The 56874-nt window shown below is 35.7% G+C and overlaps 3 protein-coding genes across 3 annotated transcripts; 2 read left to right on the forward strand and 1 right to left on the reverse strand.

Moving 5' to 3' along the window:
- Nucleotides 1-8627: 8627 nt before the first annotated feature.
- Nucleotides 8628-20294, forward strand: LOC112039091 (protein transport protein SEC23 E). Its single transcript, XM_024071935.2, is given in 14 exon segments — nt 8628-8999; nt 9002-9651; nt 9727-9760; nt 9763-9899; nt 10987-11148; nt 12506-12648; nt 13844-13919; nt 14060-14232; nt 14361-14442; nt 15523-15600; nt 16279-16440; nt 16539-16802; nt 17111-17215; nt 19791-20294. Coding segments are annotated over 14 exon segments (2367 nt in total). The 5' UTR covers nt 8628-8845; the 3' UTR covers nt 19938-20294.
- A 12117-nt stretch (nt 20295-32411) lies between these two features.
- Nucleotides 32412-39567, forward strand: LOC112039083 (protein PUTATIVE RECOMBINATION INITIATION DEFECT 1). The gene is given in 10 exon segments (XM_024071927.2): nt 32412-32880; nt 33545-33654; nt 33747-33922; nt 34613-34924; nt 35331-36294; nt 36524-37238; nt 37318-37598; nt 37674-38340; nt 39163-39239; nt 39241-39567. Coding segments are annotated over 10 exon segments (3906 nt in total). The 5' UTR covers nt 32412-32433; the 3' UTR covers nt 39398-39567.
- Nucleotides 39568-49911: 10344 nt separating this feature from the next.
- Nucleotides 49912-52089, reverse strand: LOC112039098 (pentatricopeptide repeat-containing protein At4g14190, chloroplastic). Its single transcript, XM_024071945.2, has 2 exons — nt 51633-52089; nt 49912-51254 (listed from the first exon to the last, which is right to left on the reverse strand). The coding sequence occupies exons 1-2, from the start codon at nt 52014-52016 to the stop codon at nt 50103-50105; spliced, it is 1536 nt and encodes a 511-aa protein (XP_023927713.1). The 5' UTR covers nt 52017-52089; the 3' UTR covers nt 49912-50102.
- Between the last annotated feature and the right edge of the window lie 4785 nt (nt 52090-56874).

Raw genomic sequence — 56874 nt, forward strand, 5'->3', positions numbered from 1 at the left:
GCTCAAAGCTAACCAAGGAAGAAAAGATGAGCTTGGTTTAGCTGTTGATGGAGTTCAAAGATGTGTTCACAAGAAAATACGGTGAGATGCTTGGACTAGATTCGAATCTGGTTGTGCAGAAACTTAATGTAGAGCCTGGGACCATGCTAGTTGCCTAGCCAACTAGAGTATTCCACATTGTCATAGAAGCACATATAGTGCAAGAGGTGTAGAAGTTGCTCGTAGCCGGGTTCATTAAGTCGATCCAACATTCAAAATGGTTGTCCAATATTGTGCATGTCAAGAAAAAGAATGTGCAAATCAGATATTGTGTAGATTTTATAAATCTTAACCGAGCTTGCCCTAAAGACGAGTTTCTCCTGCCAAACATGGACTTGTTAATAGATTTTGTTGCAGGACATGCCATGCTTTATTTTCTGGATGGGTTCATCAGCTGAAACCAAATCCGGGTGGCACCCGGGGATGCAGAGAAGACTACTTTCAGAACACCCATTGGAAACTTCTATTACATGGTGATGCCCTTTGGGCTAAAAAAAGCAGGTGCAACTTATCAATGCACTATGATTGTGATCTTCCATGGCATGATGCATCGCGAGATGGAGGATTATGTGGATGACATTATGGTGAAGTTGAGAAAGCATAAGGATCATATCAAGGTCTTAAGAAAAGTATTCAAGTGGTGCAGACTCTTAAACTAAGAATGAATCAACTAAAATGCGCTTTTGGAGTTTCTACTGGGAAATTCTTAGGAGTCCTAGTCCACAACAAAGGGATAGACTTTGACTCGACAAAAGCCGCAGCAATGGCAACCGTTAGGCCACTGTCCACTATCAAGGAATTGAAGAGTTTTCTAGGCAAAGTCTCATGTATCAGAAGGTTCATACCATGCCTAGTATTAATCACTTCAGCCTTTGGGAAGTTGCTAAAGAAATGGCATAGATTTGAATGGGGGTGGCAAACAACAGAAAGCTTTCCAAAAGCTACAGCAGATCATGATAAACTTGACCACAGTGCAAGCACCAGTCCTAAAAAAGCCACTATTGCTTTATTTGGCATCAAGCCTATTAGCCATTAGGGCGTTAATAGCCCAAGAAGATGGAATGGGCATTGAACAGCTAGTGTATTATGTTAGTCATGCTTTGAAAGATGCTGAGACTCGCTACCCCCGAGCGGAAAGGGTGTGCTTAGCTATTATTTACACATCACAGAGGCTTCATCACTACTTTCTAGCCTACAAATTGCATCTCATATCAAGGCACTTGTACGACAACCAATTTTATCTACCAGAATATCACAATGGCTATTGCGGTTATTACAATATGATTTGAAAATGAGAACACCCAAAGTGGTGAAGAGCCAAACAATCACAGACCTACTAGCCCAATTCCAAGGGGAACAGGAATTCCTGTTGGATGATGAAGTACCTGGAGAGGTGGCTACAACAGAAGAGTGGATCATGAGATTTGATGGTTCTTCCACAACAAACTCAAGAGGCACGGGAGCGGTTCTCTATCATGGAGAAGGAGAAATTGTCACGCTGTCATTCAAGTTAGAATTTGTGTGCTCAAATAACACAGCAAAATACGAGGCATACCTAATGGGGATAGTGTTGGCTCTTGAGATAGGAATCTAACACTTGAGGGTCGTAGGTGATTCCAATTTGGTAGTTTGCCAGGAGAAAGGAAGCTTTTCCTTAAGGGAGTCATCCCTGGCCCTTTATAGGATGCTAGCCCTGAGGATGGAAGAGAAGTTTTGTACGTTTAGGATAGAGCACATCGAGTGAAGTGAAAATAAGTACACAGAAGTGTTAGGACATATGTGATTTCATGTTAGAAACATATGTCACATTAGAATTGGCTAATCCTTTGACAAAACGCACTTTACTTGTAATTGGATAGATCTAAGATGTGTTTAATGCTTCAAGGAATAAGGTTTTAAGATTAAGTGTAAAAGCCATGCAAGTCTGTCCAAGAAACAAGTGAAGAAGTTCTGAATTTTAAAGCTCGATAGCTAGCTCGACAGCTAGTATCTATCAAGGTTTAAAAAGCTGTTCTAGTCCAATGCTCGATGGCTTCTCGATAGATAAGCTATCTATTAAGGTTTATGAAAAACAAATTTTCAACTCCAATTTTCATCAAATCTGTATGTATATGTTTGGGCTTCCTTTTCTTATAACTCTAAACATATATAAGGATTATTTTAAGGGTCGTCAAAGGTTGCGCGAGTGTAAAGCAAAGTTGTGTTCATGCAAATTATGACCAGAGACAAAATTTGCCCTAGTTCATCTTTCTTTGAAGAAGCTGCTGTGTTTGTACACCGTAGGATTTTGTAACCAAGGAGCTTTATGATCTTCATTGTATTGATGAACTGAAAAACTTTGCAGCTAACATCTTTCTCAAGTTGGTGAGTAAGCTGTGTACTGGGATCCGCACATAGAATTGGTTAGTCACATACTGTGAGCCGTGCATTGAAAAGGAGAGATTGCCACTACAGAATAAGTCTAATTGAGTATTGGAGTAAGAGTTCAACTGTAAATTGGTATAAGGTGCTGAGATTCCTTTGCTTGTAACCGCTTGTTATGATAATAGTGAATTCTTAAGAGTGGTGACCTTAAAATCACTCGGTGGAGTTTTTGCCATGTAAGTTTTCCCCATTCGTAAACAAATCACTGTATCAATTTAATTTCCGCTGCATTTAGTTAATTGGTGATTTGTTTGTGCTACCCTGTGTATTGCATGCTAATTGAATTAATTAATTAACTTGACTAATTAATTTGTTAATTCATCACAAGGGGTCAATACATTCTTGGCCTATCAAGAAGCATTAGCAATGTTATGAATACCATTCCATGCTGGCCGGAATGGCCGGAAAATATGGTACCAGTGAGCAAACTAGAACAACAACCACCCTTGTTCCACCTCGGATCAAATTTCGGGCTATTCAAGGTCATTTTGGGCATTTCAGGTCATTTTGGTAAATTCCAGCCAAAATTCAAGATTCGGCTGGCACAAAGTTCGGGCTGTCTACTTTGAAAAAAGAAAAGAAAAGAAAAAGACATAAACTACTAAGTTTCTTTCACTAAACTACTCTCAAACTCTTTCATCATAATATCACATACCTGTACAGCTTGATGCTAGCAGTGACAGGTTGCTTAGGATGAAATTGAGAATGATAACTAGAGAAAAAAAATACAGAAAAGAGGAAACAAATAGAGTTGAAGTTAAAAGAGGAGAAACTAAAAAGTGAGAAGTGGGAGAGTCAGAAGACTTGTGGAGGAGAAAGACATGAGAAAAAGAAGAAAGAAAAATGAAAAGAATGTCAAGAAAGTGAAATGGATGGGTACCAGGTGGGAAAGAAAAAAAAGGAAAAAAGAAAAAAGAATAAGGAAAATGTTAGGATTTGAAAATGTGGATGGCTTGGGCAGTGTGGTAGCCAAACTCTGCCAGCCATTTCCTTTGAAATTGATAGACATGATATATAATATAACAATTTTAACCAATATATATATATATATATAATAACAAGGATTATGAATGCAATAAAATACAGTAGTAATTTTTATAGATTTTTTTCTTCTCATTTTTTTTTCTTTAAAGCAATAGTGTGTATATAATATTATATATATATAGATGATTTGCATTTGATTTTATTTTATGTTAATTTTTTTTTTGTTTGGGTTATTTTTATGATTTTTGTTTTTATTTTTAGTCAAAGTTTCAAAAAAAGAAAAAGAAAAGCGTGTTGCTTTAGCAAGAATTTTAAGTCGAAGCTCTTGATGCTACTTCTATCTAAAGAATTCCATTGTTTTTTATACTCGACTATTATGCACATGCACTTTAGCCATATGAACATATTTCTTGACTGAGGGATAGAGATGACTTTGAAAATCTTGAAAATAAAGTGTGGAGACTTAACCCAAGTGAGTTCTTGAGCCATTTAGTTTTTTAGAGGGTTATTTTTAATCTCATTTTTCATTTGGAAGCACATAAGTTTGTTGTTGCTTAGTCTCGTTATTCATTGATTTAGTCGAATGCTAAGAATTCATCAATTTTATGCCACACTTGAATATGTTAAAGTCATGAATTTTGAGTGGGCTTTTAGGCTCATGTTCCTTGTCTTTCATCCTTTCTTTGGATTGGGTGTTGCTTGGGCGAAGGTCTTCATCTTCTTATCAAGCCCATGTTTTTCTTTCTTGTGTTCGTGGGCCTCTTGGCAATTGATCCTGCCATATCACTTTATCATGTATGCTATAGCTTTACTTCTCTTTTTATTTCTTGCTACTTCATGGGCTTATGAGCTGATGCTCCTACTGTGCTAGCCCACTTCTTCATCAATTTTTTGCTCAAGGCTTCCTTGGCCCATTTTCCACATCTTTACCTCTTTTGGGTTTTGTTGGCCAACATTCCTATTATGCCAGCCTATTTCATTTTTCCCTGGCTTCCTCGGGCCATTTACTTCATCTTTACCTCTTTTACTCTCATGGACTTTTTGCTAGATCCTTTGGGCTTCCTCGGCCCAATTATCACATCTTTACCTCTTATTACTTTTTGGGCTTATTGGCTTTTTAGCCAACCCAATGAGTTTACTAATTCATTTCCCGGGTTTCCCCGATCCATTTACTTCCTTTTTACCATTTATTATTCCCATGGGCTTATTACTTCATTATTTGGGGTTCCTCGGCCCATTTACTCATTCTTTACCTCTTTTTATTCTTGTGGGCCTGCTGGCCAACAATCCTGCCATTTCAGTCTGCTGGGCTTGTTTCCCTATTCCCTTACTATCTTCCATTTCTCACATTTTCTATATCGTTGGGCTTCTTCTGCTGTTGGGCCCTTTATCAAAAGTAGGCATCAACACATATCTAGTAAGGTTGTGAGCAACTGAATTTCCTCATCTCTTAGTATGAGAAAAAACAACATCAACAAAGAAATTCGATAAAAATTTTGCTTCGTCTATGACATGACCAAAAGAAGCATTGTCCCAAATCAAAGCTTTAATGATTACTTCAGAATCGCCTTCAAGAATAATGGAAGAGGCACCAATATCCTTAGCAAAGAGTAAAGCTCTAATGGCATTGTGGGAGAGTGGATTTGTCTGACATTGAAGCAATAATCAGCCCCTTCTCATCTCGGATGGCAGCACCAAAACTAGCTAGCCCTTCTTTGGTGACTTTGAGATGAGAAAGAGAGATTTTTTATTTCCGATTTTAGTTTGGTATTTTTTTTTAATCAAATTTAACTTTAAAATATCACAAAAATCACATTATAATTTGGTTTAGCACATGAGAGATGATGTAGTTGTCCTAGCTAGAAGGGCAGCATTGATAACACATTAACAATATATAGAACAGGGACCAAATTTAGTAAATCAATCCAAGATGTAGGATTAATCCCAATGCTCCTATCTAAGCTATTGGTTATTGCTAGATTCTTAAAAAAAAATTATTATTATTGGCTACTAATAAATTAATAACACAATAATATAATCAATACATTTTTGGAAACATTTATTAGGTTTAAAATAATAAATATAGAGGAAAAAAATTTAAAATTTTTTGATGATCGGGTTTTTGGATATGACTTTCACTTTCCTAAAAAAAGAGTTTTGGATCTAGCATTATTATATGGACAAAAGAAAATGATGTCATGTTACTGTAAATATAAGATTAAAAAAAGGAGAAAATTGTAATGACTAGAAATCACCATAAACACTTGTTGTTTCAATAAAAAGTAGCCGAAAATTAATTACAACATGTGCTAATAAAAGAGATCCAATCATACGTGATCAAATTTAAAATAATGGTGTTTCTATAAAAAAAAAAAAAAATAGAGAAGAAATTAATGCCAAAATATGGGATTAAAAAGGTGTTTTGTTTGTTGCAAAATAACAAAACTATTAAAAGAATATTTTTACAACAATCTTAAATAATATATTATTGATGATTGGTAAAAAAGTGATATAAGATAAATATTTAGTAATAATTTTTCAAATTGTTAATAATTAGTTAAAAAGTGTTGATACCCATTTTTTGACAAAAGGCCCAACGGTAGGAAAAGCCTTACAGCGAGGAAGGGTGAAAGAGTAAGAAAGCAGAAAAGGTAAAAGTAAAGTAAATGGACGGGAAAAGCCCAAGGAAAGAGGTAATAAGCCCAATGGGCCAATATGACAAGAATGACAACCAATGGGCCCATAGACAACACAAGAGGTAAAAGTAAAGTAAATGAGCTGCGAAAACCCAAGAAAAGAGATAATAAATCCAATTGGCCAATATGGTAAGAATGGCAGCTAGTAGGCTAATAGGCATAACAAGAGGTAAAAGTAAAATAAATGGGTCAAGGAAGCCCAAGGAAAGAGGTAATAAGCGATATGCGCCAATATGACAGGAATGACAACAAGCAGTCCCATAGGCATAACAAGAGGTAAGAGTAAAGTAAATAGGCCAAGGAAGTCCAAGAAAAGAGGTAATAAGCCCAATGGGTCAATATGACAAGAATGACAGCCAACAGGCCCATAAGCACAACAAAGAGGTAAAAGTAAAGTAAATGGGACGAAGAAACCCAAGAAAAAAGGTAATAAGCCCAATGGGCTAACATGACATGAATGATAGCCAGCAGGCTTATAAGCATGGTAGGAAGAGAAGTAACAAGAGCAAAAGGCCAATAGATTGGATGGCTAGGGACTTCTGCCAAGCCAAGGTCCAAGCTCACGAGAAAATAAGAGGAAACAGTACAAGCTCAAAAGCCCATGCCCTTCATGCCGTGGAGGATAGGCATGAACATAAGAGACACATAGCAGAATGAGACACGGCAAGAACGGTAGAAATGGCGTGGGAGTATAAGAAGACAAATGCAAAAGGTAGTGGAATGAACACACAAGGGCCGAAGCACCACCCACTTGTACCCAACCAATACAGGAGAGGTGGGTCCACGGTCAAGGGGTTCAAAAGGTGTGGTTTGGTGGTAGGGGGAAAAGTAGGTCTATTTTAGGGTTCCTGCCAAGACTTCTTTTGGGGAAAATGCCTTTTTGGGATGACATTTCATCCAAAAGAGGTAGATAAAGGGCTAAGATCGCTTGATGCATGCTATAGAGGTAGGTAGAGAGAGGAGCTCATGCCCTTATCCATTCGAGGTAAAGCAGGAAAGGTGAGTGGAGAAACAAAACAAAGTAGAGTTTTATCCTAGAATGGAGAGTGGTGCAGCAAGTACACTATGAGCAGAGGTAGTGGCTGGGTAACCAACAGGTTAATAGGCAATCTTAAAGGAATGCTTACAAGAAACAAAAAGCGGCTGGTGAAGCCTTAGGGACAAAAGTGAGAAATCTCATTGAATGAATTCACTATAAAAAGAAGAGGTAGCCAAGATGGAAGGGAGGAGGCAGGAAAAACCGATGGTGAGATAATAGCAAGAAACTAGAAGTAAAAAGAAGTGAAAGAAAGAAAGAAAGTGGTAAAAAGGAAGAGAGAAAACACAGCAGAAATAGGGGCATACATCAATAGGCTTTCTTTTCCCTCATCTTGATAAACCCACTCTCTAGAGCTCTACAAATCATAACCCATAACCATATAGGTCATTCCTCCAGAACGAACAACTTTGATGACAGAAGCCTATAACAAGGTTGTTCGTGTTGGAGTTCGGATCCCTTCTTGGACCTTTTGCTGCTGAAGGACTTGACCTAGGATTGAGAGAGTGAACTTACGTTATTTCACATGCCTAGAGTTGTTGTCATCATCCTACTGTGGCTTTTTTTAACTTGCTTAGCATTCTTATCATTGTTTGTTCCGCTGAAGTGTTTTACACTATTGGTTTTTCCATTGTAGCACTTCTTTTATTATATTTGTTATATTAGTTTTTCTGCTGTAGGACTCTTTTATTATATTTGTTGTATTAGTTTTTCTATTGTAACACTCTTTTATTATATTTGCTGTATCAGTCGTTTTGTTGTGACATCTTTTATTGTATTTGTTGTATCAATTGTTTTGCTGTGATTTTCTTTTATATTTTTGCCGTATCAGTTTTCAACTGTGATGTTATCTGCTGTGCCTGTCGAGGCACCCAATCTGCTGTAGCACTTTCCGTCTTGTCTGAACATCAAGAATGCTTGGCTTGTACATAAGCTGACCTGCAGGCTGCGGTATAATCCCATTGGGATAATAGGCCAATCCTAACTCCTTGACCCATCATTCCACAGGACCTGAGTGTAGCAGAACGGGCTTGGCCCATCAAACACAAAAAAAAAAAAAAAAAAAAAAAAAAAAAAAAAAAAAAAAAAAGCCCCCACGAAAAGTTATGTTAAGTAAATTCAGTCGTCGGTAAAAAGAAAAGAAAAGAAAAGTAAAAATCAGCTTGGGATCTGATAGTGTTTTTTTTATCATTTTTTTTTTTCGTTCGTTTGTTTGTTGGGATAAACAGTTAAAAACACGTACTTCAGGCACAAATTTTGAGAGGGTGAAATTGTCGTTAGCTTCTTCACGAGCGGTAAAAAAAAATAATAATAAAATAAATGGTAAAAACGGCCTGTAATAATAATAAAAAAACAAAAAACAAAAAACAGGTAGTAAGAAAGAAGAGGGTCCAGCTACGACATATTATAGCTTGTTGGCGTTACAGTACATAAAAAAGAAATTGTTAATTAAACCATACACATCCACGCACAAACAAACCACTACTCAAGAGGCAGGGCTGTAGGTCGCGGTGACCCCTTTGCTTGTATCTATCTATCTTATTCCTCCTGATCAGGCTCAAGGGGTCGCCTCTTTTCTCTTTTCTCTTTTATCTATCTCTAGAAAACAAACAAATTCTCTCTCTCTCTCTCTCTCTCTCTCTCTCTCTCTCTCACATTCTTAAACATGTCGGAAATGGCGAACACAGATCCCGAGGGAATCGACGGAGTTCGGATGAGTTGGAACGTGTGGCCACGAACGAAGGTTGAAGCGAGCAAGTGCGTGATCCCACTCGCTGCCTCCATTTCTCCGATCCGTCCTCACCCTGACATCCCCACGCTCCCTACGCTCCGCTTCGCTGCAAAACCTGTGCCTCAGTTCTCAACCCTTACGCTCGCGTCGACTTCGCCGCCAAGATCTGGATCTGCCCTTTCTGTTACCAGCGCAACCATTTCCCTCCTCACTATTCCATGATCTCCGACACCAATCTCCCCGGCGAACTCTACGCTCAATACACCACCGTGCAGTACACTCTCCCTCTTTCTCCCCATAACCCTAACCCTAACCCTAATTTCAACGATCCTTCTATGGCTCCTCCGCCACCGGTTTTCGTTTTCGTTCTCGATACTTGCATGATCGAGGAGGAGATGGGCTATGTCAAATCGGCTTTGAGGCGTGCGATCGGCTTGTTGCCGGAGAACGCCCTTGTTGGGTTCGTTTCATTTGGGACTCAGGTTCAGGTTCATGAATTGGGGTTCTCCGATATGTCTAAGGTTTATGTCTTCCGTGGGAGCAAGGATGTTACAAAGGATCAGATTTTGGAACAATTGGGACTCGGCAGCAGCGGCGCCGTTTCCGCAAGGCGATCTGTTGGTGGTATTGGAGGAGGAGCAGCAGGGTACCAGAAGGGAGGAGTTCCCATTGGATTTCCCGGTTCTGGCGTTACGCGGTTTTGTTTGCCCGCATCGGATTGCGAGTTCACTCTCAATGCTGTGAGTTTCGGGATCCTTTGTTTGTTTGAGATTGATAATTGGGATTTTATTTTGATGTGTTGATTTTCATTTCAGCTGCTGGATGAGCTACAAACGGATCAATGGCCTGTTCCCCGGGGACTAGGACTTCACGGTGCACGGGAGTGGCTTTAAGTGTTGCCGCAGGGTTGCTTGGAGCTTGTTCCACCGGCACTGGTGCTCGAATTATAGCTCTAGTTGGTGGTCCTTGCACGGAAGGACCTGGCACGGTAAAAACTATTATATCAATGTTGTTGCTACTAAGATGTTGTCTTATACAGTCATACTTGAATTGATTTTCCCAGTTGTAATTCGCCGTTTTATTGGTGTTGAGTTGTCAGTGTTCTTATGCTGTTAAGTTACCCTTGTTGTTGATATACTTTTGGGTTGTACTAGGAGTGTATGATACTGTGGAATTAGATCTTGGTAGCTAATGGTAGGGAACTTCGCTGTTATTTTGCAATGTGGCTGAATTTAGCTCATATTAGTAGGATTTTATTTCAATTGTAATTTTATTTTATTTGTAATTGTAATTAACTACTTGATGCCACTCTTATGGTGCAAGACATACTCTACTCTTAGGTCTTGTTCTTTTTTCATTTGTGGATTAAGTGTCACACATTGGGTCTGGTGTTATTATTAATTGAATTCTTACTTGCGTTTCTATTTTTAGTTGGGTTAGTGCCAATTTAACCATGGCCTTCTATATTTTTGTTTATATGCCTCTATTATCAAGCTTTTCAGACACCACTGTTTTAATGGTTTCAAACCTATATAATGCCAACCTGGGCCTGCCCATTTAGCACTTGTGCCAAGGCTAAGGCACCTAGAATTTTCCTATTCAATGCTTCTTAAGTCAAATATGTGAATTTTTATGCTCTAATCTTGTGGAAAAAACAAAATTCCCCCTTGAACTTGAATTTTCTTATTGCAAAATATTGTCTTTTTATGTCAAGTTCTAGAGTTCACGATGTGTATGTTGCTTTTGTTTTTGTCTTTGTACGTCACTGCTCCATATTCCAAGTTTCTTTTTTGAAGTATATATTTTTACATTTTGACCAAGCAGTTTATTTTTTTTATTTTACTCTATGTACATTATTTGCATGTGCAATCCTTTGTCCATACGTTTGCCCTCAATTTATTTTCCAATTGCACCACCTCTGTGGATACTGAATAGTCACATATGCTGGCATATGCAGCATGAATTAATATTAGGGAAAAATGGTGGGGTCTTGTGTATACTGATTTAAGCTCAAGGGTGTGATATTCTTGTAAGATCATGATGGTAAAGATATTGATTTTGATTAAGTTTTGTAGATTGTGTCGAAAGATCAATCTGAGCCGGTGCGATCACATAAAGATCTCGATAAGGATGCGGCACCGTATTTTAAGAAAGCGGTCAAATTCTATGAAAATCTTGCAAATCAACTGGTCAGCCAGGGTCATGTTTTGGACCTCTTTGCATCTGCACTTGACCAGGTTTGTGTTAGTTTGCTGTTTAATTCTGTTATGACTTCTAAGATTCTTTTTTTCTTTATTTATTTATTTATTTTTTCAATTTTCATGTAATTTCACAAACTGGATCATCGCTTCTGTGTTTTTATTTTGTAACCGTGATTATTTCTTCAGTCAGTTAGGTCATGTGAGATACATTCCTTTTTTAAGCATATTATAAATTGTGGGTCCTGCCACTTTCCTCATGGTAACCTTTTTTTATTTATTTATTTTTGATTGGTAAGTTAGACATGCATCTAGTTGGTTTTGAACGAGTAGCTCATCCTCCATCCCACTATTGTGGACGGACAAATTGCCAATTGAGATAGAGCTAATTTGCCCTCGTTGTAACTTAACGTGAATAGCTTACATGTGGAATAAATGGTACCATATATGAGGGTTTTTATTCCCCTAATGAAGGACCTCATTTGAGAAGGAAAGGTAGGGTTTTTGAGCTTTCTGTTCAAATACTGTAATGAGCCGCTACAGCTGTAAAGAAATCATGAATGCCTGTGTAATTTAAAGATTTAAAATATTCATTTAAAATGACTTTTACGTTTTATTTTAAAACTTAGCCAGTTGGCATAGATTTTTTTAATATATCAAAGAGTTTTTTTATCACTGGTTTCAGGTTTAAAGTGTGTTTACACGTCTTTTTATTTTATGTAGCAGAAATGTTTTTATCATTGGTTTTCAGGCTCAAAGTTTGTTTATGTGTCTTTTACATGTTTTATTTATATTTATATTTTTTTACTTATCAAAATTTTTTATTTTGAATTTTAATGTACTTGTTATTTTCCTGATGTTTGGTGGAAGGGAGATCGCCGGAAATGTATGGAGAGGGATATCTGAATCAAGGCAGCAAGACCAGTAAAGGGTCCCACTTGATTTATTTAATTAAATGACTATAGCAACAATATTCACCTTGAAACATAAACATATTTAATGTATATAAGAAATAATATCCTCTATACCTTTTGAAATCAGTCTTAGGTCATTTAATTAATACGCAAGAGATTTGTTCTCTGTACTGCTGCTTTTTCTATGGATTTTCTTGACAATTGATTGCAGTGGGATACTGTTTAAAGTAATACCTTATGTGTAATATGAGAATTTTAGGGGCTTCTTCAGCGTTTGATTCTTCTACTGGTTTTTTAAGGGTATTCTTGGCATATTTTTTCAGATTATCTCTAAAAGCAATATTGTTGGCCTCCATGACAAACTTTTAAATGCTTATAACCAATTAATAATTAGGTTTCATAGTATGTTCTTGATCAGGATTTTTATGCAGTGTAGATTGAACTGGATTATGTTTTGACTCTTGGGCATTTTAAAAATGTAGGTTGGGGTTGCGGAAATGAAAGTGGCAGTTGAAAAAACTGGTGGCCTTGTTGTTCTGGCTGAAAGTTTTGGTCATTCTGTATTTAAAGACTCTTTCAAGCGTGTATTTGAAGAGGGAGAGCAGTCTCTTGGCCTTTGTTTTAAGTGAGTTCATCATTATGAAACTTTTGAGGTTTACTTGTCTTCTTCAATAGCTTTTGCCCCTATTTCTTCTTGGTCTTTATTTTGTGGCTCTTGCATCTTGGCTGTTGAAACAACTGATCTTAGCAACGAAGTGAAATTGCTCTTCTTCTTGTTTAAGAATACATACATAAATAACTTATATGTAAAAAAAGATACATACGTATCAAGTTACACTAAGTGTAACTTTAAGCAATATTAAACCACTTAAAATAATTTTTATTGGATTAATGATTGGAAAATCCCACTGTTATATTACATTTTCTATATGTTTTTAATACGTACTTCAAATTTTGTGTCAATCGGATGTTATTTACTATCAAATTCATAGACTCATCTTTTATGCATAATTTAAAAAAAAAAAAAAAAAAAAAAAAACCTGAAATTTGCACATTTTTAAGATGTGGCTGACCTAACTAATCGGTTGAGATCCATAGCCAACACTAAAAATTTGGAATTAAGGCTTCTTCTTGTTGCATAGTTATCGGCCTTTGATTATCTTGAAATTTTGCTATTATCAGCTTATAAGAAGAAAATGTAATCCAAATGGTAGATTATTTTAATATTTGCATCCAATAAAAAAATATAGTGGTGCAACATTGTTTAAAGTTACACCAGGTGTAACTTGATCCCAACCCATATATATGTGTGTGTACTTTTCCTAAGAGCAGGACAATGTAAGATCTATTGAGATAAATGATAACTTGCTATAGCTCAATTGACAACCCCTCTCATCATAAGTTCTAGGTGGAGGGAGTATTTGTGGGTTCAAGAACTATTTTTTGTGTAACTTACCAAATAAAAAAAATGATAATTTTCTGTAAATGCAAATGTCTGTCCTTAGTGCAACCCTTTACACCAAAGGATTCAATTCAGGGAAGAGAGAAGTACTAAATGTTTGTGAATTTACTTATCGAAAAAAAAAAAAAAAAAGTTCTGGGAGCTCAGTTCTCTAGAAAGAAGGGAAATGATAAGAGGATAGTCTTGGAGCTCAAGTTCTAGCACCTATGCCTTGTACAATTCTTCACACACATGTACACTGACAATCTTTTATACATTTCTTCTGCTACTTATGCCTATGCGCTGTGATTTGCCCATTATGGCTCTTATTTAGGTTGTAATTAAATTTTTAAGCTCACTCACAACTTATTTGTTTCAGTGGCACACTCGAGATCAACTGTTCAAAAGACATCAAAATACAGGGTATAATTGGACCTTGCACATCTTTGGAAAAGGTCAGACTAGTTGATATTTTGAAACCTATTTTCTTTAGCTTGATAGCATTGTATTTTGAGTTTGTTTAAGGCAAACAGAAAGAAGATTTAATCAAAGCTGTAATGGTGGATTTTTATGCTGATTGTTGCAAACCTTGCAGAAAGGACCTGCTGTTGCTGATACTACCATTGGGGAAGGAGGTACAACAGCATGGAAATTATGCGGTCTTGATAAGAGTACTTGCTTGACGGTGTTTTTTGATCTCTCATCAAGTGATCGATCAAATACTCCAGGAACTGTAAATCCACAGTTGTACTTACAGTTCCTTACGAGGTATGTTGGAATCTTGTATCTATGACCATGTGTGTATTGTTGTGTGTGTGGCGTTCATATGTGTGCCTCTCTTTTCTTTCTCTTTTTGGAGTGCAATTAACTTTTGACTGTCTTATATGTAATTGCAGTTATCAAAACCCTGAGGGTCAATTAATGCTTCGAGTTACAACCATTAGTAGAACATGGATAGATAGTGCTGTTAGCTCAGAGGTTTGCAAATTTTGGTTTCATATCTTTTATATTTTTATATTTTTTATGCCACGTATGTCATTTGTCTAGTACTGTTCAAAACATAACCAAACTCTTTGTGTGTGTGTGTGACTGATACTGTTGAAGCTTAGATTTCTTTGATATATTCATTTCTTTAGCTCTGCTCTTTTTTTCTTCTTATATATATATATATATATATGTTAAGACTGTTTTCTAAGGTGTGAAACCTGGAAATTTATGTGAGACCCGCTGTTCACTGGTGTTGCATTTGTAAAAATTTTGGTTAAACAGTTGATAATTGTTTGATGGCTGCAGAGATGTGATCTCTTCTTGTGAAGAGGGTTGTTAAATTGCTTGCTTAGAAAGGGAAATTTTTGAAAGTATGCTAATTATCTTTTCTAATAAGAGTAAGATGTCTATCAGGATAATATATTTTTTATCCTTTCATCTTCTAATGCGTCCTTGCCATGTTGTTTCATGTTACTAAAAATTCTTCATGTTTGTATGTTCTTAGTGTGAGAATAATGGTTAAGTGATTAAATTCACCATCTTTATTATCTTAAGCTTTTGGGACTAGTAATAGTTTATTACTTAGTTTAGTGAATGTGTCCTATTGTGTCCATGCCACATTAATGCAAGTTTTATTCCTTAATGATTGCCTTCTCACAAATGATCACATTATAATATGCCTACTGAGCTGATTTAGGACTCTGTTCAATGGTTGGCCTTATTTAGGAGCCTGAATTTTTTGTTGCCTGATATTTAGATCTACTTCCCAGTTGAAACAATTGATCTTGTTCCAACATCTTGTTAGATGTTGTCTACGAGGTCTAGCTCAAATGGCACCTCTCCTTGTAAGAGCCCTCCTTCTAAGAGCAAGGTGGAGGGTAAGGTGATGGATTCGAAATGTACTGGGTAGAATGTAACTTACCAATAAAAAAAAGGTTCTTGATAGTTGCTACTAACTTCCTATTAAATCTTGTTTTATGTTGCTTCATAAGTACAGTTTATAATTTAAGAATGTGTAAGAAATCCACCAAGTGGATCTTGATGCTGACAGGGAATATGCTGCCTTTACAGGAATTGGTACAAGGATTTGACCAAGAGACGGCTGCTGTGGTAATGGCAAGATTGACTTCCCTGAAAATGGAAATAGAGGTATGTTTCTTGTTTTGTAAATAGCTGTTGATTTTTCATGTATTTAGCGATCATATGTATTTCACCATCTGTTGTATCCATGATCACTCAAATATGCACGTGTTTAATTTGCATCAAGCTCTATTCTTGTTGGAATAGATGATAGTGGGACTTCAAAGAAAAATGAAAGATTGAAAAAATAGAGTTTTTATGTGTAGGACCAATTACAAAGATATATCTGTTGTATCCATGATCACTCAAATGCGCATGTGTTTAACTTGCATCAAGCTCTATTCTTGTTGGAATAGATGATCGTGGGACTTTAAAGAAAAATGAAAGATTCAAAAAAATATAGAGTTTTTATGTGTAGGACCAATTACAAAGATATTTGAAACCTGAAATTTTATTTTAGATCTCTGCTGCATCTGGACTTCTGATTTTAATGATCAAAATCCTTTTAATAGGACAAGTTTCTTATTCATATTATATATTGGATATATTTATTATTATTATATTTAAAGAACAGTTTACTACTATTTTTAGCATCTTGCTTGTGAAAAACATGAGGATTTCGAATGATTTGCTTCTTTGTTAGTTCAACTATAGTTTTACCATATGTTCTGTAATGAGGCTCTGCAATGTTAAAACAAAGTAGCCCAGCTTATAATTTATAATTTTATTTTATTTTTTAATAATCAGGAAGGGTTTGATGCTACACGGTGGTTGGATCGGTCTCTTATTCGTCTCTGTTCTAAATTTGGTGACTACCGGAAGGATGATCCAGCATCTTTTCAATTAAACCCATCATTTTCACTGTTCCCTCAGTTTATGTTTAATCTGCGACGATCACAATTTGTACAGGTACTCATAACTTAGTGATTTTCTTTTTCTTCTCTTTTCCTTTTTCTCTTATATATTACCTGATATGTACACATGTATAACATCCTTGTTTCTGGCAGGTTTTTAACAACAGTCCAGATGAGACTGCCTATTTCCGCATGCTGTTAAACCGGGAAAATATTGCCAATGCTGCTGTTATGATTCAACCATCATTAATATCATATTCATTCAATTCGCTGCCTGCACCAGCATTGTTGGATGTGGCTTCCATCGCTGCTGACCGTATTCTATTGCTGGATTCTTATTTTAGTGTTGTCATTTTCCATGGAATGCAAATAGCTCAGTGGCGTAATGCAGGATACCATAATCAACCAGAACACATGGTATCTACACTTAATAGTCCTGGAAATTGTTCAAATTTTAGAAGTTGGTCTAAAATATATTATCACACGTAGTTTTAGTAGAGATTATTGTAACTAAGCCTTTATAAATGTCATGGCTTTTTCCTCTTCTTCTTGGGTGGGTTTTTTTTTGGGGGGGTGGGGGGGGGGGGGGTGGGGAGATAGTATTGATTAATCCACAACTGAAGTTGTTACTTAACCTTCATTTTGTGATTGGTTGTTTGTGTTGTGCATCTGTCTAATTAACTTTCACATCTAACTGATAACCCAAATACATGGTTTCCCGTCAGGCATTTGCGCAGCTATTGCAAGCTCCTGGTGATGATGCGCAAATGATCATTCGGGAACGTTTCCCTGTACCTAGATTGGTGGTTTGTGATCAGCATGGTTCCCAGGTTAGTACATTTATTGTAAATTTCATCTTTTTGAAAGCTGTATTTCCTTTATTGCTATCAATTCTTCTTCCAAAGTGCGGTTTCTTCTAATTGTTGATGTATAATTACTAATTCGCCTCTAGTCAATGATACTTAACCAGAAGCTCGCTATGCTGTTGCTTATGTATAATATTCATTCATAACAGTAATATAGGCTTCATTGGGAAATGAAATACTGGAATTCTTTTACTTGGTTGATCAAATGGCCATTTAGGCTGCAAAATGGTAGCTAACCCTTGCCCTCCCCAAATCTCTTCCCTCTCATGGCATGAATCCAAGACCCATGGTGGGAGAGTAACGAGAGTTGGAGATAGCCATTAATTTCATTGCAATCTTTAACTTCTATTAGTAGCTTTAGGAATTCATTTTTATGAAGCATGGGCTCTATTGTTGTTAAGTTAACCAACTACTTGTATATTCTACAATTTTAATAATTTTTGAAATGGCTTAAACTTTTTTCTGTGACATTACACTTTGGGATATTTGGGGGTGTTGAAATGGAATAACATTGTTGCAAATTATGCTCGTATCTTCAGTTCTGCCAATGCTGCTATATGTTCTGCAAAGTTACTCTATTTATATTCTTCTGGCAAATTGATGTTGCCTTCCAAGGATACTCTTATTTATTTATTTATTTATTTTGAAAGGTTATTTTCTTTCTTCACTTATTTTAGAATGAGTGATGTTAGAGATACTACAAATTTTACTACATTAGGCTTATAAACTAATGTGTCACCAATTGCAAAAAAACAACATTCATTTATTAGGTTATTGAAGTCTAGCAATAACATTCATCATTACATCAGTTTGTAAACCGTTTGTTGTAAAACTTGTACTCCCTCCATCCCAAATTCTAGTCTTCTATTCCATTCTGAGATGTCCCAAGATGTAGTCATCTTTGAAAAGAATATAAATAAATTTCCTAACTTACTAATAAAAAAATAAAAATAAAAATCCTAATTTAATTTTTACTTTAATAAAAAGATTAATACCATTCTTTTCCAGGAGTTTAAATTAATGAATGGTAGTTTTGGAAACTTGTACCTTTTAAACTAAAATTTAACTAAAAAACAAAGCATTAAATGATGTTCTCTTAAAAAGTTGGATTTTCTAAATAGGACCAACAATATGGGATGGAGGTACAAGTAACTCTGTAACTTTCGTTTTTCAAAAATAATTGATTTTTGAGGGATTATTTTATAAAGTATTTATGCTTTAGATTTTTCGTAAAATTCACGCCAAAGCTGCTCATCTTCCTTCTGTCTTGGCCAAAGTAAATTAGCTTCTCTCCTTGACTCCTTTTCTGTATTCAATAATTTATTTGTCTTCTACATATTATGCTTCAAGAAATTAAATCTTGATTTTGATATTGTAATTGAGGAATCAAATCATCTGTAATCTGAATCTCAAGACTGGGCTTAAAGGTTGTGCTCTGTAAATAAATTTCATTGAATTTAATGAAAAATGTTTGTTGTTTGCATTGTCCTTCAAAAGTTATCTGATCATTAACTTACCGATCACACTATTAAATAGAAGATTATTCCTAAATAGATTTAGTTAAAGTCACTATTCAAAATGTAGCAAAGAACACCTTTTTTAATTGATTGAATTGGTGGCTAGAGATTTTTCTGATATGGGTTTAGGCAGTACAAGAAGTCCCCTTCAGACTTCTGTAGTGTTCAAAAACATGTGCTTTCCATGACCTTTCCCCATTCATATGTATTGTAATTTATAGTTTCCCTTTCCTTCAAAATAAATTCCTTTGTTTGAACTTAAAACTTAAAAGGAAAGAAAAGCCACCTAACTTGGGGCCTGTTCTGTTTACTACCTAAATCTTTCTTGACTTGGAACTTTTTCATGAAATATCCATGGGATCACCATCATGGAAGTAGTTACCTTTAAGTTTTATTTCAAATCGCAGTCAAAAAGAAAGATGACCCAGCAATGTTATGGGTATATGATTCAGTTGTAATGATGAAAATATTTGGAGATGGACCTTTTGGATTAACCAATCTTTATTTTGAGAACTGGGCACCATGGCACACTCTATGTGTTCACTTTGGTTATTTAATGTATTTTGTTTTAACATTTGTAAATTTAAGCCAGCAATAAGCCAGTAATTTCAGCATTTCTTGAAATTCTGATCTTGGTTCAAGTGATAAAAAGATTGGGTGGGATAGGATTAGGTTTGATGTTCAGATCCTCCCAGAAAGTAATATCTCTGTCTCGTGTATAGATATGACCGAGAGGTCTTTAAATACCCACCATTTGCAATTCCATCAACTGTTGGCTAATTGATGACTGATATTGGTCCCAGAGTTAGTCTGGGGACCTAAACTCTCTTTTTTCTGTGTCTGTGTTTGTGTTTTTTATTTATTTTTAATTTAAAAGATTTACTTAAGATATACTGTTCAAATAGTCTATTCTATATTTTGACATGATGCATTTGCATTTCAAAGTGTGGTGGATATGATTTCTTTAACTTTCACCATATGGAAATTAATATAGTTTCATTACATCATCCCCTGCTGAACAGGCTAGATTTTTATTGGCAAAGTTGAACCCATCGGCTACATACAATAATGCTCATGAGATGGCAGCTGGATCGGATGTGATCTTCACAGATGATGTGAGTCTTCAAGTCTTCTTCGAGCATCTTCAGAGGCTGGCTGTGCAATCCTGAGAGCAGAAAAGGGTTGAGATTTATACAGTACTCCATGGGTTTTTGTTGCAAGGGGAACTCCCTGTCCTGTATCCTCCTGTTCCATTTGTTTTTTTTTTTTTTTTTTTTTAAACCTTTCTTTCCATAGATTTTAAAGATGAGAGATCAGACCCCACATTATTTGAAAAATAAGAAAGCCAATGGTATTCTTTGGGGTTCTGGGGAGGTGTTGCTTCCTTGAAAGAATAAGGGACGGATGTTAGTTGAGTTTTGAGTTATACGGAAAGAAAGGTATAATCAGAGTGTAACTTAAGAGGTTGTTCAGTAGTGTAGCCAGTCAGGAAGATACTTATATCAAATGATATTCTTTTCCTCTCCTCTCCCTCCCTTCTTTTTTTTATTTTTATTTTTTTATAAATTTTGTATTTGTATGCTTTGTGTATCTGAAGTTTCTAAGTTTTATGCTCAATGGGGTTGATGCTTCTGGGTTGGAAAGTTCAGGAGCGCTAGTCATTTGTTTATCTTCATCTCTCTCTTTGTTTAACAGTCAACACCCTCTTCTCAGAGAACACCTTTTCTTCTTCTTCTTCCTCTTCTTTTTTTATTAAATTCATTTTTATTTATTTACTTGTATTTGCTCGCATTCCTTTGTCTGACTGGGCAAAATGACGGACTGAGTCATTAATCTCTGACGCATACTTGACAAGGAAAAGGGGACGGAAAGGAATCCAGCTAAAAATGGAAGAAAATTGAAAGATTCAATGAGAGGGTGGATAAATGCTGAACTATTGAATACTAAAAGGATTAAGAAATCTATATCAAAATCAAAGAATGGTCTAAAATGACCGCACAAGAAAGGTCTCCTACTTAAATTTGTCCTTGATACGAGATGGTTTTACCTGTCATGATACACTTCGAATAGGATAATCGTTGAACTGGGGCCTGCTCTTGTAACTATCACCTTCCCTTCACTTTTTTCTTCTTTCTGAACCGAAGAACATCATTAGCAACTTAGCAAAGATTATGTAAAAAATTTATAGAATGTTGGGTTTTGTATAAATTGTGAAATTCGATAAACACTTGCTTATCTGCGCTCCCCACCCCCCCCCCAAAAAAAACAAAAACCAAAAAATTATCATTAGGAATTTAGCATGCTTAGAGCATTAGCATCAGTGCTAAATGTTACATTTGGCACACAAAACACCAAAAAAAAAAGTATCCCACATCAAATGTTCTAAATGTTTAACACTTTAGCATGGATGAATGATACTGTTCCAAATTTGGAACATGACAAAAATAGAATAATTTTTTTTATTCTTCTCTTTCTTTCGCTTTTCTTTATTACTCTCAGCCTCTCCTCTATTCCTTTGTCACTCAGCCTCTCTCTCTCTCCCTCTCTCTCTCTCTCTCTCTCTCTCTCGAATGTGCTGGGGCCGCTAGTGTCTTTCATCAGGCTATCGATTTTGCCATTATCTTCTGCAGCAGTTATTGTATGGATTTTTTATTTTTTTTTTGGTTACTGTGGGATGGATGGGGATAGGTTGCAATGGGTCTTCGACGGTGGTGGGTTTGCGAATACAGTGAGTTTAGATCTCGTGCTGGGTTTCAATCTTTCTCCTCTCTCACTTTTTCTCTAACTTGGTGGTGGGTGGTGGTTTTGGGCTGGGCTTGGCTAGCCATGGGTCGTGAGTTGCATTGCAGTTTGTGGGATTATGTTTGTAGCTTGGGGTTGGGTTGGTTTTGGTGGTGTTTTGTATTTGGGTTGTTTTTGATGGTTGTGGTGGTGTTTTGCTAGTGGTTATGGGTGGTGATCATGGTGGTTTTGGGTTGTGGTCACAAAGGAGGCTTTGGTGATTGGATTCTAGAGAGAGAGAGAGAGAGAGAGAGAGAGAGAGAGAGAGAGGTTTTGGGTTTAGAGAAATGTAGGGGCCTTTTTTTGTGTTGTGCATTGGGTTGGGTTGCCTCCTGCGGTAGTAGGCCTGAGTATTCTGAGTAAGGGAGTTGAGACCGGTCCAACTGGAACTCAACTTGGGCCGGCTTGTGCGTAAAGACGCTGCGAAGTGGGCTTATCCTTTGTTCCTGCCGCAGGATTAACTTTTCTGCCGTAGAAGGAACTATTCTCTAGTTCTGCCACAGGTCTAACTTTTCTGCTGTGCAGCTAGACTTTCTACCGTGCAGTAAAACCGTCTACCGTGCAATAAAAGTTTCTGCTATGCAGTGAAGCTGCCTGCTGTGCAATAAAGCTGTCTGCTGTGCTTTAAAGCTGTTTGCCGTGCTCTAAAGACTTCTACAATGTGAATGACCACTCTTCGTTTTTACTGTAGAAACACTTTTCTACTTCTTGCGCATAAATAAATCTAAAACCCAAAGAAAATACCCATCAAACAAAATGTTAGTTTAAATGGGTTAGCATATTCTCAAATATATACATATATATATGAGTATATATACTTATACGTATTCACATATACATATATAAAATATATTTTGCAGAACATGAAAAACAGGGTATATGTATATATACACTTACAGCAGGATAATGGTTAGTTTGTGTCAAAAGCAAAATACGTAATAACAAATAGAGAAGAAAGTTTTGGCAGAAGAGGTTTAGCTTGTAAAATAGTTAACACGGTAAATATAATGAAAAGGTGCTACGGCATAATAACTAATACAGCAAGTAAAGACACCACAACAGGACAACTGATGCGGCAGACGTAATAAAAACGTGCTACTGCAGGATGACTAAATACTACAGATATAAGTTATAATGAGAGAAATCAAATATATTTGCAATTAAAATTAAGTATTAAATCTGGTCATAGAATAAGTAAACCAAGAAGGAACCCAAACTCCAACTTCAACAACCTTATCATGGGCTCCTGCCATAAAAGTTGTTCATTTTGGAGAATAGACCTAAATGACTACTAGCTATTACTTTTAGAGATTTCAAAGAGTGGGTTTGTTAAGAGGGAGGGAAAAGATAGTCTATTGATGCATGCCTCTATTCCTGTCGCGTTTTTTCTCTTCTTTTTCTTTCTTTCTTTCTTTCTTTTTCTCCCTTCTGGGTGTTTTTCTTCTTCCCCTGTTTATCACTCTTTCCCCTGTTGTCTTTTTCTCTACCTCAGTCCTCTTTTTTCTGCCGTGGTTATCTTCCTTTTATAGTGAGCTAATTCAATGGGATTTCTCCCTTTTACCCTTAGGGCTTCACCAACTGTTTTTGGTTTGTTGTGGGCATCCTTTCAAGATTACCCACTCACCCATTGGTTGCCCCGACCACTGCCATCTGCTCAGAACATATTTGTTGCACGACAAAATTCCATTTTGTTTGTTTCTGCCGTATACCTCTACCTCACTACCTAGCTCTATGGCATGCATCAGTGGTCTCAACCATTTATTATTTCTTTTGGATAAGATACCATCCCAGCAGGATATATTCCCAAAAGAAGTTATGGCAGGAAACCAAATATAGACCCCCTTTTCCTCCCACCACCAAACCACGCCCTCTGAATCTCTTTGACCGTGGGCCCACCTCCCTTGTATTGGCTGGGTACAGGTTGGTGGTGCCTCGGCCCTTCTGTTCTTACTCTACTATCTTTTGTTTTTGTCTGCCACGCCATTCCTGCCGCAGCAGATTAGTTCTGTTTCGTCCACTACGTGTTTTTGTCTTATTTCTTCATGCGTTTCCTGCTGCATTTGTCATTTCCTTTAGTTTGACTCTTCCTTCACGCAATTCCTGCTGCTCCTTGTTTCCTTCCATCGTTCTTTTTCATATCAGTTCTCACGCCTCTCTTTTTTTATACAAAAGGATTTGGGCGTTTGTGGGCCAAATAATGTTGATTGGATCAAAAGGGCATTGAGCCCAATTTATCTTCATCTGCCGAAGCCATCTTGCCAGAGAACTGTATTCCGCGGTAAAGCTGTATTCTGCGGCAGACTTGTATTCTGCGGCAGATTTGCGTTTTACCATAGATTACTTTCACTTGCACTTCTTTCTTTGGACCCTTCTTATTCTTTGGTCTTCTTGGTGGGCCTTTGGGTCTTGCTCTTTATTGGGCTTTCTTCCTCATAAGCCTTCGGGTACATATTTGCAAAAATGGGCATCAACAAGAAATTAAATGATTTTTATTTTTCTTATAAGAGATTTGTGGTTTAATCCCCATCTACACCAAAAACCTATTAATGTCTTAAATTGATGATAGAGTTATCTTTAGGAGCGGATGTTATAGATTGAAACTCTCTAAAAATATATATATATATATATATATATATTATGATGATTGAAAATTCAATAACTTTTTATTTGATTAATGTGGGGGCCTTTTTTGCTATGTTGGGCCGGGCTGACCCTTTGTGAATGTAGGCCCAAGTGTTCTGGGTTGCAGGAGTCGAGACCGGGCCAACTGGAACTCAACTTGGCCGATTTGTGCGAGAACTATGCCTCGTCTGCCAGGAGGGTACTTACCGCAGACTGACCTGTCCCAGAGAAGAGCTTGCGGCAGGCAGATACAATTGATAAAACAAAATCATATGTTCTGGAATGACCAGATAGTTCTTTTAATAAGAAATGACCAAACTATAATAACATCTAGCAATCTTTGACAAATAAATAGTAAGGGCAAATGGTAATAAAGATTTAATCCACAGTTTATGTAAATAAATTCAGTTCGGTCCACAAGAGTAAGGCCAAAGAGAAAGAACGCCTCTTCTTAACGCAATTAACCTCCGAGGAAAGAAAACGGGGTTCCTGTCGCGGAAGTTAATAGGTTTGAGGGAGGCGGACCTGAATGGATACTTTCTCAAAATAATTATAGAAGAGAATAGGGATTCGAGAGGGAGAGAAAGGAAGGGGCCTATCGGTGCATGCCACTCTCACTTGCTCCTTTTTTTTTCTCTTTCTTTCTTTCTTTTCTAGTCCTTTCTTAGTAATTTCCACTTTGGTCATTTTTTAGTGTTATCTTCCTCTGTTTTTCTAAGCAAGTTGCAGAGTATTCTCTTTTTTTAAGTTGCGTTGTATTGCTCTTGTGCTTATTGTTGTTTTTGCACATGGCAGAGGCGTCCTTTTATAGTGCCTACCAAGACCGATTTTCGTTTGGTCTGGGCGCACTCGCAGACCCTTACTGCTGTCTGTGAGCCCATCTGTCACAGATATAGACAACGTTTTGTCTGTTAGTCCACCGCGGCACCTTGTCCTGCCGCGGTGGTGTTTCTCTCTCCTATCCCTCATGGCATGCACCTATTGGTCCCCACTCAGCCTTGCCTCTTTTGGGTGATATGCCATCCCAGCAGGACGTATTCCCCAAAAGAGTCTGAGCAGGGACCTCAAAACAGGCCTTCCCCTCTCCCTACCTCCAAACCATGCCCTCTTACCTCTGACCCATGACCCCACCATGTCCTGTATTGGCTGGGTACAGGTTGGCGGTGCCTGGGCCTTGCGCGTTGGTTCATGTCTGAAGTCTGCCTGCTGTCCATGTATCTGCCTTCCTCTGTTTTTCTAAGCAAGTTACAGAGTATTCTCTTTTTTAAGTTGCGTTGTATTGCTCTTGTGCTTGTTGTTGTTTTTGCACATGGCAGAGGCATCCTTTTATAGTGCTTGCCGAGACCCATTTTTTTACTATTCTACCCTCTAACCGTTTTTCGTCTGGTCTGGGCGCACTCGCAGACCCTTACTGCTGTCTACGAGCCCCTCTGTCACAGACACAGACAACGTTTTGTCTGTTAGTCCGCCGCGGCACCTTGTCCTGTCGTGGTGGTGTTTCTCTCTCTTATCCCTCATGGCATGCACCTATTGGTCCCTACTCAGCCTTGCCTCTTTTGGGTGATATGCCATCCCAGCAGGACATATTCCCCAAAATAGTCTGAGCAAGGACCTCAAAACAGGCCTTCCTCTCTCCCCACCTCCAAACCATGCCCTCTTACCTCTGACCCATGACCCCACCATGTCCCGTATTGGCTGGGTACAGGCTGGCGGTGCCTGGGCCTTGCGTGGTGGTTCATGTCTGAAGTCTGCCTGCTGTCCATGTATCTGCCGTGTTCTGGACATTTTGCTTGCATTGCCAGTCGTTCGTCCTTGGCTTTTCCCAAACTTTTACTTTGATTTCCCATCCCACAGGGTCTGGATTTTACCGAGTACTGGGCTTTGTGTTCTCTTCAGTCCAATTCTTTAATTGCCTTAGCTTCCCGCCGTGTTACTCGGCCTTTCCTGCCTTGGCGATTTTTGTTCCTGCTGGGCCTCTTTTCAGGCCTGCTGTTCCTTTCTTTCCCCTAGTGGCTTAAGAGAGCCTACTGGTGTTCTTACTCATGGGCTCCATTGTCCCTTTCCCTTTTTTCCCTTTGGGCCTGCGGCCCTTTTACTTTCCTTGGGCTTCCTCGGCCCATTTACTGACTTTGCTTTCCCATGGGCTTTTACTAACTTGATTGGGCTTTCCCGGCCCAATCTCCTCATACTCATCCTTGGGGTTCATGGGCTTGCCATCAACCCCTACTTTCTTTGTTTACATTGCCTTGGGCCTGCCGCGGCCTATTCTTGCTTTTTCATAACATACATTACCCATGGGTGTCATTTCTCTCTTTCCGGGCCCTTTGGGCCCATTTACTTCCTCAAGACCCATTTATTCATGTTATGGGCCTGTGTCCTACCTTTTCTGCCGCTTGGGCCTAACAGTCTTATTCCATGCCTGCCACTCTTATTGCCTGCTTCGCTGGGTTGGGCTGGCTTTACAAAAATGACCCTCAACAGTAACTCACAATTACTCTAAGGCAAGGTTTGGAAACAAGTTTCAGCCAGATTTATTGCATAAATTACCTTTTCTACTACTACTTTTTAAGTACTTATATCTCTCTAATGAGATAATACTTACATTTAATGTGTATCTTTACCACCTAGGATGAACACATATCTTGAAGTCCAACTTCATGAATTACAATCAAACTACAAGTCAATATTTGTACAACCAGTAATCATCAAATCCTCACTTTGGTGGACAAGCATATAATCCCTCATTCTCCTAAGATATTTGAGTATATGCTTTACTCCCACTTAATTAAGTAATCTTTGATTCAATTGATATTTGCTTACCATGCCCACTGCAAAATAAATATTTAGCTTAGTATATAGCATAGCATAAAAACTTCCTATAAATTTAATATAAGGAACCGTCTTAGTATGCTGTTCCTTTTATATGTCTTAGGACTATAGTCCTATATAAAGGAACTTCAAACTTACAAGGAAAGAATCATTTCTTAAAGTATTCATGCTATACTTAATTAGAAGCTAATCTATTTAAGCAGTTTGAGATAGACCCAACATCCTAATTTCTGAATTTTAACAAAGTTATAATTCTTAGGATGTAGCTAGTCTTTCCCAAGTACTTTATATCAAACTAAACTAGACAACCACAAATTCCATTGATGACAATAACTTTACATCATTCTAAATGATTAGAATGTCATCAACATACATTAAGAGATTTATTATACTATATAACTTTTACACACATAAGGCCTTTTAATACTTGATCAAAATCAAACAATTTGATTGCTTGATCAAAGATGACATTTTATGATTTAGATGCTTGCTTTAGTCCATAAATGGACTTTAAGCAACTTGCATGCTAAACACTACTAGTTCTTTGCTCTGAAGAAGTCTAGTTACATCATTTAGATGTCTTCCTCAAGATTGCTACTAAAAAAAGCTTTCTTGATATCCATAGCCATATTTCATCAAAATGAAATATAATGGATAATAGAATCTCGATAGAGTCAAACTTCACTATTAGTGAAAAAATATTTTCATAGTCGAACCAATTCTTTCTGAATAAATCTTTTGCCACTAGTCTTGACTTTGAAGGTTTGCACCTTCAAAACTATCAATCTCATTTTCTTGTAGATCTATTTGAAAACAATAGGTTTAATGCCATTAGGCACCTCTACAAGTTCTAGACTTTAAATAGAATATAATTCTATTCACATAACCTTGATCTAATAATCGATATTCATATCATCTATTGCCTTTACGTAGGACCGAGGATCAAATTCATATCCTTGTGGAATAACTACAAAAGTTTATTCCAAAACTATGAATTTATTTTGGTAATCCTCCCACTACGATGTTGTACTAGTGTAAGAGTTATCTATAAAATAATGTCTTATTGTGTATCTAATACAACCAACTCATTTCCAAATGTATTTTATAGTTGTCTTACAACAAATTTCGACATTTTTCTTCTAGAACAATTTATCTTTAAAAGAGCCCTATTCCTCCTTTATGTATGCACTAACTTAAAGAAGTCATTGGAACTTCATTCCTTTACAAAAAGGAACCCTAGATTTTATTATCCTCTAAATAGAATTCATAGATTGAGAATATAATAAAATAATGGTTCTAAAAGCCCATCTTTCATCAATCTTGAATATCATTTAGATTAATAAGATCTATAGACATAAGTGCCAAAACATACAATTACAAATGATGGAAATTTTCTCTTTATAAAGTAAAACATGTAAATTTCCATCTAAAAGACAATCATGGACAATGCTTAGTTTTACCAAAATAGAAACGCTTTCCTTTTTATCATACTTTTAAGTCTAATTTCCTTTTGGCAACTATTAGAGCAACTAGCTTGTCCAACTGTTTGGTATTATAATTCCTCTTCTTACTACCCTTACCTTTTGGTTTAGGCTAAGAATTCAAATTAAATCATATTGATCCTAGCCTTAGCTTTTAGGATGTCTTCCATTGCGTAGAACTCTTATTTGTATTGTTGGCAAACCATGATCAAAACAGGTTGTTTAGTCTTGTTTAGGCTTGCTCAAAGTTGGGTCTTTCATTTAAAGTTGGAATCGAGAGGCTGCAGATGTATTGGTGCATTTCGGCTTGATTTGATCGACCGAAAGAAAGACTCGATCGATTGAATCTCGGGCAGAATTTTTTTCTGCAGAATATTCCAGCTCAGCCTTAACTCATTAAATGTTTTGGGTTTTCTGTTTTTACTCTAGGTATATAAAGCAAAACCCTAGCCATGTTTTTAGAGTGGCTCCTGTTGTATTGTTGCTCATACTTTTCTGTTTTGTGTAAATCTCTTGTGAGATCTAGAGGAGTTTTCCTTTACACAAAGCTTAGGGTTTTCTAGGTAGAGATTACTTCAAAAGGTTGATGATCAACTCGGTTGCTGCCATTAGAGCTTAAAGAATAACAAGCGTGGGTGCTTGTAGCTGATTAGAGAATCCAAGAAAGGAGTCCGTGGATTCGGAGCTTGCATGTGGTCGTGTTAGTAAGTTCTACTGGTGGGTAGCATTAGGAAGTCAAGCGGGGAGCTTGTAAGTCCTTTTGTATGAACTTTAATTCTTTCATAGTGGATTCAGGTTTACGTTGAGGATAGCTAGGTCAAATCTTCCCTAGGTTTTTTACCGGTTTGGTTTTCCTGGGTGATCATATCTTGTGTTATTTATTATTCTGCTGCTTTATATTTTTGATATGATTGTATGTTTGTGATAACCTAGAATTGCATAATTTGACTAAGTAACAACTTGGCTAATTAACTAGGTTAATCTGGTTGGTTTAAGGGGTCTAAAACCGTTCAAGTGGTATCAGAGCGGGTAGCTCTCTTATTGGAGATTTTTTGATCTCTGAGCTGATCCTTAACCCCTGTTATCTTGGAGTATGGACACTCTCTCGTTGTTCCTCCTCACTTTGATGGGAATAACTATCCTTATTGGAAAGTAAGGATGACAACATTCTTGAAATCCATTGATGAGAGAGTTTGAAATTTCGTTGAGTACGGATGGGAGAAACCCACTACTCCTGTGAGTGAGTGGCAAACTTCTCAAAAAGAAGCAGTTGGTTTCAATAACAAGGCTATGAATGTCATCTTTAATGTTGTTTCCATGGAGGAATTTAAGAGAATCTCTAATGTTGAGGTTGCTCATACTGCTTTGAAAATCCTCCAGACTGTGCATGAAGGCACAAAGGCGGTTAAGATTAACAAGCTGCAGTAATTAACTTCTAAATTTGAAAGCATTAGAATGTCTGATGATGAATCTTTTGATGAATTCTGTGCTAAATTGAATGATATTGTTAATTTTGCTTTTAATTTGGGTGAAATCTATGATCAACCTAAAATTGTTCGGAAGATTCTTAGATCTTTAACTGAAGATTTTAGACCCAAAGTTACTGCCATTACTGAGAGCAAGGATGTGGACTCCATCGTTGTTGATGAACTTGTAGGATCTCTTCAGTCCTATGAGTCTGACCTACCCAAAACTTCCAAATCCAAATCAATGGCTCTTAAGTCTGTTCATGATGTTGAGGTTGGTGGATTTGATGATGAGCTCTCTGCTACAGAGATTGCGTTCCTTGCCAAGAACTTTAAAAACCTTTCTTAGGAATAACAACAGAAAAGCAAGAGGTACAAACACTGCTGAAACTAGAAACTTTAGGAAGAATGATCCCTCTAAGGTTAATAACTTTGAAAAACCTAGAGATAAAGTTGGTCAATCCTCTAACAATTCTTTGGGTGCTCTGTGTTTTGGCTATCAAGGGTATGGTCATATTAAAACTGAATGTCCTACATTCTTGAGGTTTAATGGTAAAGCTATGGCTGTAACTCTTAGTGATAATGAGGTTTCTGATGATGAGACTGGATGTGACGAGGATTAAGACTTCATTACTTTCACTGCTACTGTTGTAGTCAATGAAAGTATATCTGTTGAAGAGAGCCTTTCTGATGGAGAACTCTCTGAGGATGCAGATCTTTAAGAGGCCTATAATAAACTTTGCAAAGTTGCTGCAAAGGATGCTATGAATGTTAAACTTGGCCTGAAGAAAATTGATTCTCTTGAGCTTGAAAAGAAAAATTTGCTTGTTAAATTATTTAATGCTAATGATCTTTTGAATCATGTGAAATCTGAGAACATGCTTTTGCTTGATAAAGTTAAATCTTTGGAACATAATTTATTTGTTGCTAGATTTGCTAGTTTTAAACTTAATCAAATGCTGAATGTTCAAAAGTATCCTTCTGACAAATCTGGTTTAGGATATGTTGAAAGCATCTCTGTGTCTGCACCTACTTCCACGAACTTTGTTCCTTCATTTTCTTCTGAACCTTTCGTGAGTGAGGTTGTGAGTGAAACTGTTAAACCCTTTTTGAGTGAGGTTGTCCAACCTATAGAAGTTTCACCCACTAGGAAGATTAAGGTTGATCTAGGAGAGTCCAAACCTAAAGATTCTACCCTTTCTAAAGACAAGATGCATGGAAAACCTGCTTTGTTTTGTCATTTTTGTGGAAAGTTTGGACATATTCGTCCTAACTATTACAAGCTACAAGTTGCTAAGAGAGCAAACAAACAAAAGTGCCTGTGCCTCAAGCACAAGATCCTTTGGCACTCATTGGTGAATTGGTAAAGGCTTTGAACCTTTATTCCAATCATGGAGTTGGAAATTACTCGAATGTGAATAAGAACTCCAATGCTCGTGGTGCATCTAAAAGGTTTTGGATGGAAAAGACTCTATCTAATTGAGTCTTTCTGACATGATCCTTGTGCTTCATTGCTCATTCCTTTGTGACCATTGTTCTTTGGTTTTTGTGTTTTTGTGCTTTTGTTCTAGGACTTGCATTGCATTACATTCATGCATTTCATTCTAGGATTTATTTGTTTTTTTTTTTTTTTTTTATAAAAAAAAAAAGGGAAAAGCAAAATATGTTTGGCACTATTTTTCTTGGTCTTTGAAAACAAGGTTGGTCAATTTATTTACACATAACATGTCTTGTGTACCTTGTTTAGCTTTGATGAGTTTTTTTTATTGCACTTTACTAGTTGAAGCTTTGTAGTGCATGTTGTGTGGGAAAGATGTTTATGGTGTTTATCACTTTGTTTTAATCTTGAAGTCTCATTTTATTTGACTGTCGGATTTGATCCTTTTGAGAAAGGCATAAATAACCATCTCACCACTGTTCACTAGCCAATCATGAACACCTTAGTGCATATCATAAGATTTTGTGCTCGAGAAAGTATAGCACATGCACAAAAAGAACATAAGGTGTAGCCTCGATTAATTGCTTAATGTTTACAATTAGTGTGTACTATTAGGCTTGATGCCAATCCACAAAAAAAAAAAAAAAAATAATAATAATAATAATAATAATAATAATTAAAAAAAAAAAAAAAAAAGAAGTTCTCTCAAAAAATTTGATAAAGGAGAAGAAGAAGTTCATATATATATATATATATATTGAGAAAGAGGGATAAAGGATAAGTAGATAAAAATAATTAAATTATTGTTGCACCAATTTGGTGCAAACAATTGATATGATATCGATTATTATTATTATTATTTTTTGTAAGTGAAAAGCATTTTTAGGTCCTTCTCTTGAAAAAGTAAAGCATATTTTTTTTTTTGGTTATTTAAAATGAAAAAAAAAAATGGTGGTCATATATTATTGTATCCTCAACCTCGCGCCAAAAATTTCAAAAAAGCAAAATCAAAATTCTCTGAGAGAAGTGAGAAGTGAGAGGCACACAAATGTTGTTCTCCTACGATTCACAGAAACAACCAGACCTTGAAGAAGAAGAAGAAGAAGAAAACATGTACTCGAATAGAGAAGAATTGGCACAAGTATGCTGTGAAGGTCACCGATCCACACTGAATCTCCAAAGCCAAGAAGGATCTATTTGTCTCCTCTGCTTCTCCAACCTCATCTCCAACCCTCTCTCTCCTACTCTCCACGTTTCCTACGCTCTCTCTCAAATCTCTCAATTTCTCATCTCCTCCTCCCATTCTCAATTCCTCGTCTCTCCTCTCCTCAAAGCTCTATCTTCCTTCGACGATCAACCCATAGCCAATCAGCTCATAAATCTCATCCTCAATCTCTCATCCTCATCCGAATCCTTCTCTGCTCATTTCGTTGTTACACTTTCCCACCACCTCGCTTCCCGCGCGTTAGCCTGGACTCGACCCCACCTGTTTACGGTATTTTCAATATATATATATATATATATATATTTTACTTGATTATCTGCCTTCTTCTACTCATTGATTAATTATATAATAATAATAATAATAATATAACTAGATGCTTACACATAATAGAAAACAATTCAATAATAGTAGTGATTTATCAGTTGTTGATTTTTAGATCTCCACTGAGTATTATGAATAGGTCAATTCCCATCAAAATTTTAATAAAGTTAAATTGGATACAACAATAATAAACTAATTTGAATTTTGATTGTGCTTCTTTGACTTTAATTTTATATATATAATATGATATGTTGCTTATAAATAAAAAAATAAAAAAAATTATTTGATGTGTTTTAGATGATGCGCTAAAAAAGGAATGCAATAAGAAATATAACAAATAAAAATTATGCATTAGGATCTTAAAATAAATTTATCAATGGTTAGGGTTAGAGGAAATGGTAAATGTAATTATTTATCTAATAATTCTAACACTTTCTCTCGACTCCCCTTTAATTTAAATGAAAGGTAGGGTAAAGACAATGTTTAAATTAAGGATCTCGTGCTTTGATACTATGATAAATTACGGATTGTAAGTTTAAGTAGTATAGAAGAATTGAGGAAATTTAAATTTTTAAACATTACTGACTGACCCACACTCCATTTCTATGAACAGCTTCACTGCTTAGGGGTTCTTTTGAACAGTGAGACGAATAATCTGTACGCCCACATCAAAGATAAATATGGCCTTGTTTCCAATCTTGTTGCAGGTCTTCAATTGCCAAGGTAACAAAAAAAAAAAAAAAAAAGCAGCCTGGGAGTGGATTTGTGAGAATTTTTTAGTATTATACTTAAAAAAAAATTCCTTTTTATGACAGTGAGGAGATCCGGGGGGAAATCCTGTTTGCTCTGTACAAAGTTTCTATGTTCCAATATGCATCAGAAGATGGTGATGGAACTGATGTTTTGTTAGCCTTTTGTCCTAAGCTCTTGCACCTGGTGGTGGATGCCCTCATCAAGACCCAAGTTGATGACGTCCGCTTGAATTGTCTAGGTTTGTCATCTCTTTCTTCGTTTCCTGCACATTCAATTTCTTATTTCCTTTGGGAACTCTAGTTGGAGATGTGACCAGTCCACCATTTTGGTCAGGATCAAATGCCAAGAGCCTTTTCGATTTTGGTGTTTAAGAGCCTCAATCACTAAATCATCATGATATTATTAGATGGTGATGTGAAGGTCTTTTTAGTTTTGACATTAATATAAAAGCAATTAGATTTAATTTTTCTTTGACACATTTCAAGTGGGTTTGGAAGGATTTAAACTCTAAATGTCTCCGTTGGAAACATTGGAAAGTGCCATCTTACCTAAAGGTCATTGGCAAGCACTTGATTTAACTGGCTCATAAACAAGTAATGAGTTTCATCAAAGACATCTTTAAGCCATAACAACAGGATTATAGGATCTTGTGTATTTAAATGTTAACATGATTTTTGAGATACTAAAATTGTTCAAGCTAGCTCTAAAAAACGCGGGTGAACTCTAGAAACTTCTTGTCCATATATTGGACTCAACTATAAGGCAAAACTTGTTGAATACTATATAGCCACAAGCAGCAGTTACTCTTACACAAATGAAAAACTCACCAGTCCAGATGCCACTATATCATTGTTGAGTCATGATCATTTCGTTTTCATCAATATGATTGTTTCTTTCAGCTAACAGTTTTCAAATCATTCTTGCTTAGCGCTTTTGACGGTTTTCGCTCAGAGAGGGTTTTTCGCTAAGGTGAATGCAAATGAGGCAAGCAGCATTATTCTATATGAAGCAGATAACTTCATGCAAGGACTAGAAGATGGAAAAGATGGGCCTCGTTTGAATATCATTTTTGCTGAGGCCATCAAAGGTCCATTGCTTTCGTCAGACAGACAAGTCCAACAGAGCACACTATATTTACTGTTTCATTATTTGTCTTGCGAAGGTGCTTCAAGACAGCAGACCCAAGTCCTGGTGGAAGAAAATATTGCAGATTATGTGTTTGAAATACTTAGATTGTCAGGTGAACTTACATTGCATATTAATTCAAACATAAAGCAAAAGGTACTCTGCATAATTTAACATGAATTGTTAAGAGTAGCTGCTGTAACCAGAGATGCTGCCTTTTAAACAGGCCAATGATTGATCAAATCAAATCAATTGCTCAGTTCATGGAAAATTTTGCATATCCTGTCTAGTCTGCCTCAATATTTCTCATTAAAAAAATTGTTCTTGGAAAACTTGATTCTAATTATGTTATTTGCCAAATATCTCCTAGCTAAATGAATTAATGTGTATCAGCCTTGTGCAGTTTGTATACTCTTTAGGTCTCTATATATATATATTTTCAAATTTTAAAAAATTAAAAGTGAATTTATTGTCCTGCAAACTCTAGTTTTGTGCTAATGACTTTCTCTATTGACGAACAGAATATAAGGATCCAGTTGTCAGCTCTTGTATTCAGGTACTTGATCTCTTGTCAACAGCAGAGCAAGCTTTCAAACAAAGGCTGCTTGTTGGGTTTGCAACTCTAATTCCAGTAGTACACTATGTAGCTGAAGTTCCTCTTCATCCTGTTCAAAGTCAGACTCTAAAGCTCGTATGGAACTATGTTTCTGATTGCCTGGGGATGTTATCCACTTCTCAAATAGAAGAGTTAGTTCTTGCTTTAACAGGGATGCTTAAAAAGCATACCGAGGGGAGGATGGGCATGCTTCCTGAGACATTTATACTGGTCTGCTCAGTCTTTGTAGCTCTAATGAAGTTTTCTTCTTCCCATGGGACTCCAAATCTGGCAAGACCAGTGCAAGAAGCATCTAAACATGCTGTTTTAGCCTGTCTAGATATCCCTGAAAAACATCCTGGACAACTTTTGCATTCCTTATACCTACTTAAAGAGGCGTATCTGTATGGTCATGAAGAAAGCTTTGCCGAGTCCTGTAACATGGAAATACGAAATTCTGTGGTGGACATATGCACAGCACATTTATTACCTTGGGTTGTAACAGCCATCAATGAAATGGAGGAGGAGATCGTCCTTGGGGTGCTGGAAACTTTTCATTCATTACTGCTTCAAGATTCTGATATCCAAGCGATGGAGCTTGCAAAGACCCTGGTTTCAACATCTTGGTTCAGTTTCTCATTTGGATGTCTAGGCTTATATCCCTCGGAAAAAATGAAATGCAGAGTATTTCTGATGCTCAGTTCACTTGTGGACGTTCTTCTGGGAAATGATTCTGGGCAAACCATTAGAGATGCTGCCTTATATCTTCCATCCGATCCTGTAGATATGCTATTTTTACTTGGGCAAAAGAGCTCTCATAATTTGGAATTGTCTTCTTGTCAATCTGCCATTTTGGTGATATTATATACCAGTTCTTTACATGATGAAAGGTTATTGAGCTCGACTCTTCATCTCGTTCTTATACTCATATTTGAGGAGGTGGCACCTTATGTAACGGGGATATGCAACGTCTTTATCACATGTGTGCGGGATCCATGAAAGTGGGTTCTATAAGCATGCAAGAGGAGTTTTGCATACATCTGTTGCATAACATATTTCTGTTTTAAGAATATACTTGTCATCTTCCTTTCCTTACATTTTAAATATCTTCTTTTCCAGACTTGCAGATGAGAAATCAGTTTTAGCTTCGCTAGAGCAGTATCTTCTAGTTAATAGTAGTGATTTACAATCTGGGGCTACCAATTCACTGGCACTGATGCGAGTGGTGAATCTTTATGGTCTTTTTAGGGGTCTTGCCAGCATGTCCTCCCAAATTCCCTACAGTTTGAAAGCTGAGAGGATCCTATTCCAGCTATTGACTGAAAATGAATGGGATTTGCCTTGTGCAATAGTTCACTCAGTGTCTTTAAAATGGTTGTTTCAACAAGAGAAAATAAGCGAGCAATTGTCTTATCAGGTTCTGCAATTCTGCAGGAGCAATATCTCAAATGGGACTGACATCATCGTCCATGGAAAAAATGATCGAGTTCCAAATGCACAAGCATTTGCAGAGCTAGTAGCAACAGGAGATAACTATGGAGCAACAATTTTGGTTTGCTTGTTGATACAGCTTGCCAAGGATGAAGGCCAAGAGCACGACATAATTTCAGTGGTTAATCTCATGCAGATTATTATTAACATCTTTCCAGCTGCTTCAGACCAATTATGTTTGCATGGCATAGGGAAGGCAATCTACACTCTTTATTATGATTCAAGCTATGCATCTTCCCCAGCAATATTAATGGCCACCTCAGTTCTGAGTTTTAACATTTTAAGTTTGGTGCAGCCTGAAATTCTTTCTGATGATGAATATTGGCTTGCAGTGACCATGAAGGTGAATAATTTAACTTTGATCAACTCTATTTTGCTTGCAGTTGTGTGAAATTAATCAGAAAATACACTTTATTTTGTAGTTAATGGACTACTTTAACCTCTCAGCGGTAGCAGATAGGTGGAATCATCAAAGTCTCTTAGTAATTGGAATATTTTCCCTGATTTTGTACCACTCCACCAATGGGATACTTGTAGAAACTGCAAAAACTATTATGTATAATACTTCTCTGGTCTCTGCAATCAACAGCATGATCTGTGCTGCCAGCTTCATAGGGCCTGCATTGGTTGATCAAGATGAGGGAACAAGCAAAGGACAAATTTTGATATTTTTGCTTTTACTAAATTACTTCTCTTTAAGAAGGTCAGTATCTCCCATTTAATACATTAGTATGATTTTATGTTGTTGAAACTAACATTTATTTTTTGGTTGCTCTAGTTTGCCTGTTGTTCTACCAGGGTTTATGGACTGGCAAAAGTTCTTTGATCCACCAAATGGGACACAGCCACTGTCATTCATTGGCATCCGTTGCCATGACCTGTGCAGACTCATGCATTTTGGGTCTCCTCTGGTCAAACTTGTTGCTTCCTACAGCCTGTCGGAGTCGCTCACCAGATTATCAGACCAGCGATATAAAATGCAGTTGGAAGTGAAATGTACCATGGGGTACCTAATGTCTGTAATTGCTGTGTTAGAAGGCTTAATTTTTTATAGTGATCTCAGAGTGGCTTTGAACTGTAGCCTCTGCCTATCAATAATTTTGGGGTGGGAAAAGCTGGACATGCAGGAGACAATAATGATTGAAAAGATCAGTTGTAGGCTGATTGTAGAAGAGTTGGCAACGTCTTTGGCCGCTCCATGCTTAGCATCAAAATCTTTTATTAATCATCACAAGCCAGCAATTCATGTGGCTGTGGCATTGCTAAAACTCCAGAAGATTCCTGAGTGGATGAGATCCATTTTTGATGATACCTGCATATCTGGCATAGTTAAAAACCTTTCAGCTAGTAATCTAAGCACAGAGATTGTATTTTTGTTTCGAGAGCTACTGAATTCAGGGTTCCTGAAGACTGAACAAATTGCTAATCTGCATCGGGTGCTCCAGGTGACAATTCCTTGTTCTATATCATGCTTTTCTGTTCCTTTTGCTTTTCTTTAGGTTGTCTCCTAGGTTCAAAGTGCACTAATCAATATACCAACAGCAACAACAAAGCCTTAATCCCAACAGACTAATTGCTGTTGTTCAATTCTATAGAAATTTTACTCTTTATCTCCTCCTTAATTAACATGTCCCATTCTATGACTTCTACTAGTTTTATTCTAGTTCTTCCTCTTTCATTCACTCAATTTGAATCAAATTACTCTTCCTCACTAAGGCATCATTTGCTATTCTTTGCATATGACCAAACTATCTCGAGTGACTCTTCGTTATCTTTTCATCAATGGGAGCCATCCCTATCTTTAATTGATTTCTTCATTTTGTATCTTTTATATATTTCACCATCTATCGAAACATTTTCATTTCAGCTATATTTGTTTTATGAAAGTGTTGTTTCTTAGTAGTGGGATTCATTCAAATATAGCTATTGGTCTTATAGCAATCTTGTAAAACTTTCCTTTTTTACATCTATCCTGCACTTGTCACATGATTCACATGCTTTTATGCTACACACTTATTAATATATCATTGAAACAAAAAGATTAGTTGTTCTTTTTGTTGTACCCATAACATTTATGCATTATCATGGTTTATTTGGTTTAACCGTCACTATTGTCTCGCTGTCATTATACCTTAATTTTAAGACTTGATAGCATTCAACTCCTTGAAAGTTGAGATCAGAAGGAAAAAACAACTAATGGTATTGTAATAAAAAGGATGATAGCTAACAACTTTAATTACATATTTATGATCTTGTTGATATTGCAGGAATGCAGAAAACATAAGTATGCTGACAATACTCGAGATGATCGAGCAGATAAGCATATGAAGAAGATGGCTACCACCCCATGATTTGGAAGAAGTTTGTGAGTATCTCATTCACTTGATGTCATCCGATTCATCTCTAGATATGGATTCTAGAGGGTTACATTGCGGGAATAAGAGACTTTTAGAAGAGATAGAGTTGTTTTTTAGGACCTTAACATTGGAGGATGACGGCTAATGAAATCGTATTAATCCATTTTGCTTTTACTTGAATGAAGATTTCTCATTTGATCTTTTGTGGCACTATAACCTAGGGCACAAAAGGGGTGTAAGGATTAAGGTGCGATGCGGCTTTTTTTTTTTTTTTTTTTTTTTTTTTTTTTTTTTTTAATTTTTTTTATTATTATATATATTTTCCCCCTAGTATCATAATTTTCCTTTTTTAAAAAAAATTTAAATTTTAGATAAACTTGTTTTGAAGACATGAATTAGTAGGAGTGTCTCATTTGTAGGCATTTTAAGTAGAGTTGAAGATATATTTTTACCGAATTGTCTTCAAGTTTTTTCCTTGTTAAGGGTAAGATTTAGGGGTATTTCTGAATCATACAATATACAAATTTAATGAATTTTTGGATATCCAACATATATATATATATATATACACACATACACGCCTCTAAGCATGCGCGTTGCACGTACACAGATGCTCTTTTATTTATTTATTTATTTTGGGTAAAAATTAATAATTTTCATCTATTTTTATTTTTCAAACAAATAAAAAGGATAAATTTTAGAGATAAACAGTATCTGTATATATATATATATATTTTTGAACATGTGTTTGAAAGTGTAGTGATATAGAGAAAAGTTTGGGTAGCAAAAATAAGGTAAACGTGAGGGGAAAAATGCTAAATTTTAGATATTCTTTTTTTATAAATATTTTTAAATTGGAGGTGTTTTACTTATATTTGAATGAAAAATGCTAAATTTTAGGAAATAAAAAAAAATGAAGGTGAAGGGAAAAAAAATTTAAAATTTAGGAGTTCTCTTTTTAAATTTAAAATGAAATTTGTTATTTGACATTTATGATTTTATTTTTAAGAGAAGTTATCCTTCATTAATGAGGGTATTTTTGAACCACACAAAAGTTTAGTTCAAAAAGGGGAATTCTCTTATATATAGTACTAGACTCGTCACATTTTAAAATTTAGGAGTTCTCTTTTTAAATTTAAAATGAAATTTGTTATTTAACATTTATGATCTTATTTTTAAGAGAAGTTATCCTTCATTAATGAGGGTATTTTTGAACCACACAAAAGTTTAGTTCAAAGAGGGAAATTCTCTTACTAGACTCGTCACAGGCACTTTGCGCGTGCAATAAGACTTATGTAAGATAAAATTGATATTTATTTGTATGAATTAGTCATTTTGAGTTGATTGTGAGTTACAACGCAGGTCAATAAGTAATTGACCTTTTTTTTTTTGATAATCCAATAAGAAATTGACCTATTTATTTATTTTTTATTTTTTGAGAAACTGAAATTGACCTATTTATTAATTGTATTAAAATGTGACAATCTACTTTAATATAAACTCATTTACACTAAACACTAACACTAACTCACAATAAACTGTGTCGTGTTTGCGAGTCATGTCAAATATTGTCATCCTTATTGTATTAATTGAAACAATCTACTCTTTCAGTTCGAATTTGTTTGTTCTCTATTCTATTTTGAAATGTTTCAAAATATTTTTCTGTTTCTAAAATTAAAAACCATTAATTTACTAATGTTTCTATTATGTCTTTATTTTATTTTCAATTTTTTTTTTTGATAAATTAACTTAAGAGTAGGTTTGGAAACTTATACATTTTTATACAGCAGACAAGATAATAAATGATGTTTCCTCTTAAAAAGTTAGATTTTTGAAACAGAACAAATTGGGATGAGGAGAATGGTAATTTAGTTGTTTTTTTTTTTTTTTTTTTTTTTGAGAAGGTAGTAATTTAGTTGGTTAAGAAAGAGCATTGCACCAATAACAAGGTTGAAAGTATAATTTATGACCGATCATTATCATACCCATGCATCTTAAATAAAGTTCCAATTTACAATTTCCTAAGTACACCTGGCATAAACCAACAATCTCATGATTGGCTTCTCTTTTGATGGCCCTTAAAATTAGGTTTTATTTATTAATTTTTTTTGTCTTCCCTGAGTTTTCTTTATTTTTGATGGCTAAACAGTAGGCCTACTAAATTAAAGATCACATGGCTCCCATCCCATTACCACTTCCATTCTAGAAATGGGCCTGTGAAAGGCTAACTATTATTTTAGGAATTATTGTGTATGAGAAGTTCAATGCTGGCTATTTGCTAAATTACTGTACGACATTTCTACGTGACCACTCCAAATCATAGAATCGCACATCCTACGTAGCAAAGTGGTGAATTTTCCTGGTCTTGACGACCATCAATGTAGGTGCCTCCAATATCACCATTGTACATTAGAATATAAAGTTTCAACAAAGAATTGTAATGGGAACCTATGTTGACCCGACTGTTTTGAGCCAGGTTGATGGAACCATATTTGTCAAAATGTGAATTGTATTGTGAATTGTTTTTTTTAATTTTTTTAATATTATTATCATATTATATATTGTAAGATATACAAAAAATACCTAATAATATATTTTTTTGATGGGATAAAATTTAGTTATATTTTGTAATATATTCAAATTAGGACTAATTAAACCATCACTTATGTAATAATATTTAATAAATATAACTAAATAACTCAAACTAACACATGTTTATTTTATAACATAAAAATCCAAATTAATTAAACTCAAAATTAATAATATATAACATATGATCCAAAATAATACTTTCTTTTCATCATATTCATCATCTTGCTTAATTTACTCTCTCTAAGTCAATGTTATCACCATGTTCATTATCTTGTAAAATTATTTCTTCATTCACATTTTATTCATCAACATTACTATCTCTTCTTGCTCTTTTATTTTAATAATTTTTTCTTTATATTTCTTCCTTGCATTTTAGCTTCTTATAGACTTATAACTATAATATCAAAAATAGAAATAATTATATTGTCATTTAATGCCTTATTCATAGTATAGAAAAAAAAACTGTAATTACAAAAGTGAAGTGTTAAGTGTGTAGTCCAAATTTTGTAGGAGAAAGAAAGAAGGGGGAAGAAACTCATGAATGTGTTATTTTATTGGGTTTGGGTTCAATCAAGTAGTACTATAATTTTGTGATAAAAACAAGTCTAATAACTAGTTAGACTCAAATAAAAGCACAAATTAAATAAATTAATTAAAAAAAATCATTTTTAAACTCACATGTGTATGTGTCGTATGATACATATGATTTTACGATATGGTGTGATTCATACGATACATATTCATGTACCGTACGACTCATGAGCAGTTACGATATAGTAGAGTTTTTTGTACACAATTTGATATGTTTCACTTATTGTATGATACTGACAATTATAGATGAGATTACTAAATTAAAAATATTGCTAGGATGTGGGTCTAGATGGGTTGAAACTTATTTTATTGGCCAATGCTCATGTGGCCTAATCAATCCCAATGGGCTACCTCATTTTTTTTCTTTAACAGACTGGGTTGATGAAGCATCATGTATATAGGTTAAAAAAAAGAAGTTAAGGAATAAGAAAGAAAGAAAAACATTCTATTAATTAGATATAAATAAAGGTGGAAAGCAATATATATATATATATATTTTTTTTTTGGGAGAAAAGAAAGCAATAAATATTTGATTGTAGTTTTTTTTTTTAAAAAAAAATTGTAAAATCTCTTTTAAATTTACAGTGTAAAAAAACGTGTAATTGCAAAAATTACTATAGGGTTAAACTTGACATGAAGATGGGCTAAGAATGATAAGAATTTTCTATATTTGGTAGGACGAGTAGGTAGGTCCTAGAAAAGCATTTTGGGTTAAATGTTATGCAAATATTAGGTAGTTGTTAAATAACGTATGTGGGCAGAAGGTAGAATATTTCTATTTCAAGTGGGTAGATACTATCTGAATTTGAAATATGCTATAGTAAGTGTTATTATTTTCATTAAAAATTGGATAACACCCCTTGAGTTTTGGGCTAATGAGTTTTGGGCTAATGCTAACTAATAGTTCATTTGAATTGAGAGGAAGGGAGATAATAGAGTAGATTTAGCACAAAATTAACTTATTTTTAGCTAACTCTACTTTACTCTCCTCCACTTTCCTTCCTTCTCCCCTTTATCCAAACAGCAGGCCATAAGTCCATGAGATTTCAAAATTGACCACTTTAATACCTAAAGACAACTTTGTTCCTAAACATTGTTAGCCCTTCGTTAGCTTTTCTCTCTTCTCGGTAAATCTCTCCTCCTTCGTCCCTTTCTCTCTTTCTAACCATAGATCTCTTCTCTTCAATTCACTCATCCATCTATTTCCCTAACCTTAGATTTGCCAAAACCACCCCCTCAGTAACAAAACTCAAATCCAAAAAACCCAGCAAACCCACCACCATATCTCAACCCACAATCACCCCCACTACAAAATCTACCCATTCTCTAACCTTAAATTTGCCATAACCACCACCTCAATAACAAAACCCAAATTCAAAAAACCCAGCAAACCCACCACCATATCTCAACCTACAACCACCCCCACTACAAATCTACCCAAATCAGAACCCATCACCGCCAACGAAAACCACCACTGGCCATAAAACTCAGCCAAATACACATCAACAAAACCCAAATCCAAAAAACCTATAACAAACCCACCACTCCATCGGAACCCACAACCACTCCCACTGCAAATCCAACTCAGCCCACAGATCTATTAGTTAAGACCACAACCACCACTTCACTACCATCGCTACAAAGCCTAGCACCATAAACCAAAACTATAAATCAAAACTCAAACCACCGTAGACCCACGCTCACACCACCTAAATCAAACCATCACCGAGAAAATTGCCCTCAAGCTCCTCTTACTTGCCTTCAAGAATGTCGCCGTGGTGTTAGGCTCGGTGGAGAGTGGTATGGAGGACTTGATGGATGACTTGGCTGAACAAATGTGTGATCCAATGGTGGAGTACTTGAAGGGGCTTAGGGATAATATTATGGGTTGTAGTGGGTTTTATTTTTTGGTTTGAGATCCATAAGAAAGGGATGGCTAAAAAGAAAGGAGAGGCCTGGATGAGAGAGACAGAGAGAGAAATGAGTAACGAAGGCTAATAAAGTTAGGATTAAATTGTCTTTAAGGACTAAAGTGATCAATTTTAAAATCTTATGGATCTAGTTAGCATTAGCCTAAATCTCAAGGAGTGCGAGTGAAATTTACCCTAAAAAATTTAATCCTAATTTTTACAAATTATAATTATAATATTGGTCTTTATTGACACTGTCATAATATGTTATGTGTTATCCATATTATGTGTTATCCATATACCCAAAAAAAAAAAAAAAAACATTAGTACTTTTTTTTAAAATTAATTAATATAAATGTGTGGCTTGCATGCAGTTGCATGAAATCTCACTATATATGTAAGGTTGAATTTAGTCAACCATTATGTTGGCTTTATTCCGTGCCAAATTTGCTTGTAATTCAGTACTTAGAAACCTTGTATTTAGGTGGGAATCTTGTAAGGGTAGTGTGTGAGAGAGTGTGAAGAAATGCTCAAGATTGTGCAGTGAAGCAGGGACTCGCGACTGGATCTCGCGGGTGGCTCGCGACTGGCAAGCCGCCAAATGATGCACACGAGTGAAGTATGCAAAGAAGCTGAACCATCATGCCAGCTATTGCACTACAAGACAAAAAGTCCAGACTAGCCATTCAGTTAGCTTGCGGCTTGAACTCGCGACTCAGTCAAGTCACGAGGCCAAGTCGCTAACCAGCTTTGTTTTGGAAAAATGATTCTTCACATTCTAAACACCCACCACTATATATAGACCGTTATACCCACGAAATGTAGAGAGCTTCTAGAGAAACCCTAAAGAAAAATAAGATTAACTAATCTACAATCTTTTTATAGAGACTCTCCAAATTCCTCTACTTTCACCCTTTCCATTGTTACATCCTTGAGACGTTCTTACCCAAATCTTTTTTTCACCATACCTACATCTGTGAGAAGATTATTTGGTGCTTTGGGAAGCAGTTAAGAAGGGACTAATGGTTATTGGTTGATGCTATGGGCTATAGCGAAATCCGGTAAGCTAGAAAAGATAAAGGTTCAGCGTAACCTCGTTGGAGTAAGAAGCTTGGAGGGCTTAAGTATACTGGGTAGATTAGGCTTGAGGGTCTATTGCTGTTCATGTATCCCAACTTCATTTTTTTAGTGAATTATTGACCGCTTGGAGGGCAGTAAAGAGGTTTTACACTGAGAGTTTCGGTTTCCTCTTTAATAACACATCGTTGTGTTGTCCTTGTGTTTGTATCTCTCTTCTCTTAATCTTTGCCATTTAATTTCTGATGTAGATGTAATTTTATTTGGTTTAGATTGTTTATCAATTCTGTTATAAGCTTATGTTCATTTTCCACACGTACATTGTTTGATATTAAGCTTGAATTGGTAATTTGTAAATTAGGGGTCTAAACGTTCATAGTGTTTTACACGCTATTTGAACATTCAATATCATTTTTAAGGATCTGTTTGGTTGGGAGGATGGAAAAGTAAGAGGATAAAAAATAGAGAGATGATGGAAAAGTGAGAGGATAGAAAAATTTTTAGTTTTCCTCATTTGTGTTTGGTTGAGAAGGTGGAAAAGTGGAGGGATGTAAAACTTTTTGGTTTGGTTGAAAATAAAGTTTGTATAAATTTATTCCTCTTAAATAAAACAAAAAGTAATATATTATACTTTTTAAAAAAATTGTGTACATATGAAAGTAGACTTTTAAAAAAATAGCATAAGAAATCACCCAAAAGTGTTTTCTTAAAAAAATAATAAAGATAAAAATTAAGAACAAAAAAAGAAGAAGAACCCACCACCTCACAAAACTAAAGAAAAACAAAAACAAAAACAAAACGTTACAAAGGAAAAGTCAAAAGAGGTATTAATAAATATTTTGACTCATTCATTCACTGTTAAGTTCCACTACTTCTCTTTCTCAAAAAAAAGTTCCACTACTTCTACATGGTTGTTGGGTTTTAATCAAGTAGTTTTAACTGTAGTTACTTGTTAATGAGCTGTTATGAGTGTCAGCTGACTCAGCATAACCAATTTCTTGAGAATAAATGTGTGTAAACCTAAGATTCTTTCTGATTCAGTTTGTTCTTAAAGAACCTATCTGAGCAAATAAATAAATTCACCACTTGTTCTACTTATTCTTAAAATTCTTCCTCCTCAAGAAAACCTGAGCACTACTTATTTATTGATCTTAAAATTAAAGGGAAAATAGGCAAAAAAGGATTGTACACGAAGCATAAGGAGAAACAATGAAAAAAGAGGAAGAAACAAAAAATCAAACACCAAAACATACCACCCAACAAGAAAAAATAAATAAAGGGCTCAATAAACTTTAAAGGTATGGTGCATATTTATATATCTTTGCAAGCTGCGAGTTCTCTCGTGTTCCTTCGCACCCATTGCCGCATTCCAAAGGTCTTCATCAATCAATCAGGTTTTTTTTGCCACAGTATTGCCAATCATCACTCCAAATCCATACCCAACCAAAACTATTTTCCAACCAAATTCAACATTTCATTCAGAAATTGAAGGCGAATGTGGTGAAGAATAAAAAAAATCCAACATTTCTTTGATAATGGATTTCCACACAAACCTAAATTTCCCTTTAATCGACTGTTTTTGAATGTGTCAAATTGTTTCCCTTGTGGTATTTATTTTTTTGATAAAAATTTCCCTTGTGGTATAAAACCAATGAGATTGTTATGAGAAACATTGAACTATTCAAGGAAAGTAAGTTTTGCTAGATGCGGTAGAATCTGCCCCGAGAGTCTATTTTGAGAAAGGTCTAATGATTCTAACATTGTAAGATTCCCTAAAGATGACGGGATATGTCTGTCTAGATATTAGACATCTCTGAAAAACCAGTGCAATAAGCATCCAAACATGCTGTTTTAGCCTGTCTAGATATCTCAGGAAAAACATCCTGGACAACTTTTGCATTCCTTGTACCTACTTAAAGAGGTCATGAAGAAAACTTTGCCCAGTCCTGTAACATGGAAATACGGATAACCCTAATACTTCCAACACCACAATATTCAACATATGCATAACCCTAATGAGACCCGACATAGTTAGTACTGGGCCATCTACATGAAAGGTATGCCGACACTGAAGTTCGCAGAACCATCATACTTACCCTAAGGGATTAAATTAAACAAAGAAAGACGAGCACAGTTAGAAAGCTTCTATTTAATCATTCCGTGTACTCATCAAGAATGCATCTCATGAACTAATGGTCAGTATTAGAGTGAATTTATATACTAATATTCTGCAATAAATTTTGACAAAAGTTACCAGATGGGAAATAAAAAATAACTTCAGTTTGACCCTATTCGACCCAAACAACCTTCCAAGCACCATCCCTGACAGCAAACCACCATCATTGCATTACACATACTATGCTACAATCACAGCAGCAAAGATGGTCTACCACAAAGCTTGAACTAGGCTGCTTCAACCGGTAACACATTCCACAAAGCATAGGGCACTATGATGTAGTAGATAGAAACAATTTTAATTTAATTTATTTATTTTTAGAAGTTAATTCCATTTTACTCTTGTTTTATTCGATTTTATTTTTGGTCTTATTAGTTAAGTTATTAATATTTTATTTTATTTCTTGATAATTCAATAGTTGGGGAGGAGAATTTGAACACTAGTTGTTTTCTTTTGGAAACACCAAGAAGTGCCAATTAAGCTACAAGGCTCTTAGATTTTATTTATTTATTTTTTTTTTGGGGATTTCTTAGAGCTTAGTTTTATAATTCAAAAATTAGGTTTTTGACCCAAGACAATTAGGATTAGGTAGGGTATAATCCTAGTAGTATATAAATAATCTATTGTCCTCTAATGGAGACAAGTTTACAATGAAAAAATTTTCAGTTGGAATTTTTTCAATGGCTTGATATTGATTCTAAGTAACCCAAGGTAGCCAAAGGTGAAAGGCAACCTTAAGGTGCCAAGGTCTTGTATTGCCCAAGGTGTGAGGCAACAAAAAGGCACTAGCCCAAGTAAAGCAAATCGCTAAAGTCTTAATATATTTATTATACATATACAACTTAAATCATATGTACCTAGTGTATTGAAATATTATAATGAAGTGTTTTTCAATGTGTTGCATGAAGAAATTAGGTCTATCAAATTATTTCAAAATAGGGTTATCATGGTTTAGGTTGTATTAGTTATTCTAACAATAGGTTTTATAACAAGCTTCCATATAAATTAATTAATCTAACAAAAAGTTTTACATCAAACTTCTGTAAATTAATCTAACTAACAATAGGGTTTATAACATGCCTTTTTAAAGTAATAATCTAATAACAGGTTTTACAACAACCTTAAATAAAAAATTTATAATTTATAATTTATAATAAATAATAAATAAATAAATAGAGAGGCTCTCGCTTTAGCACCTTTTTCATGGCTTAAGGTGGTCGCCTTGCTAGCCTAGGCCTCACTAAAGGCACCTTGCCTCGCCCAGGTGCCTAGGTGAGCACCCGGCTCACCTTCGACTACAACTAACCTAACCTTAACTGCGATCATAGGTGCTGATTCCCAATGTTATTTAATTTTTTCTATTTATTGTTCTCCTCACCACTCCCTTCTGGCCTGCTATCTTCCTCCAATCATCCTCTTTGAGATTGAAAGTAGTAAAGCATAAATACAATTAAAAAGCTTCTTTCAGAAGTGAGCAGTGAATTTTTCCAGGGGCGGTTCTCCCTTGAATCACTGGCATAACTTTTAGAAACAAAAGAGAGGGCTATCACATAGAGAAGCAGAAAGAACTTCTGATAATATTACATCCTGAAGGTAAAAGAAAAGGATTCCAAAGATCAAATTTGAAAGAAAAAGCTTAAGAACTATTAAAAAAAAAACATTTTATTTGTGATGTTTCCAATCACCTTTCCCTGAGTCCAGTCTCCTTTTCTTTAAAAGCCAAATTTTTTAGGGTAAAAAATCAATCTTACTCGCAGAGATGCATATCACCAATATATATACAAATATAAAAGTAATATCACCGACCATGTGATGCAGGACAGCCTAGGCTACACCACCTAAAGGTTGTTTGGAATCACCACCAATGTAAAAGCATTTTCATGAAGAACTCTTTGATTAATAATAATAGTGTGATTACAAATAAACCATCTGGAGCTTTTATAGAGCTTCCCAAAAAAAAAAGAGATAAAGATAACAACTATTCCTAGCTCAATTCAAACTACTAATCCAAACTTATATGAACTCAAGTCTCAAACTGAATAAATAAAAATTAATATTTAAAATAATCCAATGAAAGTTGGATGAAAATATAAAACAAAATTCTGTAATTATTTTGGCTGTACTCCCGCATCAAAATGCCACCGATCAATTTTATAACATAAGCAAAAATATTTTTTTCTGCTTCTTCGGAAAATTCTTACCTATGGGACAACATTAGTGACATAGGCAGCACAATTTCTCTCATCTGTAACATTACTAGCCAGTTACAATTACAGTGCCAAAAGCAAACTCAAGCACAAAGACATTGACAAATGAAGGAAAGAATTAATCCATTATGAAGTTTTCTCATGCTCCAAATAACATAAGTTGCAATAAAGTATTCTAGTCCATCAAGGAGAATATTATCAATTTATCATACAAAAAGCATGCCTCTTTCAGGTCTGATACCCAAAGAACTGCACTAACTCTGATAAAGGGATCAGCTAGCATACCTTGGTTTCATTCTACTGAGGCTTCCTTCCATTGTATTTTGAGACTAAATCAATGAGGTTATGATAAGTCCATGTTTTCTTTTCTCTAGCTTGAGTTTCAAGGGAGCAGTAGACCTCTTCACATTTTCTAAGGAAACTCCCCTTTCCAAATGCAGTTAGAACCAGAGGATCAGTTTTCATTTCCACAACACTATAAAGATGGCCCATCCTTCTCCATGTTTCAATAATCTCAGTTCCATCAAAACCAAAAGTAATTGCATCAAATAGAATTCCAATTGTGACCATATCAGGCTTCACATGATGGGGTGGCAATTGGGAGAGCAATGCTCTCAAACGCGTGAAGTCTTTCATTTTCAAATAAGCTAGCATGATAATATTTGCAACAGTTACATTCCAAGAAACTTTCGCTTCTTGCATCTCCTGAACAATGGAATACATACCTTTTCGGCTTAAAAGACAAGCATGAGAAAGGAGACGCAGACACCAAACAAGATCAGTTGCACCAAACCTTGATGAAACATTAAGTCCCAAGTCATCTAATCTTGAAAACATATAGTTATCAATATAAATTTCAGCCAATTTCCTTATCAAATCATCTTTTAAAGGGTTTTTTGAGTTCAAAACTCTTCTATAAACCTTTTCCATCTTATCCAAAATCCCAAATCTTGCATAAGCCTCAAGCATTGCAACTAAGGTAGTTGACTGTAAATCCATCTTCTTTGAAAGCATTGCTTGACACACTCTTTCCATTCTTTTGAGCAACCCAGCTCGTGAAAACTCTCGGATAAGCAAATTATAAGTAATGTGGTCAGGTGAACAACCATCCAATTCCATCTTCTTCACACAAATAGCTATTTCATCATACATTTTATATCTCCCATAAGCTTGAATCAACCCATCATAGGTATCAGTTTCCGGTGCCAAATTAGCATCTTTCATCCCATTAAGGTAAAATAAAGCATCATCAAAGTTTCCTTTTTTTGCAAAACCATGAATTATCACATTGTAAGATCCCAAAGAAGGTTTTAGACCATGTCTTTTCATCTCTTGAAATGCTGACAGCGCTTCTTCGAGCATACCCTCTTCACCTAACAGCCCAATTATCTTATCATAGTTGAATTCATTAATCCGCAATTTCTCAATGTTCTTCCACATATCAAACACCTATTCATATATTTCAAATTTCAATTAGAGATATGAACTACAAATCCCAAAATGAAGAATACCCCAGTTCTTGCATGGCTGCTGAGAAAATAAACGAAAAGAAAGAAAGATATAACATTTTAAAATCGAAATCCTTTATTAAGACCTTAGGAAACAAATTCTCACTTGGTTGAGCCTAATAAAATCATGGATTGAGTAATTTTTCACTGAATAATAAACAAACACAACGAAAATCATAGAACCCATTTTTTTTTTTCCCTTGTCTGCTTTCTCAAATACCAAAGATGAGATACATAAAATCAATAACCCTCAAAACCCCCAGTAGCGAAAATTTCTGAGTCAGTGTGTGTGTGTGAGAGAGAGAGAGAGAGAGCGAACCTGAAGAACTTCAAGAGATCTAGAGGCATGTATAAGAAATTTGATGACAGCCCAGAACTGGTCTTTAGTCCAATCCCCATAATCTGTGAGTATTTGTAGAGGGCATGAGTTGGTGTTGCTGAGCTTTTCAAGTAAGTCTCTAAGCCTCTGGTGCTCATTGTAATTGTACTTTTCAACAAGAAGGGAAGTGTGCCTTGTGTCATTTGAAGGTGGTGGTGGTGATGAGTAGTGTAGAGATGATAAACAAGTTTGATTTGTGACGAATGTGAATTTGGAGGATTGTTTTGTCAGTATGGTTTTAGGGAAGATGAGGGGACTGTTGTTACTTGAATCAGAATTGGGTCTCCATCTGAACGCTATTTTGCACTGAATATCAAGGGCCATGGTTACCAGCTATCATTGTCTCCCATATCTCAACCTCGTTTACTTCTTTTTTCGCTCTTTGCTTTGGGCCTTTGGCAACGTTTCTATTCATTTACTGATGACATTTTTAGGGTTTTTTTTGTTTTTTTTTGTTTTGTTTTTTTTTTGTTTTTTTTTTTTTTGAAAAATTTTTTTTTTTTTTAAATAAAATAAAATCCAAAGTAGTAAATATCTAGCTAGTATCAATATCAATAACAAATAGTTAATCCCCGGCAACGGCGCCAAAAACTTGTTCGCGTAAAATAATCTGCAAGCGCACAGAATCGTAACAAGTAGTAAAGTGTTTTTAGAAAACGAATGTCAAACCCACAGGGACTAACTATGTTATTGAATACCGAAATTTACTAAATTAAGTACTATTTGGAAAATTGAAAATAGATGGAACGTTCTACTATTTGAATTAAATTAAACTATTTAATTTAATGGTTTAGATCGGGTGTCGTCTCGCATGCAATATGTATATACAACACGGACAAGTGTGTTTTGTTACTGACTGGCAAATATGGACATATATACACACACAGACAAGTATGGGGCATGCGCAATGGGATTGGTAAAATGCCTGCGAAAGTTCTTCATAAGTATAACTTGATTTTTTAGGTCGGTTTTTAGACTCTAGAATCAAAGTATAGGTTAAAATTCACTTACTGGCCTTCGTTCCTCAGTCTACCACATTCCAGAAAAAAGATGATAAGAGTGGAATTTTGAAAGCATAGGTGGGATGTTAAAAGGTGTATAGCAGCGTGGGCCAATTTTATTGGGTGTTGTCCCACATGCAATATGTATAGACACACACGGACAACTGTGTTTTGTTAATGATTTCCAAATATGTATATATATAAACACAAAGACAGGTGTGGGGCATGGGAAATGGGACTAGTAACATGCTTCCAAAAGTGATAGATAAGTGCAATTTGATTTTTGATGTCGGTTTTTAGACTCTAGATTTAACCTTTAGCTTAAAATTAACTTACTGGTCCTCTTTTCTCACTCCACCACATTCCAGAAAACAGATGGTAAGAGTGGAATTTTGAAAGCAAAGGAGGGATGTAAAAAGGGTTATAGCGGTGTGGGCTTATCTTATCGGGTGTCGTCTCGCATGCAATATGTATATACAACACAGACAAGTGTGTTTTGTTAAAGATTAGCAAATATGTATATATATACACACAGAGACAAGTTTGGGGCACTGGAAATGGGACTGGTAAAATGCCTGCGAAAGTTATTGATAATTATAACTTGATTTTCGGGGTCAGTTTTCAGAATCTAGAATCAAAGTTTAGGTTAAAATTCACTTACTGGACCTCGTTCCTCACTCCACCACATTTTGCAAAAAAATATGATAAGACTGGAATTTTGAAAGCATAGGTGGGATGTGAAAAGGAGTATAGCGGTGTGGGCTTACCTTATTTTTTGTCGTCACGCATGCAATATATATATACACACACGGACAAGTGTGTTATGTTAATGACTGCCAAATATGTATATATATATATAAACACACAAACAAGTGCGGGGCACGGGAAATGGGACTATTAAAATGCCTGCGAAAGTTATTGATAAGTATAACTTGATTTTTGTGTTCAGTTTTTAGACCCTAGAATTAAAGTTTACGTTAAAATTCACTTACTGGCCTTCGTTCATCACTCGACCACAATTTGCTAAAAAAGACGATAAGACTGGAATTTTGAAAGCATAGGTGGGATGTTAAAAGTTGTATAGCAGTGTGGGCTTACCTTATTTTGTGTCCTCTCGCATGCAATATATATATATACACACACGGAGAAGTGTGTTATGTTAATGATTGCCAAATATGTATATATATATAAACACATAGACAAGTGTGGGGGAGGGGAAATGGGACTGGTAAAATGCCTGCGAAACTTATTGATAAGTATAACTTGATTTTTGAGGTCGGTTTTAAGACTCCAGAATTAACGTTTTACTTAAAATTCACTTACTGGTCCTCTTTTCTCACTCCACCACATCCCAGAAAAAAGGACGATAAAAGTGGAATTTTGAAAGCATAGGAAGGATGTAAAAAGGGTTATAGCGGTGTAGGCTTATCTTATCGGGTGTCGTCTCGCATGCGATATGTATATACAACACGGACAAGTGTGTTTTGTTAATTACTGGCAAATATGGATATATATACACACATAGACAAGTTTGGGGCATGGGAAATGGGATTGGTAAAATGCCTGCGAAAGTTCTTCATAAGTATAACTTGATTTTTGAGGTCGGTTTCTAGACTCTAGAGTCAAAGTGTAGGTTTAAATTCACTTACTGGCCTTCGTTCCTCACTCCACCACATTCCAGAAAAAAGATGATAAGAGTGGAATTTTGAAAGCATAGGTGGGATGTTAAAAGGTGTATAGTAGTGTGGGCCAATTTTATTGAGTGTTGTCCCTCATGCAATATGTATATACACACAGACAAGTGTGTTATGTTAATGATTTCCAAATATGTATATAAATAAACACAGAGACAGGTGTGGGGCATGGGAAATGGGACTTGTAACATGCTTCCAAAAGTGATAGATAAGTACAATTTGATTTTTGACGTCAGTTTTTAGACTCTATATTTAACGTTTAGCTTAAAATTCACTTACTGGTCCTTTTTTCTCACTCCACCACATTCCAGAAAAAAGATGATAAGAGTGGAATTTTGAAAGCAAAGGAGGGATGTAAAAAGGGTTATAGCGGTGTGGGCTTATCTTATCGGGTGTAGTCTCGCTTGCAATATGTATATACAACACAGACAAGTGTGTTTTGTTAATGATTAGCAAATATGTATATATATACACACACAAACAAGGTTGGGGCATGGGAAATGGGACTGGTAAAATGCCTACGAAAGTTATTGATAATTATAACTTGATTTTTGAGGTTGGTTTTCAGACTCTAGAATCAATGTTTAGGTTAAAATTCACTTACTGGCCCTCGTTCCTTACTACACCACATTTTGCAAAAAAAGATGATAAGACTGAAATTTTGAAAGCGTAGGTGGGATGTTAAAAGGAGTATAGCATTGTGGGCTTACCTTATTTTGTGTCCTCTCGCATGCAATATATATATATACACACATGGAGAAGTGTGTTACGTTAATCATTGCCAAATATGTATATATATATATATATATAAACATAGACAAGTGTGGGGCAGGGGAAATGGGACTGGTAAAATGCCTGCGAAACTTATTGATAAGTGTAACTTGATTTTTAAGGTCGGTTTTTAGACTCCAGAATTAACGTTTAACTTAAAATTCACTTACTGGTCCTCTTTTCTAACTGCACCACATTCCAAAAAAAAGACGATAAGAGTGAAATTTTGAAAGCATAGGAGGGATGTAAAAAGGGTTATAGCAGTGTGGGCTTATCTTATCGGGTGTCGTCTCACATGCAATATGTATATACAACACGGAGAAGTGTGTTTTGTTAATGACTTGCAAATATGGATATATATACACACAGACAAGTTTGAGGCATGGGAAATGGGATTGGTAAAATGCCAGCGAAAGTTCTTGATAACTATAACTTGATTTTTCAGGTTGGTTTTTAAACTCTAGAATCAAAGTCTAGGTTAAAATTCACTTACTGGCCTTTGTTCCTCACTCTGCCACATTCCAGAAAAAGATGATAATACTGGAATTTTGAAAGCATAGGTGGGATGTTAAAAGGTGTATAGCAGTCTGGGCCAAGTGTGTTATGTTAATGGTTTCCAAATATGTATATATATAAACACAAAGACAGGTGTGGGGCATGGGAAATGGGACTAGTAACGTGCTTCCAAAAGTGATAGATAAGTACAATTTGGTTTTTGACGTCGGTTTTTAGACTTTATATTTAATGTTTAGCATAAAATTCACTTACTGGTCCTCTTTTCTCACTCCACCACATTCCAGAAAAAAGATGATAAGAGTGGAATTTTGAAAGCAAAGGAGGGATGTAAAAAGTGTTATAGTTGTGTGGGCTTATCTTATCGAGTTTTGTCTCGCATGCAATATATATAAAGAACACAGCCAAGTGTGTTTTGTTAATGATTAGCAAATATGTTTATATATGCACACACAAACAAGGTTGGGGCATGGGAAATGAGACTGGTAAAATGCCTGCGAAAGTTATTGGTAATTATAACTTGATTTTTGATGTCGGTTTTCAGATTCTAGAATCAAAGTTTAGGTTAAAATTCACTTACTGGCTCTCGTTCCTCACTCCACCACATTTTGAAAAAAAAATGATAAGACTGGAATTTTCAAGGCGTAGGTGGGATGTTAAAAGGAGTATAGCGGTGTGGGCTTACCTTATTTGTTGTCGTCTAGCATGCAATATATATATATACACACACGGACAAGTGTGTTACGTTAGTGATTGCGGAATATGTGTATATATATAAACACAAAGACGAGTGTGGGGCATGGGAAATGGGACCGGTAAAATGCCTGCGAAAGTTATTGATAATTATAACTTGATTTTTGTGGTTGGTTTTTAGTCTCTAGAATCAAAGTTTAGGTTAAAATTCACTTACTGGCCTTTGCTCACCACTCCACCACATTTTGTAAAAAAAGACGATAAGACTGGAATTTTGAAAGCATAGGTGGGATGTTAAAAGGAGTATAGCGGTGTGGGCTTACCTTATTTTGTGTCCTCTCGCATACAATATATATACACACACGGAGAAGTGCATTATGTGAATGATTGCTAAATATGTATATATATATATATATAAACACACAGACAGGTGTGGGGCATGGGAAATGGGACTGGTAAAATGCCTGCGAAAGTTATTGATAAGTATATCTTGATTTTTGAGGTCGGTTT

The sequence above is a fragment of the Quercus suber genome, unplaced genomic scaffold (genome assembly GCF_002906115.3).
Source record: "Quercus suber isolate HL8 unplaced genomic scaffold, Cork oak 2.0 scaffold_410, whole genome shotgun sequence".
NCBI lineage: Eukaryota > Viridiplantae > Streptophyta > Magnoliopsida > Fagales > Fagaceae > Quercus > Quercus suber.

Coding starts and splice junctions, on each gene's coding strand:
- LOC112039098 (XM_024071945.2), bottom strand. CDS start 52,016: ATGGCCCTTGATATTCAGTGCAAAATAGCGTTCAGATGGAGACCCAAT. Junction 51,255..51,632: donor GATCTCTTGAAGTTCTTCAG/GTTCGCTCTCTC, acceptor ATATATGAATAG/GTGTTTGATATGTGGAAGAA.